This window comes from Cydia pomonella, chromosome 7 (genome assembly GCF_033807575.1).
Source record: "Cydia pomonella isolate Wapato2018A chromosome 7, ilCydPomo1, whole genome shotgun sequence".
Taxonomy (NCBI): domain Eukaryota; kingdom Metazoa; phylum Arthropoda; class Insecta; order Lepidoptera; family Tortricidae; genus Cydia; species Cydia pomonella.
The window spans coordinates 6,964,682-7,036,770 of NC_084709.1; positions in this window are offsets into that span (position 1 = coordinate 6,964,682).

The window sequence follows — 72,089 nt, forward strand, 5'->3', positions numbered from 1 at the left end:
AGGGCGATCACGCCATAGACTGTCACGAACATTGAAAAAAGTTTGGGTACTTACTTCAGCCAAATCATATTTCCCATAAATATATGCCTAACCTAACCGAATCTAAAATTGAATCATAATAGTAAAGTATAAATATCGCATCGCTTCCTTCGGTTGCATAGGTTAACGGGTAAGGCAGCTTTTCCAACCACTTTATGAAAGTAACAACTGGTTTGTGTAAGCATCGCAGGCACTTGCCTACGGGCATTCGTGCCTGCTACGAATAGGTATGAAAAATTGTTTCCCAATTTCTATTAAGGCTTCTAAATTCAGGGCACGCTTCACCCCACTACGTTTGATGAACAAGGCTGTTACTCATTATGTTTCGTCTTTTTCCAAATTCATAATTTCATCGTCCACACCGTGGCTATCATCTATTTGTAGGAGCTTTGTATAATCCACTACAGAAGTTACTAAACGAGCGAAATGTTCAAAATTATCTTGACACTACTTCATAACGTGTGAAGATTATTTTTAACATATCAAATTAACATAACATAAAAAATCAAATTATACTATGCTTGTATTTTATTTATCAAATGATATTTATAGATTTTAATCGTGCAACCTATGCTTTAACAAATTTTAGTATTTTAATGGCACGTCTCCGGGATTCGAAATGCTTGACGTCGCTTTCCGCAGACTAGATCCTCAAGTCAGGAAATATTTTACATAGGCACGGGTTAACTGCGAAATTATGTGTGGAATTATGGCTTCATATGATCCCGGCAAATAGTCGTGTTGTTATGTAATTATTGTGTTATATTATATGGCCCGGGGCCGGAACGCGGAAATATATGTTGGCTAGGAATTTGTATGTATACCTGATATATTTAAGTTTGTTGGAAATTTGTCTAGAAGGAATCCATGACGTCGTAAGTTGGGTATAAAAAGCAGGTATATTTTTCTTATTCTTGTCAACTTCTTGAACGTTTGACTGCAGTTTTATGAAATAATAAACGTAGCAGACTGGACTTGAGAATATATTACTCCGAACCACAGTGAAAAATACCACATCTTCAAATTGTTTAAGTACCTAGTAAAAACATCGAGGGACTTATTCTCTTTTATTCATCCCATTTAATTTTCTGCTTTCTCTAGGGATGACGACAAGTAAGCTTAGTTTTTTCCCGTAGTTACTTAATTTACCTTACCAGCAGTGGCAGCATGGTTCCATGTTTATCACTTGTCACTATGCCCGTCACTTTCGCGCTTACATACTTGTTAGAACGTGAGAGGCATGGTGACAAATGATAAAGATCCGACCATCTTAGCCCTACAGCAGTGGCAGCATGGTTCCATTTTTATCACTTGTCACTATGCCCGTCACTTTCGCGCTTACATACTTGTTAGAACGTAACAGACACGGTGACAAATGATAAAGAGCCGACCATCTTAGCCCTACTGATATTAATGTTTCGCTGCATTATTCTTCGCGATGTTAAAAATAAAGTCATATTTCCTTTCTTTTCATTCGAGTATTTTAATCATAATCATGGTATGTGACGAATACGAATAGAGACATCATGTGGAGAATAATATTAACATTGTATTAGCAGGTCGAATGGTGATGAGATGGAACAAGACTAAGGGACCTCGTCCCTGATGGAAGGTAATCCGACCGGCCATTTGTGACACCGCAGGAGTTGTTTTATTAACAGGTGCGCTGCATTTTCTGGCAGCGCGAAAATGATTCCTGCAAGCGAGAGTCGAATTCGTAAATTTTAAAATTTATAAGTAAATAAAGTAGTAGTAATTTACTCGACTGTACAAAATGTAGTCCGTACTTCCCAACAAACATTCGTACTCCGCGTGGACTTTGGACGTCTCACAGGCATAAGTTAGTTGAATTCTTATTTCTGACTCCTTTGACAAATACCAACAGCAATGCAATTCTTTATTAAACGTTTTCTTTAGGAAAATATTACGAAAAACTTAATCCTACAACAAACGAGATATTTTTGCCTTCAAGCGATTTATTTTTTCTCTAAAACCCCTTTCAATCTTCCATTTTGATCTCAGCCTCTTTCGCGGATGCCGTAGGTTGCAACAATCATCTCTAACAAGAGGATTATTCCGTTACACTGGGTTTTTTCATAAAACCTGGTCTTATTCTGGAACAGGCGTTCAATTTATGTGTTTTTATTCCATCTCTAGGGATCTTATAGAAGCTTTGCATAAGAAATTCTTCGAAAAGAAAGGGGGTTAAAAATCCCGTTGTGTGAGTTGTTTGTCATATGATGTGTTTGTTGGGATTATACTAACACTTGTTAGTTTAGTTGGTCTACGACTGTGGCTAAGTTTTACTCTTTTTCTGATAGCATCCAGGCTAAGTATGGCCAGAGATGAAGGCAATGACAACTACGGGTCTGTCGCTACCTATCCTTGCGTTGATCCTAGCACCGTTGCATATTCCAGGCACCAAAATAAGTCCTAGTGCTGCGCAACTTATAAATAAGTGAATATGCCACCTTAGATAACGGCTATATTTTTGCAGCGTCTAGGGTTAAAACTTTAGGGCCGTGGTGCCGAGCGCGCTTCGTCTTTAAAGAACTGTCGGCGCGCCTAATAGAGGCTTCTAGTGACCAGAGAACTGGCCACTATTTCGCACAGTATCTTAGTATCGCTATTCAACAAGGCAATATGGTCAGCGTTCTGGGTGCCCTGCCCGTTGACAGCGGTCGGGGCTAATTTTTTATATATAATTTAAATACACAGGTCAATTGTATAGATAGTCCTGCAAGTAAATTTTAAATAATAACAAAATCTTAGTCTGTTCTTCATTAAAGTGACATTCGGTTTGGCAGCTACCTTTCGAATGTAACCTTAAAGTTGACATTCGAATGTCAACTACGGCTGCAAATACTGTTGCGACATTACTGTTGTGGCATCGAGGCCGCGGTATCAAGAATTAGTTAAGGTTAAGGTGACATTCAGAAGTCATCTTCAGCTGCATCACTGCGGCGACAGCGAGGTCATAATCGCTGCAGTAATACGGCGGCGAACGTCAGTCATTTTATGAAGCAAATTCAACAATAAAGCGTCCGCATCAAGAAATCTGCCGCTACAGTAACGCAGATTCAGTTGACATTCGAATGTAACCTTTAAAATATAATACGGCCCGATTCAAATTTTAAGATACGTCAAACATTTGCTGGAATAGATATTTCAGTGTCAAAAGCGACGTTTCTTCATACAAAAACATTACTTTTTGACACTGCATATCCAATCCATATCATATCTTATAGAAATTTTTGACGTAACTTAAAGTTCGAATCGAGCCGATAAACTCGTGTTTTTATTTAATTTCGTTAACTTCGGGGTATCGGTAAGGACGTTATGGGAAACTAAATGGCATAGTTAAATTTATTTAAGTTGCATATAGCGTTGTTGTAACACGGGCATTCTATTTAACTCAACCAAACAATTGAAAACTGTGACATATTTTATCAATGTCATTTCGAACATCAATCGTCCGAGATAGTATTTACGTTTAGTATCAAATGCATTATCTCATACTAAACACTAATCAATATGTAAACAGGCCCTAAGGCAAGTGTACACGCTCGTACGGGCCTTATAAGATAAAAAATAAATATTGATTGCCTCCGAAATGGAGTTAATTAGAATACCGGTGTCTTTGAGAAAGTTACTTAATTTAAGCTCAGGTATGCAAATGTTTTTACTGAGAAATCTATAGATAAAACACGGAACACAATTTAAACAGTGTCCTAAACAATATTAAGATGATCCCTGCTCTCCGCATAAAGGCTATTGAAATATAGAAATAAAAAAAGGAGTCGGGTGAAAATTAGCTGAGGAAAAACAAAATTTAACCCTTGAAATGAACGGAAATAAAAAAAAACACGGTGTATAGTCTATATAGCATAGCGGTAAATGTTACTAGGTGCGGCTACGGCGTAGCACTCCCAGTGTGTTGGCTAAAATGTTACTGTTGGTTTAAAGTAAATTATCTTATTGTGATTTAATTATTTTATTAATGTACCTACCGCAACTTTTCTAAATAGAAAATAACTTAAAGGCAACTAACACAGCTTACATCCTACATTTATGTATGTTTATACTGTACTCGTATTGTACTAAATTTGTTTCAAACTATGAAATAAAAGGGTTGTTTCGCAAAGTTAGAACTCATGAAATAAACATGCTACGTTCTTAACTTCTCAAATTGACGTGAATTTCAGTGCCATGTCGTATTAGCGTACCTATTTCAAACCTCTCCGACTTAACGACACTTTATTCAAACAATTATTTCAATATTGACCCCCGTTAGAAATATTTTTTTAACAAGCAGATAGATACTTCTAATTTTATATAACAAAAAATACTTTTTTTATTTTAAAGTAAAATTTTAAAATGATATACTTCGTGGGCCCTTATAACCCGACAGATTTTAAAGGACTATTCTTGACCTCATTTAGAGACTAAAATGACATACAACGTTTTCTGTAATAACTTAGTTAAAAACACCTTTTTGCCTGCGACGCTGCCACTACATGACTTTGTTTAGATATACCTTCTGATAGACATTTAATTAAGTTTTAAAGGAAACTCGCAAAATGTATCAGTAATTTAAAAAAAACGATTACACCGTTTTATTAATTAATTTCCATGCCAAAAATAGTTAAAAAGGCTGTGATATTTAGCACCAATTGCACCATCTGACTATCCCGGGGTTAACTGGTTAAACCGTTAACCCAGTGTTAAATTGTACTGGTAACCATGGTAACTCCAGGTTTAATCGGTTAACCGCGTGGATGGTGCAAGTGCCCTTAAGAGACTTTTTCGTAATATATCGGGAATATTCGGACATCAACTTGTCCGTCTTAATCGATAGTAATCTTACTAATCTTATATGCATTTGTAACAAAATCTGTCAAACTTGACAAGAAAAGTGTGTGGCTTTTCTCAGTCTATTTTAAAGAATAACAACTAGGTCGTCGGGAATGGATTTCACATTTGGCTTCTCCTTTGTCTATCTGGCAACAGAGTTAGGCCATTTGGTACATTTCAGAAGGCATTTGGCTCATCTTTATTTAGCCTTGTAAGTTTGCACTAGTAGCTCAAGTAAGCAGTTTGCTTATTTTTCGACCTAAAGTCTGTGATTAGTACCAAAGCTTGAAGAGTGAGTTTTGAATGCTTTGGACATTGATGAAACATGTTTGTCATTTATATTATGAAAAAAAAACTCTATTTACAATAACAATATACATAATGGATATATACAGAGGAGTACTATAACTAGCTTATATATTGAGGCATTGTACCAAGGATGCTGGCGGCATTTCCTCGTTATATCGCAATACTGATACGTTGTGCGAGGAAGCCGCCAGCTCTTTGGTCACCAGATACGTCAACCAGACGTTTCGCGATTTCTCCAAAACACTTGTGCGCGCTGGGCCCCATATACCTAGAGTTTCAACGCCAAATGGTACAAAATGGTACTCTCTCTAAAATGAAATAAGTTTTGATCATTAAGATAGTTTTATTATAATATTTATAATCATAATAACTCTCCGATTCACTCATAATGTTGGCTTTTTCGTTACGTTAGTTACGTCACTAGAGGCAACGTCTACGAACTCAACGACGACAAGGCAAACGTCTTAAAAATAATCTTTCTAATGTTAATTACAAATAGTATTAATGTACTTTTTTCCTTTTTTAGGGTTCCGTACCCAAAGGGTAAAACGGGACCGTATTACTAACACTCCGCTGTCCGTCCGTTCGTCTGTCACCAGGCTGTATCTCATGAACCTTGATAGCTAGACAATTGAAATTTTCACAGATGATGTATTTCTGTTGCCGCTATAACAACAAATACTAAATAGTAGGGAACCCTCGGTGGGCGAGTCCGATTCGCACTTGTCCGGTTTTTTTATTGTGGGTTGTAAACCTTAAAGTGGAGATGTCGCTAGTGACGTTGTCACAGACTCACAGTTGCTATGTATAAATTCGCGGTGAATAACGGATGGTCAACTGGCGCAATTAGTAAAGCGGTGGTCCGGCAATCCAAAGATGTATATGGGTTCGAGTCCCACCTTGGCCAGAGTTTGTTCATCGTTGATTTTTTTCATTGTGATTGACATCTGTATATACAATTTACAAATAGTTTTCACAAAAATGTTCACATTTGAAAAAATGCAAAGTTTTTTATCGAACGAGGGAGCGAAGCGTAGCAAAGTGAAGTTTGTACATTCAACTTCGAGGCTAGGGGTACCTCTCGACATTACGCGGTTTTTCGACGCTTTAAATTTAGTAAATTTGTTGTAATTTAAATGAAAGCAGATAGTGAAAGCCGACGCTTTTACTAAAAGGGCAAACCTTTTTGTATCATAATTTACAAAGGCAGTCACTAGCTTCAATCACTAGTATAAAAAGAGTTTCTATAATTCTATAGTAAAAAATGTGCATATTGTTTTGTTGTTGATCCCTTACTTTCAGCTTTCGTATTCAGCTTTCAAATGTTGAAGAAACCCAAAATCAAATGCGTTTTCATCACAGCGGCTAATCGACCTTCCAATCAAAGCCAACCCTTTTCTAATCTCCCATTGAATCGATATCAGTCTGAACGTTAATTACTTACGATTTTATCTGCGATCTGACTTCAAAGCTTGTTTGAGATTTCGCGTAATTTTACGCAACATCCCTTTAAGCCAAGGGTTAGATATTTATAACGAAGCTTGCTGAGTTGCCTATGTAAAGTACGAGATTGTAAAGTTTCTCATATTTGTATACAATACTTTATCTACGAGTCATCTAAAATAAAATTTTTTTTTCTATAAATCCTAAATAAGTAATGAAAATTGGTAAGTATCTCAGTAGACAAAAATGTAGAACAAAAGACATACACGCGCGAAGAGCGTTGCCCGCCCATTCCCCGTATAGTATTTTCTATGGGTCACGGCGGCACGTACTTGGTATTTTTTTTTGTTATAGTTGACTACAGCGTATCGTAATTAATATTATAATTGAGTTGGTAGCCCATACATGAAAAGTACGCAATTATAGTTTGGTATACAAAATCTTAATTCAACCAATAGAGAAGTTAATTAACAGAATGGAAAGTGTCCAACAAATCCATTTAAACCGAAATTTTAATTGCTTGTCGTAAAAAAAAGTAATGTAAATGCTCTAGTTCAGAAACGTTTCACTTTCTGCACACTTCACAGAACAACAATGATCCATATTCAGACCATGAGAAATGAAAAAAAATTACTTCGAAAAATAAACCGTACTTGTACGTATTTATCTCCAATGTGATAAGTAAAGCATGGAAAGCCTAGGGACGGTTACGAAGAAAAGCCTACTCAGTGAGATAACTTTATCAAACCTTCGCATTTACTTAAGAGCGAGTGAGGCTGAGGTACTCAGCGTGACAGATAACATTCGGTATTGCTCACTTTTTGTAACGAGTGCGCGATATTAAGCGTAACAGTATATTACGAGACACAAATCAAATTACCTTTAGGGTTCTGTAGTTTCATAAGTAATGAAAATAACTTATGGTAAATATTTTAAAAAATATACTTTACAACAGTAATCTCTGCGCAAACGATCCTTGACAAGTTTAATAAAATTAGAACAATCTCAATTAAGACAAAACTTGTAGGTACATTTGAATAGAAGGTACCTTTTAGGGCCTTAGTTAACTGGCAATACAGAACTTTAATATATTTCGTGGCTGGCGATGACATTCAAGATCCAAAATTCAAAACTTTTATGTCATATAAACATGTCAAACAGATATTCCACAAATACTTAAAAACATCTATCAATCAATCAATTTATCAATCAGTTTTCAATTTTTAACAATTTTTTATTCGGCCGAGACACGTCTACACTGGCCGGTTTGTGCGCGAGGAGATTGCCTCGCGCGTCTGCTCGCTCTGTGTGGACCTCTCGTGCTAATATTGATATCTCTCAGAGCAAGCGAAATATTCCAAATTTGAACCACGAGCGTAGCGAGTTCGAGAAATGGAATCTTCTCTTCTGAAACCAATAACTATATCACTAATGTGTTTATAATATATATTTAATTATTTGTATTGCATGCTATTTTATATTTTACTTTCATATAATATTATAACGTAGGGTTACTCTAAGATTAAAGATGATTAAAAAATCATAATAATTTAAAATAAAATAAAAAATTAAAATCAAACAGAAATCGTACAAAAATCCTTAATATTATAATACGCCCTTATTTGTATACCACTATTTATATACGTGAACTTATTATTTAATAAATAGAAAACTAAAACAAGATACAGTATATTCATAACACTAATATATATTTTCACCGGGGTATAAAGCCAAGATCAAGACGCTAAAGTTGAACACCGTAAAATTAGTATAAATATACATATCAGGGAATTATCACGTAAATTACTCAAATTATCTAGTCTATAAAACAGCTGCTGAAGCATGCTCGAAATCTCAAAATTTTACGCTGCGCTTGCTGCATAATTAAGCATACTTGTCTAAACTATATACTTACACACTTTATTTAAACTCTTCTTGACCAAACAGCTTTTTGTTTCTCGACTGCGGGTGTCACAGACTAGAAACTTTTAACCTCAATAAAACTTGTTTACCAGTTTCAACTATGTGCTATTTTGGACACATAACACGTAAAAGGTTTAATTTTATAAGAAACACCTCATTAGCTAGCATTGAAGAGTAAAACACGTACAATGCACCTTTAAAGTAGTGTCACTCTTCTCCCATTAAACACAGCTAGCAGCAGTTAACATTTAATTAGTGGCTCCATGTCGCCAACCGGTCACAATATAGATGGAACACGCTGCGGTGCTATAAGAGCTTATAGTAGAAGTTGTATTATCTCTAACAAAGTCATTCAACCATTCTTAAACCTTCTTGCAATGATATAAGGTCTAACAATGCTAATTTAAGAGTTCTCACCGACAAGGCGGCTATGTCATTTAGTACAAAGATGGAAGTGGGATCCGACATTTCGAACGCTTTGACGAAGCATTAATTGGAGGGCGTCAGACAGGAGCTTCGTCATATACCTACCCTTTATTTAACAACTGTCGGTACATTATACAGATTTTGAAAATAATTTAAAAATAATTGATATAGATAGCGCCACTTGCACCATCCCACTAACCCGGGGTTAACCGGTTAAAACGTTAACCCAGTGTCAAATTATACTGGTAACCATCGTAACTCCAGGTTTAAACAGTTAATCCCGGGTTAGTGGAATGCTGCAAGTGGCGCTTAATTACGCTTCTGATCAATAAATAAATGTATGTATTTCAAAATAAAGTACAAGGAAATTGTTAGCGCTGGCAGTATCCAATATCCATAGAACTATGAACGCAATGATGGACGTGAGCTACAGCCAACCAGAGGTCGCGACGCTAGCGCCGAAGTTGTAAACATACGCCACCTCCTCCGTAGCGATGACAGAAACTAACTCTCTTGCATTTTTACCATCACACCTCACGCGCGTGTCCTAGACAAGAACCTATAATATACATACATATATATAATATAAACTTTTCTTAACAGTCATTAATGATAATGGTAAAACTTGTTCTTTAGTTTTATTTAAAGAGATATGACACAAAAATAAAGTACGATACTAATTACAACCACATTCATATTTGTTTTAATGAGGAAAACGTAAAGCGTAACAACAGTGAATTTACTTCCCAATACATTAACATAAACGAACTACATTTTTAAAAGAGCTCTGCAACTTTCACCAACTAAATAAAAATGGGAGCCATGTTCCGCTTTACGCGGAAGTTTTGCAGAACTAGGCGGGTAGTTCCGGAATTCGTAGTGTCGACAGGCTGAAGTTAGTACGGCCGGGCGGCATTCTTTAAGTTAATTTAGGCATGTAAAAAGCAGCGTTTGTCTGAAATGTTTGAGGTAAATTTGTCCTATATACACATTTAGAAGAATGGCGGAAGTGTGTATTGGATGGACTAAAAAAATAAATAATAAATAAATACTATAGGGACATTCTTATACAAATTGGATAGGTCCCACGGTAAGCTGAAGACGGCTTGTGTTATAGGTACTCAGGTAACGATATATATAATATACAAATCCTTAAATACATAGAAATACATCCATAACACAGGAACAAATATCAAATATCACACAAATAAATACCCTTACTGGGATTCGAACCCAGGACCAGCGGCTTTATATGCCTATATATGTATATATAGTCATTACTTACTAGACCAGACCTGTCGCCAAATGGCAGGGAAGGGGGAAGGCTTTTTTCCAGCAGTCGGATACTAAAGCTAATAAAATAAATAAATATTTTTTTAAGTTTTATAAGTAAATATAAAGTTTTATGGTTTGGTATGATAAGGCTGAAGTTGTTTCCCGTGGTCCTAAATTTATTTGAACCCTGCCGCAACACAAAGATAGCTATGTTTTCAAACTCCTTAATTAACTTGTGGGTGGTTGATTGTGTGCTTTTGAAAGCAAGTTCTCGTAGGCAGAGATACTCATTTCAAAGCGAATATTTCTTCGGATCATATTTCATAGTACCCTAGGCTTCAAATTCAATCATTGTCCTTTTGTATAGATAAGTATAAGTAATTTCACAATAAATTAACAATGCTTTGATGTAAATGATTTTATATTCTTGGAAATCGAATTCCTTCAAAACATTATAAGATAAAGATAAATATCAGTAGGAGGGTAAGGTATATTATGCTATAGAAGAATTTACTTGGATTATGTAAAATTACCCCCGCTGGTGGGGTTGCGGATGATTACCGCCGCGTGCCCGTGACTCCACCCCAGGTTTTTTAGTGAGTAGAAACCTCACATATCCTCCGCGTTTCCCCCTGGCGCGGAGGAATCTTTCGAAGATTTTTCCTGGGCAAAAAAAAAGTAAAGTTACCCCCCGCAGGTTGCTCACCTGGTCGTGGTTTTGGGCAACCGTGGCTTGGTCACCCACGGTGAAGCGAAGAGGCAACCAGGGCCGGCCTATTTGAGGTGTGGACTGGCCCGAGGAGGACGCTCCAAGTGGGTTTTTTAAGTCCGCTTGTGACGCGTTGAGGTGGACCGTCGAAGAAGAGGAGTGTCGGTATTGCGGTGAACCATTCTCCCTATCTTCGGCGGCCGAGGATAGGGAGTTATTACATAATAATAATGCAAGTGAAATGTAACCTATCAAAATCTATTGTTCAATGAGCTGAAACCTTGCATACAGACATTATGAATGGAATTCATGCATAAAGTGGCCATGCACTTCTGCAGCTAGGTGTTAAAGTGAAGTCTGTAGTTTCATGTGACCTTACTTCCGGTTTGTACTAATGTGTTAATAAATATAATGGGTGTAAAAGTGAAGTTTGTAGTTTCACATGACCTTACTTTCCATTTGTACTAATGTGTCAATATTTTACAGACATTCAGCGTAAGTTTCTGTGAAATAATCTGAAACGGAAAAATAACATTAATACTTCTGCGTTCCAACAAAGTTCAGAAATTCAGCTAAGCAAGTATATGTTATATATAAGTAAGATGTTTTCAAGATAAATTGTATTAACGAGCAAAACTCTGAATGCTGCCAAAGCCCGGAAAATATATCACAATGATGGATGTAAGATAAATGTGGCCTCTTCACCTTCCGAAAATGCAATCATTTAGTAGAAGCGTTGAAGGGAATTAATAAGGAAAATATTTTCCGCAAAAGCTAAGAAATATTTTGAAAAATGTTAGGGCATAATCTTTTCGACAACACTGTTCAACGTCTTCATCAAAAATACTTGAGGTAATATAATGTAAAAAAGCCGAGATGTTGCGTGGTTGATGATGTGACCAGATGTCCATTAATTCAATGAACTCAATAAATAAATTAACTAACTGCAAATGATTGGCATCTTGGCTAGGTCCCCTGGTCAGAAAGAATAATAGAACGATAGTAATTATATAAATGCGAAAGTAGCTCTGTCTGTCTGTCTAAACGAAATTTGGTATAAAGATAGTTTTACGCCCGGGGAAGGGCGTATAATAGTTTTTATCATCACACCATTTCGTAAAGGCTGTCTTGCTTTTTCAAAAACTGATGCGAAAGTTTCATTTTATCCACATGTGTGGCAAAATAATTTGATGCATAATTTGAATGTTTCTTTTTGTTAACTGGTATAATTTGATTTTGAAAGATAAATATTTAAAAACGTTCATTTAGATTTGATTTAGTTTGATATTATACAGTTAGTAATTTCTTCACGTCGTATAATGAAAATTTTTGTGTTTCAATCCGTGGCAAAATGTGTTGCCATAAATCCTCGCAACGCTCAAGATTCCACTTTTGGAATTTTGGAATCTTTCGCTTACTCTGGTATCAATATTGGCACGAGCGGACAAACAACAACTTTGCCCCCTTGTAAAACAAAAATAACTCTTATCAATCATCGCCATCATCCCACCGGACCAAGTTGCGGGCAGAAGTTAGTGCCAAATAAAACTATTAAATTAAGTAGATAACTGTTAATGCATGTGATGTATCTTCATTATTTTTATCTTATCTCGAGCCTAGACTAACATAAAAATGGCAGGGTCATACTGTCCCTAGTCAATTAACGTCAGACTCAGCATATTCCCACAATGGTATTCATATAATTGGGTGGCGTAAACAAAAAATATTTATTGGCAAAAAGTCCGTTGACCCTGCAATGTAGGTCACATGGCTCGACGCCAACTGCTTCTGCTAAACCGAAAAGTTGTACGAACAGAACATTGCCAAAGTTTATATGACTTTTTGGTAATACGGTAAGGCAACTGCCCCTTGCGACAGATAGATTTGCGCACATGTTTTTGTAGTAAATTACGAGGTATGTGAGATTTGATAGATATTGAAGTGGGAGGAAATTGCAGAATGCTACTGGCGTCATATTGAAGACACACAACCAATGTGCTGCTAATATAGAAATATGGCCGGATATAACTCAAGAAAGTGACATAAGGTGTCATGGCTACCTAGTGTCTACAACATCTTTACCAAATCGCTTGTTTTCTGATAAAAGTGGTATTGCGACGACCGGAATGTCGAATGTTTATTCAGAGATAATTGAATTAGTGATTCACTTAGAACTCGAAGCAATTCAATTGATTGCATCTATGATACACTTGGTTACGTTGTAATATTATATGTCCACGGGCGTTTAGTTATTCGACTAGTAAATAGGTAATATTACTTTGTAGTTTTCCGAAACGCCTTGGCGAAAACTAGATTTAACTGGGATTTTTTTGTTAAAACTAGAAAGTGCCCCGATGAAAACTAGTTTTCATTAATTATTGAAAATTATTTAAAATGTTGTGTTTTACTCGGTGGTGAAATTTGTTTAACCCTCGTGCCTTGAAACCCTCGCAACGCTCAAGATTCGCGAGGAAAATACTAACTATGAAATACCAAAAAATCAACCAGAATGAATCCAAAGTAACGTAATAAAAAAATTATCATTCAATGATAACTAACATAAGGAAACAATTCAAATTTTGCATCTGATTACTTTGCCCCACATGTGGATAAAATGCAACTTTCTCATGCGTTTTTGAACAATCAAGAGGGTCTTTAGCAGTTGGTGTGGTGAAAAACTAATTTCCCCCAAAGCACTTTGAGAAAAATAGTTTTGACAAAAAATCCCAGTAAAAACTAGTTTTCAGCGAGGTGTTTTGGAAAACTAGTTTTAACTAGTGAAAATATATATAACCTCAGACAAACTAACCTCGGGACAAAATAGCACAGGGCAGCCGATAAAAACAAAAAAAAATCGCGTGGCATTGTTTTTAATTAATGGAACCGAAACGGCTAATTTCTCAAATAAATATGTGTTTTTAGTAACTAACATGAACCACAAAGTTATTATACAAGGTATTTTTTTTAAATAAAATATTATATTAATTCATCAGTGAGTGGCGAATGTTTCCTCAATTCCTCCTTTTTTTACAATAAAGCCTACAACACAAGGAAGGAATTGATAGGTTTAGTTACAGGCAATTGTTTTCGCCTCGTCGGGCTGTGATCTCGACGTGGTTTGTTAAGTCTATTGTCTCGGCAAATGACAAAAGATAAATCGTATTTACAGCTTGCTAGCACAATAAGGGCTAAAGTACGTTAGTACTAAAAGCAATAACTATTATTGTGTCCAAATTAGACCTATATATCTAATAGACTAATCGGACAAAAAGATACCTCTGTAAAAATGTTAAGCGTATTTTCAAGACTATAATTTATAACGTTCTAGTAACATTTTAAAATGTCAAATATACTAGAAAATCACGCATAAAGTTTCCGTCGGTGTGTAACATTATAACATTACTATAATTGTGTTATCATGGTATAGTGTCTGGATTTAATTTACACAAGTAATTTTTTTTTTTTAAGTTTTCATGACAACTACGCGTGCACAATGATTATTATATCAAACTTGGTTTCCTTGCTCTGACCACGGAGAATTTTGTCAAAATATTGAAATAGGACCCTTCCAATTATAACTTGTTTTAGGCAGAATAATATAATAATTAATGCCGGGAATCATAATTAATGTATACAGAACGGGCTTGTTAAAATACCTCGATTATTCTTACAATAACGCTTCTAATGAAAAGATGGTAATGGCTGCTCTCACCCGAGTGTTTAATTTCCTATTGTAAGCTTTTATTAAATTTAAAATGATTCTTTTTCATCACATTTTCTCGTGAAGGGTAATTAGAATTATAATACTAATGTTATATAGGTGATATAACTCCTTGAGAGGTATATAAATTTTTTTCATTGTGTATCATAACATGGAAAACGAAGTTTATTAAGTTAGATATTCTTTTGTAAACTAAATATATTATTTTATTTTTTGTATATCATTTTGGCCATATTGCAACGCAATATATTTTTATTGTTTTCATTGGTTTTGCAGGAATTATATCAATGGGTAATGGTAATGAACTCCTAATATATAATCCCAATGTATTGTGTAATACAGTGGAATCCGTTTATTATAACTCTGCTTACATTGACCAATTATTATTGTGCGATGTTTAGTTTTCATATAAAATTAATTATAACAAATTCGGATAAGATGACTTCGCTTATAGTGACAAATTGCTTGACCTAATAATCCTATATATTTTCATGAAATTGTGACCAGTTTTACTGACGCATACACTGGTTTTCGTGGCCGTTCCCTCATCTTTCCCTGCGAGGACGTTTGTTTGTTGCGTGCCTAGCGTGTAAGTTGTTTTAGTTTTGATTCTCAGTACACAAGTTGATAATTAGTTGGTACAAGATTAATAAAAATCATCTCTCACAAAGGAATTTAATATTATTTTGGAAAACAACATTAATAAGAAGTTGGTCAACTATGTTTTATATGACATCCGCCAACATCCGCTTATCAGGTATGAGGTATTTGTCACTTCCCTTCTATTAGGAAAATGTGACGAGACCATGAAATCCGCCACATTATGCTGTTGGACAACCCAAGAAAGCTAATAAAAAAACCGGCCAAGAACGAGTCGGACTCGTGCACCAAGGGTTCCGTACAAACCTGTAGGTATATAAGCAAAAGTTCACCCATAACGACAATCGAGTCGACAATTACGAGTATTGAGAATATTTTTATTATATGATGTAATTAAAAATGTACAGTTTTCACAATTTTTCCTATATCTGTGCTATAAGACGTTATTTATTTCATTTATTTAATCTTTATTGCACATAAGAAAACACACTGTACAATAGGCGAACTTAATGCCGTAAGGCATTATCTACCAGTCAACATTTAGGCAAAGCAGATAAGTTGTAGGCGGTGCAAAAACATGAGGTATAGATAATACAATTAGGCACATGTACGAACACAATACAATCATAAGATATACACAAACATAAACATACATATATACAAATAATATTGATACAAATACATATACTTACATTACATACATATATATGAAATCAGATGAACTTACAAAGCAGAAACACTAAGATTTTCCAGTACTGCCAGCAAAGTGCTCACTTAAGGATTTTTTTAAAGTAAACCTGTTCGGACACTGTCTAATTTTGACAAGGCGGCTATTCCAAAGGCGAGCTGCCTGAATAGAGAAAGAATCGGACATGTAACCAATTCGGTGAGATGGTATAGACAGAGATAGATTGCCAGAAGAGCGAAGCTGACGGACACGAGAGACACCATACTCGTAGTAATGGAAGAAAGATTTTAGATATTATTAGACGTTGCTTCGTACCAAATTTCAAGATTCTGAGTTCACGGAAAGTACCCTGTAAGTTTTGATTCCCTTGCGAGTGTCGAAAATTTGCGGCATAGACGGATGTATCTTTTGATTGCGTTGGCTTAGAAGTTTGATTTTTTCACAGCTCCAAGGAACAGTAGACCTGAGTATTTAATATAAATTCCTGCTTGATACCTCCACGAGTTCCTGAGAAAAAGTGTCTTGACAGACAGACAGACGGACGGACGGACGGACAACATAGTGATCCTATAAGTGTTCCGTTTTTTTCCTTTCGAGGTACGGAACCCTAAAAATACAGAAAAATAAAGTCTTAAGTGCCTTAGTCGTAAATATTGAAGTAATAAATCAATCAAAAACTCGTTCAAACTCCGCTCACGCGCCAATGAGACTTATTATGAATTCATAGAATTGTTAGAAAAAGTCCTAACAATTTAATTCTATTTTAAGCATAGGCTGATTTATGGAGGACCTGTGCCCCAAAGTGCCGAATCATAAATATTCTAACATTACAGGGTGCCTTAAAATCTCGAATTATGAATACTGAGACAAAAGCTTGGTGCAGAAATTAAATGGGATCTCTATTCTGCTCGGGACGGCGGCAACTTACCAAGGTACGCTTAATAGGCCACCATATTTCAATTATATTCTTATTCATTGAACTTTAGGTAGAGGAAACTTATATTTGATAGTTTGGTCTAAGGGTTTTGATAATAATGATGAATGATAATGGTATTTCTACTCTCTGTGACACTAATGAGCTATTGGAGATACCTATTTAAATACGTATAAATAGAGGACCTAAAACATATTCTAACAGAGGTTTCTTGTAACAACAGAGGTTCTAAAATATACTCTTCTCCGTAACTTAGTAGTCTTACGCAAAGTAATCTGAGAAATGTTCGATATGTTTGTAGGTTTTTATCCTTCCTATCCTGTTTATCCTTCAATATCCTGGGAACTACCTACAACATTATGATTTAGTATTTTTTTACCCGACTACATACTCGAGCTAGGATCATCCAAATATTACTCTGCTTGCACCGTAATATAAATACACCTTCTATTTACAATACTCTACAGGGCCCCACGTTTACCCTCGTATGCACTACACTAGCGGATTGCTACGTTATCTGAAGCTATGCTAGTTTTCAAAAAGACGTTTGTCTAAGTAAGCGTTCTAGCAACATACGACGTTTTGCTCCAGCACAATAGATCTCCGATTGTAGGCCTCGCGGTAAACCTCAAGTTGGATTATATAGTACCTACAGTAGATACCAGTTCAGTCTGAAATGTGAGGTGCATTGTACATATTCACAAATCTGTATGCTTAGAGTAAGTATTACGTTTTATACTATTTTTTACCTTGAACATTCATATACTTCACATATTATAATTACCTATACACAGAGTCTGCGAATTATTGTATAAGACTAAGACTCACTCCACCGCAAGTCCATGGCAAGTTCAAAACATACAAAATAGTTTAATAAAGTAAAATATGAACTAACTTTAGAAAAATAGCCGTATATTTTGCAGTGTTAATATGTTTGACAAATTTAACGCATGTATTTTTCGGCCACTACTGTGGCGAGGTGCGAATAATTGGGTGGCCGAGCGCCGGCCGACGGGCCTTGTCGGGTTTGACACCACATAACGTGAATCGTGCGCATATTGCACCAGGTACTACTTTCATAAGGAGGTTAAATGAGAAGAACAAAAGTTTTTTACTTAGCATATTGGTATTGGATAGCAAAAGTTCGTAATATTCCCAACTGCCAAGGTTTAAGAAAATAGGAAGTTCTTTGTTTATTTTGTTAGACCTGATACAATTTTATCATCTTTCGAGTTTCAACTTAAAGAAATTCGGACCCATCAATTTAAGTATTATCGTAAACTTATCTTAAGAGCTCGGTAACGATTTTAGAACAAAAATGTAAAATTGATAGATTTAGTCGCTGAAATTGAACACCTTTTGTTACGTAATATCTAAATAACAAGTATTGGTTTCTATTAGCACGTCTTCTCATCTTGCCTTTTAATAATGTGGTCGCAAGCGTGCATCCAAGGTAATATGTGACGAAAAGGGACAGTTTTTAAAAATTCATCAATAAATTATGGTGGTAAATTATACAAAAGCAAATGTTGTAGATTGTTTAAGTATCAAAATTACGTTGAAATTAAGTCGATTTTTAGAGAAATTGTCAATTGTTTTGAAGTAATCTGGAGAAAATTGATTTCGTCTAACTTTCATTTACACTACTTCTTTATAATAACAAAAATGTAGTTTATTAAAGTTGAAGTACTAGATACGTGTAATACAAAATTACCATTTATAGCAGCCCAAACTTAACGAAATTTACAAATAAGAGCTTTAAAATCAGTGCTTTACGCGCGTTTACCTACATAAACGTCCATTGGGAAAAAAATCATTAGTAATTGAGTCTGTTTTCAAACAATTGATTAAAATGAAAGATAACAATACGTGATAATAGAAACCAGTACTTGTTATTTCTAATAGTTAACAAAAAGTGTACAATTTCATCGACTAAATCTATCTATTCGACATTTTTGCGACTAAAATCGATAACGGCCTCTTAATTTTTGCGTATTCCTAATTAGTAATATTGGCTCTGTGAGCTGTAAACCTCGTCGACCCCCATGGCTCAGTAATTTTGAAAAAAATCCAAAAGCTAAATTTAGAAAGTAGTTCTATACGTATAATTATCGAACCTACTCACCAAATTTAACGAAAATCACTTGAGAAATACGACCTCTAGAGGAGAACATCCCGACATACGAAATAATCTTAGCCTATCTTTTCATGCTTAAACCGCTGAACGGCTGAACCAATTTAGATTAAATTTGGTATGGAGATAGTCTAAGGCCGAATTACGTAGTATAGGTTTTGGCAACATCATCATCATTCCACGCTACTCGCGTTCCCCCAACGAACGGTTTGTCAGACGCGTTAATACATAAATCGTTCGGTCTCGGTCGATGCAAAAAAAGCAGGTGCCGAAAGACGACGAGCACCTCAAAGTGCTTATGTTCTTGCAAGGGATGTCGTGAGAAAGTTCTAGAATTCGAGCCAAAATGTGTCGCCTAAATATCTGATGCGCCGATGTCTTCCTATCTAACATCTTAGTTCGATGACAATGCAATATTGTCGTGCCTGCCTTCAATATTTTATCTCCTGTTCCGCATCGCATCTGCAGCCGTGTTCCCAAGAGTACTTACTATTTATACTTTCAGTAGGCAAAAAACATTTTCTTCTTGAAAGCTAAGGCTGAGGATATAAACAATAAGATATCTTCCAATGCGAGTTGTTAGCCATCGAAGTTATTGTTTCGATAAGGGTTAGATCAATGAAATTTTTTATTACTGATTTCTGATTGTTTTATTTATATGTGTAGGATCTAAAATTTACACGTCTTGAGTTCTTGTAAGCCGATTCTGGGATGGTTTATATTTTTACGTGTGCCTTCATTCAAATTACGACTTAAGAAAAGTTTAATAGGTTCAAAGCTTTCGAGTCCCTTTCAAATTAATTGCTGTCGCTTGCTGTGCTACCAATACTGCTGAGTTGAAACTCCGTCAAGCCTTTTCCCTGTAATTTTGTTCCGAACAAAAATGATTAAATACAAATTAACACTAGATATAACAGAACCGGCATTTTTAAAAATCTATGTGTCTGTAGCTATAAATACCTACTGGGTATGATAAGTGAAAACCAGATCAAAACTATTCCTTTTGGATGCTAAAGCCTTAGCGATAATCGATAAGGTCCATTTTATTCCGCAAACCAGAAAAAAAGAGCGTTCCTTCTATTCACATTTTAACCATCAATAAATTGTAAAGATAACCGTAATAGTTCTCCTGTGAAAAATGTTTAATTTCCATTGATTTAAAGGCGAACTGTCTGTTGGCGTATTCTTGGCTCTTATCTTATCTTAAAAATATTGGCAAGACGAAGTAGATGTGTTTTGAAATTTCGTATTTTGCAATTGCATTTACGCTACTCTTACTTTATTTTGAATCCACATTTGCCCACCGGTAGCTTTGAGAGATTGGTTTGAATTTTTAACCAATGTAATATGAAATGTGTAATGTAGAAGACGCAGACAGATGTTATATATATCACAGTGAATGTTTCTGTACCTTATTATGTTTTTGTAAGCATTTAGTACTTTAAAAACTAAATAAAAATTACAACATCTTCATATCGTGAATTCCACGTTAACGGATTTATTTTCACCAGCGTTATTTCATTTTTATAAAGACTTAATTATGAAATCAAACCTTGTAAACGTTGACCCAAATAACGTTAAATTATTGAAGCATATGCAGATTTTATTAAGACTCACGTTGAAAATATATCTTAAAAACAAGTTAAGAAAAAAAACATAAGTACTAACATAAATTAATAACCTAAAAAAAATCAAAACAGAAGACAAAAGTCGACCTTGAAGCAACAGACAACCTTCGGTACGGTGCGGATTTACCATGAGATAAATGCGTACAGATGTATTGATACCTATTTTAGAAAATTAATATTACAGTCGCTGATTAATATTTAATAGAATAACTCGAGGGGAACTTCCGGGAATCGATAGACGATGCTCGTTTGTGCTCGTCACTAGGGCTGGCTTCATATTTACATTACAAAGCTGGCTGAAATAATATGGGCTATAGGGAAAATCCGGGCTACATGCCCAAAACACACGGCCAATCAAGATGAACACCATCGCGATTGCGTGGCTATTTTAAAAGTAGCAAGTACCCTATTTAATACATTGGTTTAATAATTTGTAAAATTACTCGTATATAGGTATGTGTATAATAAGTACGTAATTGATTGCTCTCGATAAATCGATACATGCGTTACTCGTTGAAGCGAGCGTAATACCCGTAATTTTACCCTTCGCATTCGTGGAACAAAGTAAACATTTTGACAAAATTACTGGCACGCTCGCAGGTGCGGCAGTGATGACTAAGCACATTTAATAAAACATGTCTATCGCACGTTTTATGCTGAAATCTTGAAGCAGAATATACGCTCAAGAAGGCTTTTGACGCAGGAAGCCGATATTAATCGTTTAAAAGGTTACTTGGCCGAAAAATATTTACGTAAATTTTGTTACCCTATTCAATTATTTTTTATTATTCTATTTATTGTTTTCATTATTTCCTTAAATCGTCTCACGCTAAACCATTATTTTTTATAAGAAATTATGATATTTTTTTCTTAGTCAGATTAAGTTCTTTGACATAAAAACGGTTAGGTACTATCATCTTATTTTAAAAACTGTGCAAAAAATGGTTTCGTGTTTTCAGCAGATTTCTTTCAGATTAAAACAAAAGCACAACGCGTATCCAAATCACGTCCCATTTCAATGTAATCGTGGCCTTTCTTTGATCTTTGGAGCAATGGGTACAATTGGTTTTCGAGGCAGACGTGCTGTCTTTTTAACATTTTTATTGCTAACAAAATGTAAGGATTCATACCTACACATTAGGAAACGCAATATGGACATAATAAAATATATAACCATATCGAGAGTCGTTTTTAGGGTTCCGTACCCAAAGGGCAAAAGGGGACCCTATTACTAAGACTCCGCTGTCCCTCTGTCTGTCCGTCTCTCACCAGGCTGTATCTCATGAACCGTGATAGTTAGACAGTTGAAATTTTCACAGATATGTATTTCTGTTGCCGCTTTATAGCGGCGAACAAATACTAAAAAGTACGGAATCCTCGGTGGACGAGTCCGACTCGCACTAGTCCGGTTTTTTTATTAGCTGGGATAGCACCAACTGATACCTTGATCATAAAAAAATCTTGTGTTTTGTGCTTTAAAAAATATTCTACATAAATATTTATGGCATTATTCATAAACGCATTACATTAAGGCTGAATTAGCTATTAATCGTTTCTTTACCCGACATTTTGACTTGTGTATTTGTAAGAAAGGGATAAAACATAATTTAACTAATTCAGGCACGTAAAGTTTTATGAATAAGGGTGTAAATCTCCGTCTTAAATGTCTGGCCAGCATGGGATGCAAAAAAACGATAACACTTCAATGAAAATACACTGAGAGCCGTGAGAACTTCAATCAAAGGGAGTAAAATCTATTGAGATTTATCGGTGCGAGAAGACGTGTAGCATACGGTCTTTGCGATAAGAGAAATCTTGAATTCTACTGATATCTATATAGGTACCAGAGCTGTATCTTCCAGTTCACACTAAACGGCAGCACACTCAAATCTGTAAACCAAAAACCAATCTAAATACAATAGTAAGTAATATCTTCATAAATTTTCACACCGTCCTCAAAAGGCAAGCCAATTACGAAGGCAATCGGGATCCCTACGCGGTCTCGAGTGTCTTTCGGGCAATTTCGGGAATGCCGAGAATAAAGTTGATGCCTGTGAAAACAACTTGCGCTTGAGTACAGTTGTTTCAAGTGATCATTGTGATTAATCTGCTAGTTTATTGTTTTGGCACGCAGCCGTAGTTTATGAACTACAGTGAAAGTATCATGGTCAGTATTTAAAGCGCACATAAGCATCATTTCACAATGTCCAAGTTTTCGATAGCTAATTAACAAATAAATTAACTGCCACATAAAACTACCTTAAGCTGTAAAGGTGTTTATCTACCAGTTAAGCTTATTTGAAGATTGTGAATCGCCAACGATGAGTTTATTCATCATATAAGTGGCAAGTGACTTATTCAGGACTTTACTTGGACTACATAACAAAATGTACACATTGGTAATTATTGCGTCATACTCATTTAAATAAATTCTATGCTGGTTATGTGCATAACCACATCTACATGGACGAAGTGCATTTTAACTTATATAAACTGTAAAAAAGCCAAGATACTGATCATGATAATGCTAGTTTGAAACTAAGACAGAGAGCCTTCGCAACTCAATGGCGGCAAAGTAACTCATCTAATGGGGCTATATCGGCGCGCGTTTGTTCAACAACTTCTGAAAACAGTCTTAATCAGATTAAAACTTCGACATTTTGTTGGAAACTTTGCCATTAATAACATGTTACTTTGAGAATCATATGCTATTTTATTTATCGAGTTTACGAAGTTAATGTAATTACTACTTCGAGTTTACGACTTAAGATCCCGGCATTCCTGGCTGATGTTTATATCGATTATGTTTTAAATATTATACTAAAATTATAGTTATTTACTTACATCATACTTTATTTGAGCTTTTTGATATGTACATCTTAAGCAATGTACGTACAATACTAAATATTCTGGTCCAAACGTTTTATTTGTATATATTGACTATAGTCTCAAAAGACCTTATCTCAAGGAATGTTCTCCCAGAACCGTAAAAACCACTATTTGTTTTTTTATTTTGATTCCACATTTGACAACAAAGCATGTTAAATATCTGAGACACCTGCCTAAAACTATTTTATCCTTTGAAGCTCCGTCATAGGTAAGATTTCTTTACATAAAGAAAATACTTGCCGACTTCAAAATTCCAAAAGAGATGGTTCTCAATTGGTTTGTATGTTTTTTGTTATAATTTTGTCGATTTTTTTACCGCTAAACATATTATACGAAAGGTTGCGATCGTGAAAATAACTAGTGTTATATTTTATAAATAGATTCAATTGCATTGAAATTAATAGAAAGTTAATTTACCAAAATAGGATAGTGATTTTGTCCTTTGGTATTTGTTTCAAGGGCCGGTATGTAGCTTGTTACATGTAAAGCGATTTAGCAGAGCCCACCTTTTTCTTGCTCATGTCCAGTTAACGGGGAAGAAACTTTTCTTGTTACAACACTTTTGCGGCCGAATTTTGTTTGTAATTTTACGTTACAAATTTTGCCGAAGGTTGACAAAGTGGTACAGCTAGCGCGTTTTATTTCCATCGTACAAAAGTTACAAAAAAATATTAATAGATGACTTTTAATAGCCTACCTATTTAGTTGGTAAATTATTGAGGCTTTATAAGCTATAGTAAAATAGAAGCGATAGAATAGAAACAACTGCATTACCGGAATGGAATAAAAATCATTTTTCCTTAAACCATAGCCACTATGCAGTCCAATTATATATTCTAATAATGGTACAAAAAATCAAAACTTTAGTCAGACTTCGGTTTACTTTTTCATATAGATTTTTTAAGGGATTCTTTTAAGAAAATAAGTAATTTTATTCCTACGGGGGAACAGACAACAAAATACATACCAACAAGAACTTGACAACACTTCCCGTAGTTAGATAAAAATCTAAAATTGAATCCGGTATACTCCGTAAAAATCGTCCTTCGTATATTTCTTACAAAACTCATGCCTTACCTATTCCTTACATATTTGGTGCCCCGCCTGACCTTTATCGAGATACCTTCGCGCGGTTTGGGGTTGACCGGGTATCCTCGACAAATTGTCAGAATTTATCGGAATATTCTGGCTTCAAGTTATCTAGGTTCCTAGTTGACTACGGAACCCTAACAAGGCTTCGGACAGACAGACAGACCGACATGGTGAAACTATAAGGATTCCTAGTTGACTACGGAACCCTAAAAAAGATTCTAGACTCTGAATCCTAATTAGATTCATCAAAATGCTTGTAATTATAAGAACTGTTCTTTAAATAGGATATTTCTAATAATAACTATCATTTTAAATAAACTTCGTTATATTTTTATTACACAACTGCCTAAAAAAGGAGTGTTTTCAGGGTTCATGTTTTGTATGTGAGTGGGTATGTAAGTTTCTTTGTTCCATTGTAACATTTAAATGCTTAAACCGATTTAGGTATTATAGGTATCGTTGGAATCCTTATGTCATCCCAAGTAACATAGGTTATGTGACGTCATAATAAAAACAATATGGCGGACTATTTACTGCATATTGCGCAACCGGAAAAATAATAAAACTTAAAAACAGTCGGGGACCTCTTAAATCAACAGAATAACCTACAGCAAGGTCCTCCGCTGCATTTAAAGTGAATTATTTAAAATACAGACAAAGAGTGTGTAGATACAGTCACAGAGATAATCCTAAAAAACATAATTGTTAATTTTATAATTATTTGTGACCGCGGCCGGCAAAACGTCACACTTTGTCGCTTGCCATAAAAACGCCTTGTCAGATCAGATTATTCGTATAAAAATACACGCAAAACTCGTCCTTATAACTTTTCAATTTATTCTTAAAGAAGTTGTCGTGTTTTTTTAAATTATTTTATTTATAAGATTGGTTGTTCAGATTGCTACAATCCAACAAGGTTTTAAATGTCCAACAACCGCAACCGAAGTTCTACAAGTCAGCATTACTTATTAAACCATTTTGTACCAAACATTTTGTACGCCTATTTGCGTCTTTTTTCGTGTGAATAATGTATAGAGCGAGGATTTATTGCGGTGGCAGCCGGAGACAACGAGAATGTTACCATATGTGAGCGCACATTCTCCAGATATTAAACAAGAGTTGCTACAGTTTAATATTTCATTAGCTTTGGAAACAGTTCGTTGGTAAACGAAATAACTTCACATATCGCTCAACCAGAGTTAAAGTACCTACTAAGAGGTGAGTTGATGGATTTCTAACAATCTTCTTCACCAGATATAAGTGTTTTTCTGTGTAGACTCTAATTTCTAGCAACAGATATCCTCCTATATCCTCGAATTCTGAGGACTGAATAAATTAAAAATAAAATGACTATCTTCAAGTAAGAAATGTACTACTACTTCAATTTTAAATATGAAGCAGTGCTAAATAAAATAACCTGCTTTATATATTCTTGGTTAATATAGTAATCAACATTTATATAATTACAATGATTAATGACACCAGCGAAAATAAAAAGTGGTAGACGAAGAAAATTGGCTAGGCTTTTCAAGTGTTATTGCGTCATCATGCGACAATCTCTTAAGGGTAAAAACATGGATCTAAAAGCCTAGGTTTCGATAGGGAATACCATTTAGTAATTAATCTATGTCATCAAGTGATAAATTGAGGTCATTATTTTAACACTACATAATATGTTATTAATTATTATTATATAATATATTATTATTTATTAGTACTAAGTTCTCTAGTGTAGTTTGAGTATCATACATAAAAGATATTAAAAGTAATTGTATTCAAATTTCCCTGGATTTGACCGAAAAAAGATCGTGTGGAAACCGGTCTAATCCCAATGATGCTTATTACCCTCTGGGTTGAAAGGAAACATGATACGCTCTCATAAAAAATAAAATAGTGCCTGTGAAAATTTTAACATAAGGTTATCAAAGCGGGTTGTAATATTACTTTAGGAACCCCTATCTTATTGCAAGAACAACTATAAATCTTCTGCCACTCCATCAGTAAGCGATTCTCTAATCTAATCTCTAAAGAACATGAACAATATCCACGATACACGTCGAGTGGCATATTCAGAAACTTTATATTGTGATACTAATTTGATCATAATATTCGTTCCACTCACTCACAATTCTACCCAGTTCCCGTCCAGAAGATAAGATTTGTAGTATTTGCAATTCTGTTTTCTATCAAGCGAGCTGGACTAATCGTGTACTTAAACATAATTAGTAAGGGCCTATTTTAGATATAAGCTAGTTATAGTAATCATCTGTATATATCCATTATGTATATATACATATATTGTTATCTTAAAAACTAGTTTACAATTCTTGAAAAAATAGAAATACATTAGTATTTTTTTTATACTACGTCGGTGGCAAAAAAGCATACGGCCTGCCTGATGGTAAGCAGTCTCCGTAGCCTATGTACACCTGCAACTCCAGAGGAGTTGCAACTCCAGAGGAGTTGCAGCTAATAATAATGTACCTAGTTCAGAACTTCATCTGGTTTTATTAATAATTGTTTACATGAATTAAATCGAAAATACTCTATACATACATATTATCTCGCCACAATGATTGCTCATGTATGAAGACGGGATTCCACCAGTGTACGGTACAAGCATATTCAGTACAAAAATGCTTGTGGCGCAGTCACGCGCGAATCCGATGAATTAAATCTCGCCCCAGTTCCTCCTTGCCCCCACGTTAATACAACAGTGCAGCAGTGACTCTCCTGGTCTCTTGGGTCATCGGGCCGAAAATACTCGGAACTCACGCGTAAGTAGATCTTTGTGAGTACCCTTCATCAAATTCATACCATATTCTGCAATTCTCAATATGCCCTTAATTCATAAGCGCTGGCTTTTCGAAGCGGGTTGCATTTGCATGAGAATGGTAAAACTGATTGAGCGAGCGCTTGCACTCATACAGAATGCTTACATAATAAAACCAATATTTATACCAGAAGTTTATAAGCACAACATTCACTTGTTACGTTTGAGAGACAACCCCTCCGTCAATGTCAAAACCAGTATCTGACAAGTTTTTCTGTTTTACAACAAAATGTAACTACGTGATATTCCAAATTGTATTTATTATAAATACCTGTATTAAACTTTTCAAAAGCAACTAGCTGCATTTAACAAATACAATATACGAGTACATGTATTAAACGAGCGAGCGCGTTTTAAATCTTATACAATTCCTACACCATTTTAAGTATATATTTAGCTCATGAAATATACACTTTACGCAGCTCTTTTTTATAGTCTGCTCTGAGTAAAGGCTCCACTAGGGACCCCTTAAGCACGTGAAACACAAGAACACTATAGATAATAAACTACGTAATGTACTGTTTACGTAAGCCAGCCAATCGACGTTTTCTTTAGGGAAATATTTTATGTTCTTTTCTGTAAGAGTTACTCGTAGACATACAAGTATGGATGTACTTAGGCACGTTATATCACACATGACTTATAAAAGAAACAAAGAAAACCTACTGCTAATATGTAAGATACATTACTAGCGGTGTTTGGAGTCGAAGCGAAGTCAGTCACTATCATTATTATCATAATTGACATGTTATCACTGATGAGAAGTAATAAAGACTATAGTGCGTTGAGTAAGTTGAAAACAGGAGTAAGATAAAAAGGTCCTCCGTAATTCTGAACCACGTGTTATATTTTAAATGCTGGCAATATTGTGCCTCTTCACTTATTACTCTTATTAGTTAACTAAATCAGATTTCCTTTCAGTACGGTTACATATTAACCTTTCCTTATTTATACAGGGTGTTTATTTTGTCACCTGCAATCATAATTTCATACAATTTTAGCTGTCTGTCTTGACATTTTCTAGTTATTTTTTTTCCGCGATTTCTGGGTTGGTCCTATGGTAAAAGTTGCTCAGTATGACCTATATATTCACCCCATAAATTATTGCAGGTGACTAAATAAATACCCTGTATTATTTACAGTCTGAAATTATTACTACATTTTACAAATTTTCTACGTAAAATGAAATCATAAGGTAAGAACATTTTCATTCAATGAAATGAATTACAATATACAAAATAAGTAAAAACAAACTCAACATCTGAAAACAATTGCAGTCATTCAATTTGCCATTCAAAATTAAACTGAAATTTTTGAAATTGAAAAGGCAGTATTGCCTTACAAAATATATATTTTTTACAAAGCGAGGTATTTGACATCAACAGCAAACCATTTTTAAACAATACATGACAGATGAACGCCATGAATAACTCTAATAAATCCATGGTAATAACTCAGGCAAAACGGAAAGTGTTTTGCCCTAGGGATATAAGCACATACATATATCTACTGCGTATGTTTTCGTTTCCACAAACGCAAGCTCACAATGCCGTGACTACACTGATGTTCAACAGGACATAGGTCATTATATTCGGTCGTGCATGTTATTTTGGGACCAAAAAGGACGTATGTATATTTTTAACTCCTAATACGTTACGCTATTATAACCCAGCAATATATTTGGAATTAGCTGCGAACGCGCGGCTCAGTCGGGGCTTTTATATTCCAGTCATTTCCGAACACAGGCGAGTATTTTCCTCTAGTGAACTAGTATAATTATGATCTCACAAGTAACAACTAGTAGTGATCCAGATTGAGATCACAGTTACTGGTGCAGTTCAATAGAACGGATAGAATAACATCCCAGCTTAGGAATACTTATGTAGAGTATACATGTGTGTTAGGCTTAGTAGAGTGTTTTGCTGGTCTACTTTGATGTTGACACGCTATTTGTGATTCCTAGGATGTGTCACTGCTGATAATCCCTCAAATAAAGGACAGATATTTTGAGTCCTTGAGCTGTTATTTTTGTTTATGTAGTCCGTTACTGTTGAATCAATTATGGAGAAGAAAATTTAAAGTTAAACTTTACACATGAAAATAGCGCCAGACAACTAGACTTTATTCTCTCAAATAAAAAACAAGATTTTTGACGACTGTATTTTGTCTTGATTTAGTCTTTTGTGGAAACACGTGTGGAAATGAAATTCAAACAATCAAAAATAAAAGTGCAGATGTAAGAAATTGACAGGCCCATTCGAACTACATGCACTGACATCAGAATGATATTTAAATGATGTTATTTAGTTATCGTGTCTCGCCCGCGCCAATACATGTACGGACAAGTACGAGAAAAATACACGATATTTGAATGACATCAGCCAGATGTCATTATAATGTCAAGGTACGTTCGAATTGGCCCGTTAGTCATGTCTTCTAAATAATGAAAAGTTAAAGTAATTGTTAAGACAAGAACAAAACAAACGAAGCACGCACTGGAGTGACGTGAGCGCCATCTAGAGTATACGGCAAGATACGCCTGTAATGTAATGAAAGGCAACAGTACCTTCTACTGTAGTGGCGCAAGACAAGAGCTAACAGTGTCTTGTATTCTTCTCGGATGTAGCCCAGAGCCCAAATTAAATTTTTACAAAAAAACGATGTATCTTGTCATTGTGATAAGTACTTATAATTTTTTCAGACAAAAACGAGAGTCAGACTATGCTGTTCTTGGTTTAGTGCTACGTCAAGTATAGCACTTCAATGTGATATCTATATTATGTACATTGTTACTATCAAAACAGTGCGAAGTTAACGTGGTCGGAGTATAACTCTTTAAAGGATTTTCTTTGCGTTTTCTTTCGACTTTGGTCTTTTGTTTTTAATATTAGTGCGAACATTCGGACAAATACATGTATTTGTATCATCATTATGATGCAGGGTATTCAAAAACATAAAACATCAAACAAATTTCAAAACAATATCCGTGCATCGCCATCGCATACATGGAACTGCTTTTTTGAGTGAAAGCCTATTACTATATACATATCACTTTTACGATCACTAGTTTAATTTTATTGGTATCATATATATTTAACGCGTCCTCTCCGCTAGAGGCTACATCTTACAGACAACAGATTTCTACATCGGTACCCCTAGTGTAAATTTGATCGACATCATAACGTGACGAACGAGTTTGCGTTAAGTCTCATTTTGTATAGGATTTTGAGTTTCCAAAACGTCCCGCTTGGCGCGCTCTTTCTAAATCCAATACAAAATGAGATTAAACGCAAACGCGTACGTCACGTTTCGAAATCGAATTTATTTATACTAGGGGTACCGAACTTGTTCCGGCCTTTGAATAATACGTTTACTTGTAAAATATCCTCGCTCAAGATAGTATTTTTATTTCTTAATCTTAGTATAATGTCATTGAAAAATTAATTTCCAAGAGACGAACTTAATTAGCTAATTAAATGAGAAGTGTGAGCAAAAGGAGACGGGCTGAGCTTAACAGGAGAAATCTCTTACAAAAATGTTCAGTTCTTCAAATTTTGAGGTTGAGTTTAGTTCTAATTATTTTCCAAAGGGTTATCACGCTCACTTGCATTTCTTTCCAGACATATGTAGGTTTCCTTACGATATTTGACTTGCCCTGAACTTCCCCAAATGTTAACTGGTAAATGTTAAATGCCATTGCGTTGCTATTATTTTCGTATGTTTTTTGTTTATGTAACTCATAACTCCAAAAACTACAGAGATAAAATGAAGTCACATCTGTGTTACTTATGTCAGTCGTGAGTCGACGAGGTCGACCTTAACCCACACATGGCGTTCCTAACGATAAGGGGGATGGCTCGTAGCGAGACGTGATGCTGTTACGGAATCCTGCTCTCAGAAGAATGTAGGTCCATAAGTGACCATAATTGCACCTTACATAATTGCAATAAGGCTTATTACTTTACACAGAACAGTATCGAAGTGTGTATATAAAATAGGTAGGTGTATGTTAGGTGTTTTCGGTTAGTATCAGAGTCTTTTTAAATGAAGTCACGTCACATCTAGTGCCATTCCGTAAAGTTATTAGATCCACACGTGACCCTTAACTACGCATCTGGTGACGGCATGTAAAGAGACGTAATATTGTCACGAAAGCCTTCCCGCAACATCAACTAACTACATATTGTTATGTTTTTAAGGGTGTTTAGTTATAGATGGGTGTATTTTAGATTAGTTTGAGAATTCTTTTTATTTTGGATTTCATTCAGTTGACTCCTACAGAAGCGTGAGCACTGACAGCGAGTACAAATACATATATATTCGAATCATTTAAAGTATTTACTATGAGGGTATGTTACATAATCACATACGGGCCAAAAACCAAAAATATATTAAAAATATATGTAGGTTTCAATTGACTACTTTGAAAATAAGCACACATTTTCCCTAATATTGTTTTCACACATCGACACCTCCAAATAAAATATTGTCTCAACTATAATATTTTCCTTTCTAGCTTGCACAGGATGTTATCTCGGCAGACAGCTCGGGTGCCGCATGTGTCAGAAACGTTGGCGTTACGACCTCTGGCTTGGAATATATGTTAATGTTCAATATTTATAACCGACTTCCAAAAAGAGGTTCTTAATTTGGTACTATGTTTTTTTCTTTAAGATTTTCGTACAATATATACTAGGATAGAATATTTCGCAATGGTATCCCAATGGTTCCCAGTAATTGGTGTTTTAACTATATAAAAATTGATTAATTAAACGCCATCAATATCAGCTAAATATAATAGCGCACCACTGGGCAACTCTCATGTGCATCAGGAATTAACCCCCACGGCACGGCATCCGTTTCGAAAGTCACACCCCTGAGCTAATCAGTCACCACTCTCTTCAATTAGGTATACATTAATGTAACTGTCCAATAATTGTATCTACGCAAATTAAAATTGTAATGACCAATAAAGCTTAACTACGTAATCAGCAAGAAACTTTAGTTGACCAAAGACCCAGAACACGTGATCGGCAGTAGTTGCTAACAGCTAAATTAAATGACGAGACGTGGGTCGGACTCGCAAGATCTGATTATCGGCCATTGGGACGACACAGGTGAAGGATAAAGCGAAATCTCAGGTAAATGCTGAAATAGGAGCGGCAAAAATAGGAAATCCTGTGATAGCTTAATCACGATACTCTGTCGTTAATTTACGATGAAACGTGAGAGAAAATTTAAGTCATAAGAATAATCACTAGGCACGATTTTGAACTAGCTAATTTGGCCATGAAAAGCTGCTGCACAGCATAATTATGTATTTTAAGGTTATAATTTTTATATGTTTTACAAATGGCTTTAAGTTTTATAGTTTAGTAATTTGATTCCGCTAATAAAGTGTAATATTCGACCTATAAAAAATCGGCCAAGAGTATGTCGGGCCATGCTCAGTGTAGGGTTCCGTGGTTACCGGTCCGTCAAAATAGACTTTTTGCAAAAACTCAAAAACGGCTTAATCGATCAGGTTCGCTATAGTTCACACATACTTAGGGTTCCGTAGTTACCCGTCCGTCACAGTGCAATGAACATAACAAGCAAAAGGCAGGCATCTTCGCAGCATTTGTGTGTCTTTTTACTGAAAGAAATACTTTGCTAAAACTCAAAAACAGCTTAACATGATCGTTTGCTATAGTTTTTCAATGCAAGTTTTTTTAAGGTTTACTTTCACTTTTTCATTTTTAACTTTTTCTAGTTAGAGGGGGGAGGGCAACTTTGATTCTATTTCGGAGAGAGTAGCACCGAAAATACTTACTACTACTTAAATACTTTTTCGTTTTGAAAGTCCTAACCGACGACACCCTAATACCTGTAGGTACAAGCAAAAAAAACATCCCCAATTGACGTGTAGAGGGAAGTATCCAGTTTGTTCTTCTACTTTTTACTTTACCACTTTGTCGATGCGATTGAATTATACATATAAAATACCCATACTAAATTGCAGCTTTCTAGCAATAACGATCAGTGAGTTAAGCCGTGGTCGGACAGACATGGCAAAACTATAAGGGATCCTTGTTGACTCCAGAAGACAATTTATTATAAGATTTTGAAAATTACACCAACGACATCTGTAATAGAACAAAAATCTTCAATTCATTTGGTGCCTACCAAAGACATTTTACCACAGACACGAATACAATATTTTTTTACTAATTTACTCCATTGCGACTAAAAAAACCACCAACAATAAGGTAAAAGTACTAGTGCTCGACGCTGCACTAGTACTCGACATGGGCACTTTATGTCAAAGTAACAAGGATTAAGTTCGAATACAGAAAAATCTTCGTTGTTCAAATTTAACCTATATTTCTATGACATAAAGTACCCATGTCGGTGACTAGTGCAGCGTCGAGCACTAGTACTTTTACCTTACTAATTCAGAGTGCTAGGCGGTATCCTACTAAATAATGAACCGGTTAGCCCGTAAATTATGTTTTATGTGGGCGCCTTTCAGAAGGAAACACTGAAATTGTTTTCAAATTTCTTTTGTCTCGGGGGCTACTCATTAATCTTTCATACTGGCAGATCAGCGAATGTTATTCACAAGTCGCACAATGCTCAAGCGTATCGCCTGTGGGAACAACCAGCTTAGCCAAGGTGACAATCGCTATCGCTTCGACAACGAAACGCTTTGGGTCTCTCTATCACTCTTCCATATTAGTGCGACAGTGACAGATGCGTATCGATCGCTACGGAGCGTAAGCGATTTGCACGTTAGCTACGCGGCCTTTTTACCAATATTCCTTTTCTCATTCAAGGAAATATTGTTCCTTTTTTGACGTGTAACGTCTTCGATATCACACTGATGCATATGGGGACCCAAAAGATCATAATTGTCTTATGTTAACAAATCTAAAGCTTTTGCTCATGAATATAGACATCAACCAAGATACGTGGTGGTACTTTGTATAATCTGCATGCAACCAAACGTAACAACTTCTCACCAACCGTGTGATTAAAGTGATAAACTACGAGCATTAGGCAGATATATATGAGGCGCTAAAGACGTTCCAGAATAGAATTCACATACTCCGAATGTCAGGTACGCTTAGGTCAAGATAAACCAGCAACGGCCTCACAGTCGAGGCAAAATGTTTCGTGAATTAAGCAGCAGCGGGCAAGACATTGCTTAGAATGTTAGCAATGCTGCTACAATAGAATACGGGCTGCTTCTATTGTTTTTGAATTGTATTATATTAGAGAGAAAGACGTGCTCTGAAAATTGAAGTGTAACTGTTATGAATCTACTCGTATAAACATTACGACTCGACTGTGTTTTTTAGATTGTATTTAAGTCGAAACTCGAGTTCTTTTCAAATTGTTAGAGACCGGAGTCTTTTGAATGGCCTTGAGTCATTTTCAGAAAACTCTCTTTAAAAAAAAACAAAATGCATTGTCTTTATGTAAAATTCAGGGGTTAGGTATACCATACAATAACGCTTATTTTCTTTACTGCTAACTAGTATTTACACTTTCTCTTTTGAGTATTTATTCGGAGGAAGATTCAATGAAAGACTCATTGAACTATTATTACTACGTATAGAACCGGCACAGGAAACCAGTATTCTGTGCCATTAGTTGTTGTTGTTTTAACAACAAACCATAGTGTGTGTGTCAATAGAAGCGGAGCGTGAATCTCGCGACCTAAACGCGTAAGCGCCATGAATACTTACGTTTTGGTCACGTGGTACAGGTTGCAATCGCGACAATTTCATTGTTTGGTATGGCTTCTCTATAGTATTAATAATTCAATAAAAAATAGTCTAGTTTTTACCAACACTAGTACCTACTCAGGTTAACGCGGGGCAACGGTGATGTCATTTTTTTTTGGAGATCCAACAGCTGTGACATTAACAAAGAAAAATATAGTAGATACAGGAAGCCAATTATAGGAACTCACAAGTAGTGACATAATACTAAACTAAGATTACGCACTATTGCAACCACATATGTGAATAAAGCGAATACAAATCTTATACCTTTAAACGAGCAATTCTTGTATATATATTTATATATATATTTCTGTGATCTCGGAAACGGCTCTAACGATTTCGCTGAAATTTGGTATATGGGGGTTTTTGGGGGTATACAATCTATCTAGATTAGTCTTATATTTGGGAAAACGCGTGTTTTCGAGTTTTCATGCGTTTTTTTTTCGACGCAGAATATGGTCGCTAATTTCGTGTTGCCCGCCACTGTCCGTCTGGTCCAGCGGGTTAAGACGCGGACTGCTAAACGAGTGTTACGGGTTCGAATCTCGCCCGGTGACTAACTTTTGTTTTTTTTTATATGTTCAAGTTTATATATAATTTTTTAATTTTTATTGTTTTAGACAAGTTTAATTTAGTAAAAAAATGTAGTTAAGATTATCACCTATATACCACCATATTACAATAAATAGTTATAACCGAGCAAAGCTCGGTCGCCCAGGTACTGATACCTAATATAGGATAGGATAATGTGGAAGTTCAAAATACTAATTAACTTAGTAACATAACGAGGTCTAAGGTAAAAGTATAAATAATAAATAAGTAAGTAATAGGTATTCAAGAAGGCGACAACACGCTCACTCAAAAGACTCAAAGTATTTCTGCACTAAATTACGTCTCACGCTAGGAATGCCACAGTTGAATATATCCATATCCAATTCTTTAGTTAGCTCATTTAGGTTACGACTAGCGCGTGGTAATAAACTATTCTGTCTGTATTTGGAAGATACATTGTTGATTGCTATTGGGGGATAATACCTTTTAGTACGAAAGGGGGTTTTGAAACATAGTTTACTTAGCAACTCAGAGCAATCGATTACAACATTGGTAATACTTAGGAGATATGTAATATCGGTTATTTCACGGCGTTTTTGTAAAGGGACAAGGTGATGGTGCGTACATATTTTAAGAGAGTTGGAAGAACTGTAGGGATATTTTAATTTAAATATTATGAATAAAACTGTAATTATAAAATTCAACAGGGACCCCAGTATCGCCACGCTTATGTTACAAAACGCACTGGAGGATATAACAAAATGGTTACAAAAATGGAGGATAAGAGCAAGTGCGTCAAAATCTGTACAAGTTATATTCACGCTAAGGAAAGGAAAATGCCCCTCAGTTACTCTGAAAAACCCCACCAGGACAGTGTCCGATACCTCGGCTTACATCTAGACCGACGGCTTACATGGCAACAACACATCAAAACAAAAAGAGAAGAACTAAGATTTAGATTTCGTGATTACTACTGGTTACTAGGAAGAAACAGTAAACTCTCCACAGACAACAAACTCCTAATTTACAAATCTATCCTTAAGCCAGCATGGATGTACGGCATACAACTATGAGGCAGTGCCAGTAACTCTAACATCTCAATAATACAAAGAATGCAAAACAACATACTGCGGTCCATATGTAACGCTCCGTGGTTCACAACCAACTCGGAAATACATAAATACCTGCAAATCAATACTGTGAAGGAAGAAATCCTTCATGCAACTAAAGCATATCAACGTAGATTAACAAGGGATATGAAAAAAGGTTAAAAAGAAAAGACATCTTCCCTCATACATAGAAAGGGGGGAAAAAAAGAGTAGAAGCCCTCACTGGAGGACTCGCTCGTCACGTTATTAAGCATTCAACCAATCTGCTTATAGTCTGACTGATCGCAGATATAACTAGAGAAAAAAAATATATAAAATTAAACAACCTATATATAATAACCTATATACTTCTTTATGTTTATTTTATTTTATATTATGTTTGTCAACTTTGATGGGCTCAAAAAAACTCATGTCAAACACATTATCCACATATTAAAACCATCTACAAAAAACGCTAAATTACTCTAATATTCATAAAAATTTCAAATAACTGAAGTTTATTTTGGTAATGTTACCAAAGGGTTGAATTACCAAAAGCTAAATGACTACATTGAAAACAATCAAAAAGAATAAGAGATAAGTAGGTAACTTATTCTCATGAGGAAGGTAAGGAAAGCAAATAAAAATAAAAAGCTCTCTTACCTTAAGTGGCTGCATCGCTGTAGTGGGATCGCGTCGAATTACGGGAAGAATGTGGCTTTTGTTGGCACCGGGTGACTCCGAAATGGACTCGGGAATATTGCCTTCTTAACGTGGAGCGATCTTGTAATACCTTGTTTATCATTTTGGGGCAGACTTTTGTAAGGCTTAGTTATTTGGAATATGCCTCTACATCCCAAGGGCCACAAAAACAGCGCTCTGAGCGAATCCCCTCGTTGGTGACGCTGTTGGCAAGCTCCGCATATCTTATAATATAAATAAATACTTGTACACCTAAATGGCAATATTTTACGCACAAATATTTAATATAAGCGTACAAAGGCACACTGAACAGAAGACTGTTATTATATTTAGAAATATCAGGGGTGTTATCTCGATTTGATTTTACTGTCATCGCACAATTAACGGATAGGAACAAAAGCAAATTAAAACACTTATCCGCGTTCTGTTAGGGAAGTAACTACCTTTTATTATTATTTTTTAAGCTGCCTTTATGTGAAGCTTGTCTGCTTTCAAAATTTCATACTTTTATTAGTGTGAATGGGTTCAAATTTTGCATTCATGTTCACTATAGACAAAACTGCTATTCGTATTATGATATATATATTAAAAATAAGAAAACAAAATAAAGGTTATGAATGATGTCGCCACTGCAAGTGTTCTTTGTTTACGATTCATATTAAGTGTATGGTATTATTTATTTATTTATACTTTATGGCGAACTTAACGGCAGAAGGCATTCTCGACCAGTCAGCCCTGAGCTAAACCGAAAGATCTAGTAATACTTGGGATTATTAAAGAAAAATACACCGCGCTGCCTAGCGGAATAAACTGACAGTTTATTACACTAAAGTCCTCAATATATGGTACGATTAATCGCTTCGATAAATCTGCCGAAAATCGTCACGATCGATTGTTGCAAAAATGCCAGTTATATACACGGAGCAAATCGTCGTTACGTCTTTTTATGTTATTCTACAGATTTAGTCTCTCGACTCTCTTGCTCAGTGTACGTATACATAGCTTTAAGAGAATAACTTTACAATTTAGGATACATCCATTTTCAATTTGCAATACTTAGCCAGAAGAGCAGAAAAAGCCTTTTTATTACGCAATAGACCCGGTACTGGCATCCTCCTTTAAAAACTTGACCTCTCCGACCATGACAAACATTTTACACAACTCAATTACTTGCAGGATACCATTGTCGGTATAAAGACATTTTCTTCAAGATTTCGACCGTTTTTTGCTCATTTCGTCGGAAAAGTGCTTTGGCTTACGATTACGTGCACAAAGTTTTTATCATTTAATTTGGACACGAGAGAACAAATTGATTCAAAGTTCACGATATTTATTTCGTAATAATCGTGCTTTGTGTTGAGTGTTGACACAACTTTAATGATTTTGTTTTTAAAAAAAAGCAGAAACAGTAGTTATACGTTTTTTTATCGCTAAATCAGTTTGAGACTGATCCGAGAAGTTATTGTGTGAGTGAGAAAGGGAACAATATGGTTGATAAATAAATATATAAATATTGGACACTCTTACACAAATTGACTAAGCCCAACCGTAAGCTCCAGGAATCTTGTGTTACGGGAACTCAAACAACGATAAATATAATATATTATAAATACTTAAATATATAGAAAACACCCATGATTCAGGAACACATGTGCTCATCACACAAATAAATTCCCTTACCGGGATTCGAATCCAGGACCATCGGCTTCATAGGCAGGGTCACTACCCACTAGGCCAGACCGGTCGTCAAACGGTCAGACGGTCGGTTCATGGCGACACAGTGAGAATTATGTACGTATTCCTTTTACCTATTCTGTGGTAAACCCTAGCTCTTGTAAAAGTGATCATAACTTAATCTAACAACTTAAAGTGAACGAGTGCTCAAATGTTTTGTCTCCTCTAACCCCGGCCACTCAGTTTCCTGCGGAGCAAGACAGATGGCTCCATCCATCACTGTCCGTGTCTATGTTTATCCCCCAGATTAAATGTCCCACAATATCGGAAGGCTACTTAAGTAGTAATAGTGAGTACAAAACTTTATTGAAAATATTGATCTTTTTATACAAACAATTATCAGGCAACTAAACCACTATAGATAAACATTTACATTAAAATATCGCTAATTAACACGTTTACACATACCTATAATAATATTATGTGGCCGATATACCTTATAGCTGCCGAAATTGCATTGCAATCGATTGTTCTTATATGTAGGTATGTCATTCTAACATATTTGTGTTTGTTAGAAAGTTACACAATTTAATTTAATTATATTATTATGGGAACTACTGAAACATTTTAAGTCATTCAATCCCTGTTAGACCCTATATCTATGCAAATCACAGTCAATCGTCAACAAGAACTACATGCAAATGAACTAGAGAGCGAAAGCGTTTCGCGACTCGAGCCCGATCGGGGAAGTTTTAAATTAGTTCTAAACGACTTCATCAGTCCCAACCATGTCCTAACGCTACTTAAATAGATATAACCGCTGGCTGAGTATTTATACTGGAACTGGATTCCATTTAACAAAACTATATTACATTATATATTTACAATAACAATAAACATAATGGATATGTATGTACAGAGTATTACTCTTAATTCTAAAATAGGCCCTTGAGGTTTTGTACTAAGGATGCTGGCGGCATTTCCTCGTTGTATCGCAATACTGATACGTTGCGCGAGGAAGTCGCCATCTCTTCGGTCACCAGTTACATCAACCAGACGCTTCGCGATTTCTAGCAAAACCTACATGAATAATTACTAAGTTCCACCAAAGGTGATGTTCGGATGTCAAACGCAGATGCATTACTGTTACGGTCATGGACCTAGAATATTAAGGACGTAGTTTCGCTAAAACAAAAATAGGATTCCATCAATTTCAATTTATTTTTTCATAACGCAAGATACATGTTGAGGTTCTATAATTAGCTATTTATTTTATGTTATTTATAAGAATGTTTACATGTAACTAAGAAAATATTTTTATAATACACTTATACATAAAAAACATATCAATTTACATTAATTATTTACATTTACATCTTATGTCCAAATCTGCGCGTCATCGTTGATGACACGAACGTCACTCAAATTGTCAGATGACAGATGCCGTTGACATCCTAACGTCACCTTTAATATATATACTCAATGTCGTCATAGTATCTGAGCGTTTAACTTAATGCGAATACCAATCACAGAGATTTTAGAGCATCTTCAGAGCTGAATGACAAACGAACTCTCAAACGAATTATAGGTAGGTATAATACATCGAAAGATTGTCAATATCGAGTCAGTATATAATTAGACGACCAGTCTGGCCTAGTGGGTAGTAACCCTGCCTATGAAGCCGATGGTCCTGTGTGTGAACACAGATATTTGTTCCTGAGTCATGGGTGTTTCCTATGTATATAATTAAGTATTTATCTATACAAGTACGTATATCGCTTAGTACCCATAGTACAAGCTTTGCTTAGTTTGGGGCTGGGTTGATGTGTGTAAGATGTCACCTAATATTTATTTATTATTTATTTATAGATGACCTGAAGAAGTGGATCAAGTTTAGATTAGGTCAGGCATTATCAATTTGCATGCTAATAGATACCTTTGATCTGGTAAATTTCCGATCAAATACTAGAATATTCCCAATAGTCGTGTAAGCCGGTTTCCGGTCTGGTATTATTCTATTCATTGACTGCACAGCAGCGAAGGCGGTGGAAATTGCGTCGAGTACGCCAAAACGAGATAGCGCTATGGACATTTAATTTCACTGAGAGACCACATGTCAGTGCACACGGCTCGGACTCCAAATTCTGGTGTCATAACGTTATTTGCCCCAAATATGGCGTTTAGCAAAAGCTTCATTAGTTAGGGAAAAATCGACACCCTCTCTGTGCAATTATGATCACTAGCGGAAATTTTATAAACGCAATCCTCGTAGCCTAGAGGCCGATTCTGGTTCGACAAATTGTTATGGTATTTATCTTGTTTTGATACGCCCTTGATAATCGTTTTGGTGATTGGTACGTATCTCACGCACGAGCGCATGACTGCATTTCGCCTACACTAATCAGTAGCAAAAATACGATAAAAACCATAAAAAATCTAAAATCTAAATCGACCTCCTAGAAGGATTTTTCAAATTTCATTTAAAGCTGAGGAAATTTGATTTATTGGTTTTTTAATTAAAATCCTATTGTTTCACGCTCCCGTGCACACAAATTTGTTCGAACGCGACGAACTGAAAATCAGTCTGAAATTGATTTAGAACTGGATTAAGTTAGATATGACAAGTGGATTAATCAAATTATTTGGCAAAAACGAAAAGAAATGTCTTAAAATATTATTTATCGTGGAGTTTCAAAATGCCTGATTCAATCGATTACATTAAAATGTATTATAGATTGGCCTGTTGTATTACCTACACCTGCTTTTGTCTTTTGTATACCCCCTTAATTTGGCCCCCACTGCATGGGAAGTTCTAGACAGTTTCTAGAGAACTAGGAGCATTTAAGCCTGCGGCTACTGCAGGCATGCTAATGCATTGTAAAATTAAGTTTGTAGTTCCGACAGGTTTACCGGCTAATGTGCATAACGATTGCATTGTGGCACCGGCCTGTGGTCATTTCTTTTTGACAGCTAGAAGAATACGTTATATCATAAAACTGTCAACTTTTCGTTAATAAAACTGGGTTTGAATATGGGTTCAATAAATAAATAGCACCACTAACTTAGTATTAGTTCTGTCTTAAAAAAAATATGTACAAATAATAAGTAAGTAAGTTAACAGTTTATTGTACGAGAAATTAATATTAAACAACGCAACTAATATTAATATTAGACACGCCTAAAAGAACGATTCTAAAAGAAGATTCTTTTTTTTTAACGCGAGTCAAGTATATTGAAATAATATTTTGGAACAGCTAGAAAAAATTGCACACTATAGATTAAATATATCCTTTTGTTAACATAGTACAACAAAAGCTCTAGGATTGCGGTACTTTTTCTTTACTATCCATACAGTAAATTGTAATGCTTCGACTAAATTAAGATAACGGCTTGCTCTCTTAGAACGGAATTACAGATAACAAAACAGTATAGCAGATACCCAACTCGAAATAAATGATGCCTATTATCTGTCCAACAGCTGCTATCGTAAAACGCATACGACAGTCGACAAGTGAGGCTAAACTACATACAGAATGTTTTATTAATCACCTGCAATAATGTACGAGGTGAATATACATATAGGTCATACTGAGAAACTTTTACTATGGGACCAACCAAGAAAATTTTACTCTACCATAGAAAATTTTTCGCGTTTTCGGGGTTGGTCCGGTTTCGATGAGTGAAATGAGAAAAGTACACTCAGCGACAAAGCTAGTACCAAAAAAGAAATTTTTGCCAAAAACGATTTACGTTAACGTTATAACAAGTATCCTAATGTTACTAAGCTGTCATGTGTATCCGATTTTTTTAAATACGAGTATGTAATAATATGCCCACCATAGAGTGTTGAGTAGTCTGTGCCGTTCTAGACCGTAAGCCCAGGCTTACTACGAACGCACTGCGTCTCAGCGCTGTTAGTATCTTTATTTAACGAACAACACAATCATCACAGATAATGAGAGAAAAGGACTTATCTCAATGACGATAGGGCGGGTTAAACATCCAAATCAAACACACTTGAGTACGTTTTTATGAGATTTGAGGATGAGCTCTTGGCCCCGGAGCTCATCGCTCATCTTTTTTAAGAACTTTCTATAAGAATGGGCTTTAACTAATGCCCTTTGAGCTGGCAGTTTCCTCACGGTATCCTTTGGTATTGCGCGGCAAAAGGCTGACAGCATCCTCTGCACTAGATTAGATTTATTTTAGTTTATTCAGTATAACTTCGTTTTATTTTCATTTTAAACTAGTAATAGTAAGTTGATTATTGTACCGGCCTTTTGTACCTACTCCGTATTGACTTCATCTATTTGTATTCAATGAATAAATAAAAACCTAAAAAAAATGTATACAAAATAATATTTCAGAACGATCGTTTAAATAATCCTCCTCTTTATTCCAAAGATGGGGTAAACATAATAAGACAGTTTTTTTTTACAAGTATGTATAGATGTAGGTACTTACATATAAAACATACCTTAAAGAATGACTCACGCTTGAAGGATCCGGGCCCGAGCCGAGGCTTCCGACACATCAGTTTTCCATAGAAAGCATCACGCGATCACCGTCATAGAAAACGAAATGACGGAAGCCTCGCCCAGGGTCCGGACCGTTCTAACGTGAGTCATCTCAAATACTCTTTAAATTCTACTTCCATTTGTATTACAGCTTACAAGCGTAGTTATGTAAAACTTATGTATGTCGAAGTCTAGTCAAAGGTCCCACTTTCTCGCTTACCATAAGGACGAGATTTGCGTGTATCTTTATACGAATAACCTAAGAAGGTGTCCTTATGACAAGCGACAAAGTGGAACGTTTTGCCGGCCGTGGACACATTTATCAAACACTTTATTTAAAATAGAAGTGACTAGTGAGACAGGTACAAGCGTAAAGTCAAGCTAATATCTAAGGTTTACCCGGATAAGATTGGATGGACGGTAAGATCGTACGATTTGTAACGCTAAGTAACCGCTCAGTCGTGTCAGTCGTGTACCTATAAACGTTTAAAAAAAGTGTGAAAAAGTTGAAATTTAATGGAAAATGCAACTTATTCTTCTTCCTCTAGAGTTCGAATTAGCAATTAGTCCGATCTTAGTCCGAGAAGGTTTTTGCTTTGGTGTCTTGAAAAAAATCTCATTGAACTTTGAGTGTAGATTACTCCTAAACTTTTTTTATTGAGGGGAATTAAGAGGGAAGAATAGCTTTGCGATACTAGCGAAATAACGCTAGTTTTTATATGAATTTCCATTTCGGGAGAAAACGGTATTCACTAACTAAATCTAGGGTTATAGGCTTCACTATCTTGGTTTTTTTTTTGTTTTGTTTTGCAAATTTTCAAAAAAAATAATAAAACTTTTACCTAGTTTTTCATTGTGTCAATAACATACTAAAAAATCATGGAAAATATTTAGGAAGTGGAAAAACCTTTTCTCCTTTTGTATGATGATCGCGTGGTATACTCCCCTCTTAAATTAATAAAAAATAAAAGCTCTTCTTTATCGTTTGTATTAAAAATTCGGAGGTAAAAGCTGTGAGAAATAAGTAATTCTGTGTTGTGACACCCTTCCAACTAGTTCGCCGAAATATAGTTTGGTCTTATCCGGGTATACATTATTGCCTCTTTCTAATTTGTTTTTAATCTTTGTACTTCACTGTTTTTAAAAAACCTAATCTATAAAGAAGTGTCGTCAGATTTTTTTTCTAAAAACAACAGACAACTAATAAAGTTCCACTTGAACTAAACATTCCCAAACTCGAAATAGATTTACTTAGTACCTTCCGTTGGTTTGCTAACTATTTATTAGTTTGAGAAGTTACACAACACAATCCTATAGATAAGTTAGTCAACGTTTGTATGTGTCGAGTTGTTCTGGCCACTTACGGCAGATTCCCTGGCACGTGTAACGTGTAGGTACCTCTCGTAAGGCAAAGTTCTATACAAAACGTTGGTCGGTTAGCGATAACTTGTCTATCAATACATTTAGGAGTATGCTCAATATGCGGAACGCGATATGATTGTGAATGATTATAATATTATGATTGCCCTGAATATCTCAACTCAACTTTTACCATGTAAGAACGTAACAATATAAACGGTTTATAGGTAGTTATATAATAACGTTATTCATAAACGTGCTACAAAGCCTCAATCAGCTATTAATCGTTTATCTTAATCTGATAATATGATTACATGATTTTTAAGAAAGGGATAAAACATAAATTACCTTCCAGTGCAGTATAATAGAGAGCGTTACGGTAGTAACAAGTGACAGTTGACAGCCGGTGGCGTCTGGAGTTCGATTGACTGGTATAAGTTTTTTTTTTGAGAATTATCTCTTACATTACCTACATATATTTTTATATTGTAATAAGAGCTTGTTTTCTATTAAAAAGTTTCAATTAAAGGAAAATCCTACACATCATAAAATAACTACGATTTAAAATATACTCGTAAACCTACGAACAAAATGCCTTTAACTATTAGTAGAATTTCTAAGCTTTTAGCTATGTAGGTACCCAATTAGGGTAACTAGAAGTTTGTCTTTCCGAGCACTTAGAAGAGTTAGAAGTGGCCATGGATCTTATTTACGTTTACTAGAGACATATAAATAATAAAGATTGTATATCTTCTTTATACAAAGTCGCGTGGCTCAATTTTTCCGCACATTGTGCAACTTAAGAGGATACGGGAGCTGAGATTTAAATATTTTAGGTGAATATATACATCTCGATAACGAAAAAGGCTCCGAAAACTAGTGCGATAAGGACAACGCCAGGTTAGGCGAAAAATCCTGCGTAAACATCTCAAAAAACGATGTTTCGTACTCGACTGTTTCCCCCTCCAAAACCCTCCAAATTAAACTAAATTTTGAGATCTAAATAGTAACGAAATTATCTGTGTCGGAATGTTTTGTTTTTAGGCTAATTGATGTCAGTTTTATATACCACGCTTCTCTTTGCGGCCGAATTAAACCGTTAATTAATAATTAATACCGTTAATTAGACCGTTTTTGCTAATATTTGAAGTCCACTAGCGCCTTAAGAAACAAAAATATCAAAAAAAGCAAAACAGTCCCACATATATATTAATAATAATAATTTGTGTTGAAAAAATCATTGCTCTAGCTTCAAAAATCACGGAGGAAACAGTCGAGTACGTTTGTATGGAGAAATAACCACTCCTGTTGCCTCTTAAGACTCACACGAACGTAGCCGTCACCTCACAATCAAAGTTATACAACAAGAAGACAAGCTAAAATAACTTGAAACTTAGCATGAACATTTAAGTAAGTAATATGTGTGTATAGAGAGACGAAATGCAAAAAGACCCTAGCGAACTCGGCGCCGTCGACTGGACAGAAACGTCTTTGGACAGTGCGCAGTGTGCTTTGGAGTCAGAGTTCGGGTCGCTGTGCTAAAGCAGTAAGTAAATAAGTAAGTACATGTATGTCTAGTATTAGTTTGCTATTAATTTGAATGCAAATAAAATAGTCCGTGTAGAAGTTTTGTATGTTAAACGCTTGGCGGATCTGTATTACAAGGAAAAGGTATTGATTCTAAAACTTAGCATGGAATTTAGCTTATATGTCAAAAGGTCTCTGGTCCGGTGTGATGAACTTGATGCACTTTTTTATGACTAAGACATGTCCTAGTTGCGCTCAAATGATAATTTACACTATTTTGTATAGGGGTTAACATTATTTATTAACTATTTGTCCCTGCTTTTACTTTATAGTACGTACACTTTTAGCACAATTGGTGGAACAAAGCGAAGGAGAACAACAAACATGTCCATTTGCTACTAAACTTGAACATCTCGGCTAGACGGGGATATATATATATATATATATATATATATATATATATATATGAAAAAGAATCCGCTATATTACCTACCACACAGGCCGTACTGACAAATTGCCTCGGATAAAAAAAGGTTTATTGTATGCTCTCGACGTACTTTACTCTTTTGGAATTTGAGATAGTACTATTTATCTTAATTTACCCATATGCATTGCGGTCTCGATAAACTATTGTTCATTGTACAGTGAACTGCAATAATACTTAACTTACACAATGAGGCGCGCAAAAATATCTTACATATTCTTATGGCTCTATAAAAAATCTTTATATTTTTGCACGTTTCGTTGTGCAACATATTATTGCACGTCACTGTAAAGTAGGTATGATATATTAAAACACCGGCCAAGTGTAAATCGAACTCGCGCACGAAGGGATGTTGTATGGGAACCCCCTTGAATATATATATCATTTTGTATTTTAGTATGTTTTGTTATACGGCAACAGAAATACATCATCTGTGAAAATTTAAACAGTCTAACTATCACGGTTCATGTGATACAGCCTTGTGACATATGGACAGACAGACAGACGGACGGACAGCGGAGTCTTAGTAATAGCGTCCAGTTTTACCGTTTACGTTAAAACGTTCGTTATTTCCTATAATGCAAAAAAAATACTTTTCTTTCTATGCTAAAGTAAATTAATCTGTTAAATCACTAGATAGGATTATCAGGGCACATTACATAAGAATTTGAGACGAGTACTCGATAAATATATTCAAATTATAGGTCTACCACTTATGTCTGGCGTTTGGTAAAGACGTTGCTCCGTGATTTTGTAGTCGAAGGTGGTTTGGTCGTGGGATTAGTACTAGTTTATATATTACATTTTGCCTTACTTAATATACTTAAATTTACTTTTGTCCCAATTCGAACTTTAACATACGTCAAACATTTGCTATAGATACGATATGGATAAGATATATCAGTGTCAAAAGTGACGACTCTTCAAACAAAAACGTCACTTCTGACACTGACATACCCAATCCACATCGTATCTGTTTAACATACGTCAAACATTTGCTATAAATACGATATGGATTAGATATATCAGTATCAAAAGTGACGTCTCTTCAAACAAACAAAAACGTCACTTCTGACACTGACATACCCAATCCACATCGTATCTATTTAACATACGTTAAATATTTGCTATAAATACGATATGATTAGATATATCAATGTCAAAAGTGACGTCTCTTCAAACATAAACGTCACTTCTTACACTGACATACCCAATCCACATCGTATCTGTTTGACATACGTCAAACATTCGCTATAAATACAATATGGATTAGATATATCAGTATCAAAAGTGACGTCTCTTTAAACAAAAACGTCACTTCTGACACTGACATACCCAATCCACACCGTATCTGTTTAACATACGTCAAACATTCGCTATAAATACGATATGGATTAGATATATCAGTGTCAAAAGTGACGTCTCTTTAAACAAAAACGTCACTTCTGACACTGACATACCCAATCCACATCGTATATATTTAACATACGTCAAACATTTGCTATAAATACGATATGATTAGATATATCAGTGTCAAAAGTGACGTCACTTCTGACACTGAACACACAAATCCCCACCACACACCACATCCACACATCGCCACATCGTATCTGTTGTAAATTTTTGATGTATCTTAAAATTCGAATCGGACCGTATTTCATTGTACCTAATTCGGTAACATATTCAGCAACTTCCGCCATCTCATTTAAAATTTAACTTCAAAATAGGAAAGTTAAATCTCCAGAACCCGCTCAAATCCACGGAGACACGTCAAATCCAAAGCAACCTAATTACGCAATCCCTCGTACGTTTGGAGAGTTTAAACTTTAAAAAAAATCTTCACCTGAGGCATTTCGAGCTTCAAAGTTTGAACCTTTGGAGGTTTCTGAACGTATCGCAGGTGCCGTAAACTCTGGCCGCAGTAGAAAATATCATGAACAGAGGGAATCTTTGTAAAAAAACTATTTGTATATTTTCGGGTAGTTATAATATTTATTGGTTAACCAATCAAATACAAAACCGCCTGGATCTGTCACTTAACGACCACTTTAACCTACATTATTATTATCATGTAATGTTTTCATCTACCCTCAACTGGCTTAAGGAGCCATTTGAGGATAGATTTTGTTTACTTTTATTTAAATACCTAAAGGTACAGAGTATATGTTAGTTTGTAATCTTCCTACCGTCAGTTTATAATTTCAATAGCAAAACTGTACACTGACGGGTGCTTGTAATTTTACGGTGACATATACAAAATTACAAACTACAGGTCTGAAAATTGTTTATTAGCGGATATTATTAAAGGAAAGAAAGATTTCAGACAAACAACCAATGTGATTGAAAGTATTCGTTTCCAGAATGAAAATTTCCTTAATTTCCTGAAATTTCCAAGAACCTTTCCATTTTTGAGATAATCTGCAAGTTGTACATCTGTACTTGCAGCTGATTGATGTAGGTTTTACACTTTAGTATACTGATTTTGTTTGAGTCACTGTGATGCAGTAGCCGAGTTGTAAATTTTATTCTACAGCTTCAAGTTGTTTATGCATTCCTCGTCGAATGCAGTAAATATTGAAACGAGGCGTGGAAAAGTCAACTAAGTAAAAAAGAAGTGAAAAAGGTTCGAAAATTGGTATCTTAAGCATTGCGAGAGTTTCAAAGCACGAGGGTTATACAAACTTTGCTACAGTGGAACACAAAATTTTCATCACACGAACGCAAGGAAATCCAGAATAACGTTGTTAAATAGTTCCTCATAATAAACGCTACAAGCCGAAATGAGGAAGGAAACAACTCAAAATTTGCATCAAATTACTTTCCCACTCTTGTGAATAATATGCAACTTTCGCATCAGTTTTTGAAGAAAAAAGAGAGCTTTTACAAGCTGGAGAGGTGAAACTAATTTAAGTACGATTTTCTTAGTCTATTCAACGACATAGGGAAGTTATTTGATGGATACGAAAGAAACATTATTTTCTAAATTATGTTTTATTTTTCATTGCAAATTTACAATTATATTGAACACTGAACAATCAGGGTTCTCTTAATAATTTAGAAAATGTATTGCACATTCCTCTCAATTAAAATCAACGAACTGCAAACTACTGTCTGTGCTGTATTTTGAACAGTTGATAATGCAGTTAGTCTATTGGGACAATCTGCACTGTACTGTGGGATGTGGTATTGCAATTCCCGCAGTAAGAACTTTATTAGAGAGTATAGTTAGATATATATATAAGTAGACTCAGCTAATTGCAACAAACTTTTTGCAGAACAATACAGTACCGAAGTTTCGGTTTCGCAGGCATAAAAATAATGTTTCGGCCGAAAGTTCGGTTTTGGCTGAAAATAGACAAAAAAACAATAAGTTTCTGTTTTGGTAAGACACTATTTTTTTGTATCTAAGATATCGATATTATAGCCATAGATAGCTAAATTATGTTGGTTTTCATTATTTTCTATTATATTTGATTTACCTAAAAGAACGTACTAAAATATAAGTTTATACTAATTATTTTTGCAACATCTTCTTTAATCCTTTATAATCTAATGTTACGAGCTAAATAATCTTATTAACTATATGAATCTTCTTTAATTTTAGTCTGATGGGTGATGTTCACCAAGTACTTATACCTGACAAGAACTTACCATGAGCATTAAATATGAAGTCATAAAACAAGTTCCTATTAAAATATTTCCTTTTGCCGACCTCGGCAAACAAAGCATAATGAGTGCTGCACAGGACTCTCTCAATTAAAGCGCTCCTCTGAGGTGAGACTAGAGGCAAGCATTTCCTACAAAATAAAAGATACCTACCTCAGGTTGCAATTGCCACACAGAAAGTTATTTTAAAGAATCGAGATTTTCTCTGTTATTTATTTACTCTTTAAAACTATTGAGATATCTTCAGAAGTCTTAAGATTTTTTTTATTAGTTTGTGTATCTGAGAGACTCAAATAAATATCTAAAGAAATATCAACTTGAAGTTTAATTCAGAACGAAACTTCTCAATTTGTGTTCGAAATCGTCAAACATCATCAGAATTTTAAAATCTTAGTAGGTACATAATTAACGTTACTTACGTCATCGTCATTAAGATTAAGTATAAGCCAGGTGGCACGTGTCGCCAGTGTCGGGTGATCTGGCGCGACGTTGTCAGACTTCACTCGACATATCGGGCGACACTACGCTCCTTACATACGATGTCGCCAGACACGTCGAGCGAAGTTCAGTAACGTCGTGCCACATCACCCGACGTCGCTACGTGTCGTGGGATATTTGTCGCCTAGTCCATTCCTGGCTTTGTTATATTTATAGACTACCCTAACCCCCTTATTCATTAAACTTAGCACTCTGTTAAATTAAGTCTCGGTCTAACAATTACAAATATCAAAATAACAGACAAAGACATAATATTATAAACGGATTAATAGACTTGATAGACGTTTATGAATAACGCCAACAGTTACAAGTGAAATTTGTGATTAGAGGAACGAGAAGGCTTCTAAGGGTCTGTTTTACAATGTCCAAGTAAAGTCCCGAATAAGCTACTTACCACTTATCTGACGAATAAAGCTATCGTTGGCATTTCACAATGTTTAAATAAGCTTAACTGGTAAATACAGTGCTTAGTTTTACAGGAAGTTTTATCTGGCAGTTAATTTATTTATTAGTTAGCTATCCAATACTTTACTCAGACTTTGTGAAACAGACTCTTAATCTCATAATGTCATAATGAGTTTGTGCTGAATTGAGGCTGCTGAATAATATAATTATATAAATGCCTACATAATGAATCTTTGTTTCATGTATGATTTCCTAGTACCTATCTCCTGATCAAATGGCATATTTATTATACTAGACCCGATTCATATGTTGTCGTCTAATCAGAGCATTTTCTAAGGTTCTCCCATTTATACACAAATAATGTGTTAGATAAAAATTCAATCATACTTAAGATGATATTGTGGCTGACATGGCATGGAACCGCCGCATACAGATCAACATGGAAATCCATGAAAGAGGCAGTGGACGCGATTATGCCGAGAAGAAGAAAAAGAATGTTTAAGATACTAAAATAATTTAATTTTCTATGGAAATATTCTACAATAACAAAATTTTTATACAAGAAATACCAATCGAACTCAGCGGAAACAAACGATTTTCTTTTTCAAATTATTTCGGGTAAGAATTGAACATATACATATGTTGAGGCACAAAAATAATAATTTTGTTACGAGATATACATGAAGAAATGCCGTAGGAAAAGACAATATGATAAACTACGTTTTTTAATATTACATTATTTTAGAGGCCCGGAAAGGGAAATTTGTGGATGGTGGGTTTCGAATTTGTCGAACGACGCGAAGCGTTCCTTCCGAGGCATAAACATATAGTACTTTTCTCCAAACATCCCAGGAAATAAGTTAACTTAATCATACTGTATTAGGAGGGTGACGAGTACTCAGACTATAACTTATGCATAGATAAAGTCAGCCAAAGCAGTTTTGTCAGTAACAGTAGAAAATAAAAATATTTCGTTTGGGGTTATAGCACCCAAAAAAAAGATGATATGATTCTCTCTGCCAACTATATTTAACTTATCATGTGTATTGAAGGCCTAATTATAGCAATACTAACAAAATATGTTAGTTTAAAAAAAATTGAGACGATGCGCAGCTTTCCATGTTTCAGATATTAAATAAGTACTCGAAAAACTAATTTGCGAACACTTTCCATCTGCTCGTGACGTGTAAGCGGCGAGTCTCGCGTTTTAACGTAAGCCCACGTCATTAACACGTTGCAGAGAAGCTGCGTAGAAGCTGAATAAATACAGAAGTGTTTGAGCGCTATTCGAATATTCTCATACGTTAGGTACTTACTGCGTTTCAATATTTCGGTGTAAATTGAAGTTTAATTATTGCTTAATGTCTGCTTACGTAGAAAAACAATTCAATGTCTCAAAATATTCTTACGCGGACAGAGATAGTTGTGTGTATATATGTGCGTATTAAGTGCGCAAATACTGCAGCTGGAATCCGATACGTGTCGTCTTCAGGGCGTCGCCCGATTGTTAGCGAGGAACAAATAGTAACAGAATATGTGCGAATTATACCAGTATTGATAACGGTGGAAACAGGTCCTAGGAATAATTTAGTTTTGAACCATTAAGGAAACCATACCAATTTTTTTTCTTGAGGATAACTTAGCCTAAGAAAATAAAAACAAGAAAAGCTTTAACCCTAAAGATTGTTGATATAACAATTCCAAAATACTGGCACCTTTGGAATGCCCAAGAGACAGAACCTTGACCCGAATCCACAAACACTAATATTAACAAGTATCCTTTGATCGTATACACTGTAATAGTTACATTTCAAATTTAAACTTTACACCGTGGAATTGAAAGACTAGTTTTGAGTGACAACAATAAAGTAGATCCGTGGTTTCGTAAAATAGACACAATGCGGCGTTGTCTGTTTGTAAATCATCAGCAAAACAAGCCATCCTTGTTTGGCTTTGGACGCGAGTGCTACTGCATTCCCATTTGAAATTGGATGAAAGTTCGAGCCTGGTAAATAAATATCACTCACATTAATTAAATAGGCATGGATGACAGAATCAAAAATTCGATTACGGTTTGTTTGTTTACTAAGTAGTTGCAGTAGTGACATAAAATAGTTTTGTAAAAGGTGAGGGAAGGAGGGGATATCTTAAAGTATAAGAGACAGAGGTAGCTTAATTTATTCTAAAGAAACAGGGGCGTATTTACCCTAGGGCCAAGGTGGCCATGGCCCGGGGCGGCGACTGCGGAGGGCGGCGCCGGCCCCACGATTCCAGAAGGCTCCGCAAAATAAATGCATTTGTGTTTATTATATGGGGTGGCCCTAGCCCACTGGTCCAGTTCAAATATAAAAGATGAGAAAATTACATTGCATAACCGGAAATGGATTTGTAACGTTGCCAAAGCGAATATTACAAGCAAATTCTTCTTTTTGGTTTTTTTCTGTAGTTTTTTTATATAACGAATGTTAGCGTAACGTACTCCATTTACGAATTCAAAGGCTTTGTATTGGCTAAAAAACTAAAGCATGTTCCCTTTGTATCGTTAGCCGTAGCTCGTAGCGATTCTCTGTTCGTAGTCTAACAGACTACCTGCGTAGTAGGGCTACGAATTTATCAATTCATTCAACATTCTATTGATTTCAGAGGGGGCTAACGCGAAATAGCAGTTTTTATACTAACTTTTTACACTTTTTAGTTAAGGGCCTTTTAATTAAAATGCCAAGAAAAAATCCCTTTGGAACTAGAGTATATTTTCGAGGGTAAACTCTCAGCAAAAACGTAAAAGGCTAAAGTTAGCTTAATAGAAAAAAATCACTAAAACATATCTTATTTTCATTTATTCTTATTTATTTACGTATGTATGTATCGTTACCCTGGGTACTATAGCAGTATATTTTTAGTATAAAACATATAGCCGAGGGATGCGTCACACTTTTTAGGGTTCCATACCAAAAAAGTACAAGCACTCCTTCACCGTTCAGGCGATTCGGCTTTGGAATGATCTCCTAGTGAACATCAGACAGGCTAAAAGCCTAATACATATATATATTGTAATTTTTTCACCAATGGCCCCCACTTCGTCCCTATTTTAGCTAGACAACCCATGTGCCATTTCATATACTTATATATTATAGTCTTTGTCCAATTTAAATACCAGAGGGTAGAAATCATAACTATACAAATATCCGACCATAAACGTTTGCCGAGTTATTCCTACAAAAGAGACGCATTTAACGAATGTTAGCAATTATAAATTAAACATATGGAACATAGATAGCCACAGAAATTAATTTGAGGGTACATTCAATGAACTTTCTGCCTGACCAGCCATAATGGGTTTAATTTCTGAAAGTTAAATAACTGGAGGATCATTAAATATTTTTAATTGTGTGGCTTAATTTTCGTTTTAGGCGACCGCTCGTGGTTCGCATTAAGCAATTTACAAGTAACTTTGATGTTATTTTATCACGACTCTCGAATTATACACAAAGCTATATTGTTTTTTACAGTTTTACAACTCTAGTTTTAGGCAATATTAAATTAACATTTAGTTATCACACAAACGTCCGTGAAAGTTGCAGTGGGCATTAATAAGGAAACCAAGGTTAAGGGTCGTGACCATCAGGAGTACTAAATTCAAATTATTACTATTATTTCCACCATATGCGGATATTAAAATTAAAATTAAAGATAAAATATTGGATACATGTTGGCAATATTCGCTGTCCTCGAGTGAGGTCTCGGTAGCTCAGTTGGTTGGAGTCGGTAGCCTCGCTCGAGATAGTTAATTTTTTCCACTGTTAATTTATTTATAAGCTTGCAGAAGTTTGTGCTTAATACAACATTAATTTATCAGGAGCATTGGTCATGGTCATCACCATCGCGGCATCGGTCTCCGCCTTTCTAACTATGACACGGCTCTGTACGAGTACCTACTATTATACTGTGTCTATACTTTACCGGATCCACCCAGGTCTAAACGGACGACTAGAGATTAGAACACTCAAGTAAAGATAGTACAGGTTAGGATAGTTTACCCCCCGCGGGTTGCCCACCTTGTCGTGGTGGAGGGGCTTAGTAGCCGTGGCTTGGTCACCCACGGTGAAGCGAAGAGGCAACCAGCCTGCCTGTTTGAGGTGCGGGCTGGCCCGAGGAGGACGCTCCAAGTGGGCTTGGTGAGCCCGCTTGTGACGCGCTGGAGGTGGACCGTCGAGGAAGAGGAGTGTCGGTATTGCGGTGAGCCGTTCTCCCTATCCTCGACGGCCGAGGTGGGATCGCAGGGGAAGAGGCGTGATGGTATCACGATGCGCCACTCTCCCTATCCCCTGCGACCTTGGCGGGGCCGTTCCGCAGTAGCGGCGTTGGTGGGGCTGCAGAGGAAGAGGAGTGTCGGTATTACGGTGTGCCGTTCTCCCTGTCCTCTGCAGCCGAGTTGTGGTTTGCGGCAGAACCATGGACCTCATCTGCCGCCGGGCGCTAGGAGTTTTCTGGCGCCCGTGGCCTCCTTGTGGCGGGCTCGGGGGGGTCCGCTACACTGCAGGACGGAGGCCGAGGAGGAAGGCGCGTTTAACCATCTGGCGCGCCTAGCGTGAAGGGCCTTCGGGCATTTGCGAGGGAGCCGCTCGCGGGCGGCTGCCGCCGGTGGGGTCGCGGATGAGTGCGCAAGCGTTCCCGTAACCCCACCAATAAGGCGGCGAGGTGACATATGGGGGGTTTTTAGTGGGTATACCGTCGGCCTCATTAGCCTGGACGGGAGTCCCACATAACCACTCGGGTCGCCCCCCGCACCCAGGTGGTATGCGTAATGCATTTTCCCCCCTAGAAAAAAAAAAAAAAAAAAAAAAAAAAGTTAGGATAGTTTAATGCTAGTTTTTATATCATTTACATGTTATACAACGCTTTTATTCATTGTACACATCAGAAACCGTGTACAGAAAATTAAAATTGAAACCGCACCGCATTTATGAATAAATTTATTAAAAAAGGCCAATTAGCGTGAGACCCGCGTTATCCACATAATACTGATTATGTAAACTGATTTTTACAGCAGCAGGCGCAGCATTAGTGCTGACAGGCCGTTGCTAGTGGAAGGTTATGAACTTATGAACGTCCATTTCCATATTTAGTAACAGACAAGAAGGATGCCGCAATACGTGAAAAACGATAGGATATATCTCTTGCTTTATTGATTTTGTCTTTTAGTTGTTTTTCACAAGGTTGACAGCGATTAAGTGTATAATATTTTCTTATATACAAGGTGTAACACAAGTGGGGATCCGTTTAAGAGCATACTTGGTATCGTTTTCTGATTAGGAAAAAGCAGAAGAAATATTTAACAAATGTTTTTGTGTCAAAGTGTCGAATATTAATAAAAAAAACACAGACGTTTAGTTTTTAAAACTGGCTTTGACGTCAAAAATAGATCAGCAAGGAGAACAAATTAGCTTTCAGGAAATGAATAAAGTTTGTCGAAAGTGACTTGAATCCATGATGAAGCCAAGCTCTTCTGTAGATAGGCACAGGCTGGAGGCTTATTTATCTTGTAATTGCTACTACGTAAACAATATGATCTCTGAACTTTATTAAGTTACTGAAGAGGTTCAATGTTCTATTATCATTTTCATAATAAAAGGCAATAGTAATTCTCTCTATGAGTTGGTATAGTAAATGGTATCTAATAAATAAATAAATAAATATTATAGGACATTATTACACAAATTGACTAAGTCCCACAGTAAGCTCAATAAGGTTTGTGTTGAGGGTACTTAGACAATGATATATATAATATATAAATATTTATAAATACTTAAATATGACTCAGGAACAAATATCCATGCTCATCACACGAATAAATGCCCTTACCAGGATTTGAACCCAGGACCATCAGCTTCATAGGCAGGGTCACTACCCACTAGGCCAGACAGGTCGTAAAAAAAAAATATATACTCAATAATTTGTAATGAATTACAATTTTATTTCTTTGTACTGAGTAGATCCATTCTTACATTACATAAGTTTGCGCCCTACGAATTCATGCATTTGTAAATATAAAATCCCGCATCTAGTAAATGACGCTGTTTTAGAGTTGCTCGGATGGAGGATTTTAAGGCAACCTTACGTGGTACTTCACTTCACCATACAATTAGGCCTCCTTGAACTCCAGTCAGTGAAGTCAAAATAGTTGTAACGAAGTGAAATTAATTACCAAGTGTTAACATTTGATCACTTACATGTGTGAATATCTCTTTTTACGTTAACCTTGTGACCGTCAATTTTCAAATATGTACAAAAATCAAACGCGCATGCTAACATCATAGCTACAAGCTATTACCGAAATACAGGATGTTCTTAGCCATATATTTTACGAGGGAAATTCGTATTCATAGATGATACCGAGTAACTTTTGCGAACCACTTAAGACGAAAGGGGACGACGGCTCCGAAACCGCCTTTCCATACAAACGTAGTCCCCATTTTCCTCTCTGGATATTAAATAAATATAAATATTATAGGACATTAGGGGTTGTCCATTAATTACATCACACGAATTTCGAGGTTTTTTGACACCTCCCCCCTCCTTGTCACACTTGGTCACATTTGGCAAACCCCTTCCCCCTTGGTGTGACGTTACATTTTTGGCAATTTTGTTTTCAACGAAATAGGCAAATCGAGTTAGGTATTATTAAAATATTATCAAAATATTTTTGAGAAAAGAAATATTAGTAATTTTATAACAGAAAACCGATTGGGAAATAAAAATAAACGACTAAAAACGATTACCGTTTCAAAAACTCGTTTTTTAGCTGTCTAGCGAATTAAAAAAAATCGGTTACCGGTGAAGTGAAAGTGACGTCACAAAGTTTGTGACTCCCCCTCCCCCTTGTCACAACATGTCACATTTTCTTGACACCCTCCCACCCCCTAAACGTGTGATGTAATTAATGGATGACCCCTTATTACACAAATTGACTAAGTCCGATAGTAAGCTCAATAAGGCTTGTGTTGAGGGTACTTATACAACGATATATATAATATATAAATATTTAAATACATAGAAAACACCCATGACTCAGGAACAAATATCCATGCTCATCACACGAATAATTGCCCTTACCAGGATTTGAACCCGGGACCATCGGCTTCGTAGGCAGGGCACCTACTATCCACTAGGCCAAACTGGTCGTCAATATTATCATTATTGAAAATATTTTTACACAATTTGATGTGTAATAAAAATAGTAGCTATAATTATATAGCTACGCCCGACCGTTTGATTTAGACCATTTCAGTACTATAAGAGTTAGGAGCATTTAAAAATTTGTATGAAACCTGTTTTTTCCTCCTAACTTTTATAATAATTTTAAAAAATCAAACGGTTAGACAGAGCTATTACTAAAATACATAAAATTCAGTAAAAATAATTTCCATGAGTCAATATCCAGGGAGGAAAATGAGGACTACGTTTGTATGGAAAATCGATCGTCCTCTTCGATGTATTCTATGTGATTCTGGGTGTTTGCTATATATATATAAGTATGTATTTATCTATATACATATGTATATCGTCGCCTAGTTCCCATAGTACAAGCTTTGTCGTTGTACAAGCAAGGCTAGATCGATATGTGTAAGATTGTCCCCAAATATTTATTTATTCTATGGAAATGTAAGCCTTTCACTCAAGATGGACCAGTTAATAGTTATAACAGAAATATGAAAATCCAAAAATACATCCTTCTAATAAATAAGGAGAGAATTAACCAAGTAAAATTATATCCTGTGTACGGTTTGATTGAATTACATCGGGCTGAGGGCGTCGCAGCTGTTGACGCTTAAGTGCCCGCTTTAAAAGACGACGGCTATTTGTTTCATACCCTATTAAGAAGCCACTCTAAATATACTATTTAGAAAATAGCGGAGGCACTTTTCAAGGACAGAAAACCTGTTAGTCAAGAGCAAAATTGGTCCGTATCGTATAAACCGGGTGGGACCTATAACAGGAACAAATATCTCCAGTATTTAAACGCCTTTCTAATATCCAGAATACTCATACCAATATTTAAATTTTCCCGATACAGTGAAAATAACATTTAAAAGTAACGTATCTTGCAGACAACATGCTACCACAGCACGTTAACGATTAAACACATTTGTGGTTCTTCGGTAGCTTTCTCTAGGTGCTTCGGGTTCGTTATTAACGTTATGAATGCCAAAACGAGGTTTAGCAATTCTATGTAATATTAAATTAAGTAAAAATATTTTTACTTGAACCAATTGAAAATAGTCACAGATAGGCTTAATTTGACGTCTATTTCTGTTTATATTACAGGGCCAGCCCTCCAGTAGCTTTTTTTTCAGGTTGCTCCTCTTACTCTTGAGCTTAAAATATAATAAAACGAACCACCAATATACAGTTATACAGCAGCCTTTCAGCTTAATGCACTTTTCAATCTCCATCGAGGAACATCAATTTTGCCGATGACACCACGCCACACAATAGGTAAGCGACGACGCTCCCAAACAACCACTATTGAAAATCATCTAAAAACAAAGCATAAAAACAACCACAAAGTAACAAAGGCTTGACACGTATAGAAACCGCAAAGCTGTTAACCGAAGCGGAAATCGACAAGATAACACGTGACAAACAAAACACAAGAGGGTACCTATTTAAAAACCTTCCTTAATTCATATCTACGTATCCATCAGATACCAGTACCCCTAGTGTAAATTTGATCGACATCATAACGTGACGAACGCGTTTGCGTTAAGTCTCATTTTGTATAGGATTTTGGGTTTCCAAAACGTCCCGCTTGGCGCGCTCTTTCTAAATCCAATACAAAATGAGACTAAACGCAAACGCGTACGTCACGTTTCGAAATCGAATTTATTTACACTAGGGGTACTGAATAGAATTTCAGAATGTTATTGTTCTGCACATCACATTCGTTGGGTTGGATTTCTTTCACAAAATACGACAAAACAAATAAGGACATAATCATAAAGAAATAAGTGAGCTTAGAGTGTTAATAACCTATTTATGATAAAATTATAAATAAAAATGTTTCTCGAGTCAGCAAACAAACGTAATTTTAACTGGGCTGGTGCCTCTTTTTAAGCGTACATTACCCTTGTGTCAAGAGACACCGCTCTGCCGGTGCTATTTATATGTATAAGTTAATTTTTTAGCAAGCTTTGCGTAAACTTATTTATAATAAGATTTAAGCTAAATATGTATTAAGTTTTAAGCGAAGTTTAAACTTAGTAATAATACGTTTTACCATGGAGTAAAACGTATTTATTTATTTATTTAATTTCCACTGTTATAATCTGTATTGTATTTATACGTTTTACCATACAACATATTATTTATGAAGTAAGGAAACTGATGTATATGAGCACTCTAAGTTAGAGTACTTATTTCTCCATGGTATAAGTAGATAAAGAAAATATAAAACACATTAGTAACAGTAATAACTGAACTTTATCGTTGATTACGTAGGTTTGTAGTTGTCGTTTCTAAAATGAGAAAATTAAACATGAGTGCTTAGAAAAAGTGGAAATTGTTACATTATATCTCATTATCTGGATCTGGATTGGTAGCCTAGTGATAATGACGTGTGACTTTCAATCCGGAGGCCGCCGGCTCAAACTCCGGCTGGTACCAATGAATTTTTCGGAACTTCTACAATATATTATTTGATTTATCAATCCCTTCTCAGCTAAGGAAAACAACGTGAGGAAATCTAGTTAATCGAGTGTCCCCTCTGAGTTGGAAGGTCTGATGAAAGTCACTTTCATAAAAAACTTACTGTATACACTTATTAGGTGGCAAGCGGATCTCAGGCTCCCATGAGCCGTAGACAAAAGCCGGAACAATAATTCTACCTAATCCCAAAGTAATCAACAAACTCATGCTAAAAACCTTATGATTAAAATTGTTCTACTCACTGACTTAACTGCTAGACAGGCTCTCAAACGCGTACACGGGACCGGGAGACGCATAAAATGTAATGAAAACACATTTACTGGATCCTACTCACTACGATAGGCACGTACTCAAGTGACTTGCAATGTAGAATATGTTGTACATAAACACTTTGTACCAGTTTTTTACTGAATGTTGTATTTGTTATATGGATAAGGTAATAGGACGCCTTTGGCGCGGTTGTGATTTTCGTAAGTGTATTAAGTTTTATTAACAATATGCAATAAAAAATTACTAAGTAACATAAGTCCTTTATATTCGTAGTTTTAAGCTCATAGTTTCATGATTGATCAATTAAAAATCTCATTAAAGGTTTTACAGACCATGAAAGATACATTCAAAGAATTTTCAGGTCGCGTCTCAAAGCTTATTAAATGCCATCTCAAACAGCTTTTCTTTTGTTCGGTATAAATCAAAATACTTCATCCAAATTCTGCGACCTTAAATTTTCTCGTTTTTTTTTTCAGAGCTTTACAATCAATCTTCTTTAGTCGAGGTCCCGGTTGGCAAACGAAGATAATTATTCTTTCGGCCTTATCAATGTCTTGTTGGCAGTCCCAGTATTCAACGGTAGAATACTCAAATATTATACAACCCCTTTCATGTAAATTTTAATGGGAATACACAATAAGAACATTTTACAAAAAAAGTAAACCGACTTCAAAAAGGATAAAATAAAATATTATCCTTTTTTAAGTATATGTGTTACCAACTGATATGTTTGAAGTCGGTGCCAAGCCAAACTTTGAAGCATACCATGATTTTGGTGCGATTCGATAAGGATGCGGCTATATAAATATGTAAATACAATACGTTGGACTGCCTTACACGACAGCAATGAACATACTTTCTGATAAGTACCTAAGAACACACGGTCGAACCTTTTTAGCGCAGTCCATACCATGTTTGTCGGTATATTAGTATAATATAAATCCAAAGCGTTTGTTTACCGTCGTAATTTTTAAAGAGCTATATTAACTAGTTTTCACCTATTTTACACAAATACACACAAATTTCATCTAAATCGATTTAGATATTTAGCCGTGAAAAGGTAACAAAGAGACAGACAAAATTAATTTCACGTTTATAACACCTATTACTACATGTTGTAATGTGTGTAGACATAAAGCGGATTATTTTTGACATGTATTGTTACAATTTGGCTTGGCACCGACTTCAAACATATATATCAGTTGGTGACACATACTTAAAAAAGGATAATATTTTATTTTAATCTTTTTGAAGTCGGTTTACTTTTTTTATAAAACGTTTTTATTTTTCCATTGAACATAATAAACGAAGAACACAATCATGTTTAACACTAAATTCGTTAACCTTAAAAAATAATCAGGATTTTTCTCGACTGCGTCTGGGAAATCATTCCTGCCACTACTCTAAATCTTTCCTCCGCCCCTCCACTGGCCCAATCACTCAACCCCACAGGACATCAACCCCTGATCACTGAAACCCTTGACCCTGAACCACCAACACCAAAACTTCAACCGCTAGTCCCCGACCCCTCAACCCCAGACCCCCAATTCCTCAACTTCCAACCCCCGACCACTCAACTCCTACCTCACGATTCCTCAACTGCCAACCCCTTAGTCTCCGACCCATCAATTCACTAGGTAACCTCCTCGATCCCTTAACGTCTCAAAGCCTGACTCGTCAAGCCCAAACCCCTCAAACCCCAACCTCAGACCCCCGTCTACCTTCACCACCACCGTCTACCTCACATACATACCTCTCACACCTACCCCTCACCTCTTATTTCCTACACTGCCTACATCAAAAGTCATAATACACCCATTACATTTATTTATATTATCATATACAACTTAAATAATAACAAAAGTTATTCCAAAAAAAACTTACTATTATTACAACAAAAAAATACACCCAATCATAACAGGTAAGTTCCACATATCGCCCGTGGTCTTCATAATCAGTAAGTAGACTTACCACGAGTTTGACACTGACATATTTACTATAGCGTAACTTATTTTCTGTGCATCTCTCTCGTACTGGCATCCCATTAGTGCGAGCGAGATGTATAGAAAATAAGTTACGAACACGTCAGTTAATATGTGGAGTCAAACTCGTAGTAAGGCTACAGTTGCACTACATCAAATTGATAGTTTACGAGAGGAAATGCTTCAGTTGCTTAAGAATACAGTCAAATCACCATACACGTGCCTTTAAAAATTGAGGAGTTCCCTCAATTCCTCGTGGATTCCATCATCAGATCAGAACCAAAAATATTATGGGACCATCTTGGAGGTAACTCCTTTTAAACAAAAAAAGAATTACTCAAATCGGAGCACGGGTGTCGGAGTAATCGGTGAACATATTACATTTAAAAAAATCATCATCATCATTATCATCAAAAAATCATCATCATTATCATCAAAAATCATCATCATCAGATCCACTTCACCAAGTTGATGGTTTTTAAGAGATGCTCGGTTTGCTTAAGAAAACACCCAAATCACCATACACGTGCCTTTAAAAAAAAAGCGGCCAAGTGCGAGTCGGACTCGCCCATGAAGGGTTCCGTACCATTTATGACGTATTAAAAAAAACTACTTACTAGATCTGGTTCAAACCAATTTTCGTTGGAAGTTTGCATGGTAATGTATATCATATATTTTTTTTAGATTTTTCATTCTGTTATTTTAGAAGTTACAGGGGGGGGACACACATTTTTTCACTTTGGAAGTGTCTCTCGCGCAAACTATTCAGTTTAGAAAAAAATTATATTAGAAACCTCAATATCACTTTTGAAGACCTATCCCTAGATACCCCACACGTATGGGTTTGATGAAAAAATTTTTTTTTTATAAATTTTTATGACGTATTAAAAAAAAACTACTTACTAGATCTCGTTCGAACCAATTTTCGGTGGAAGTTTGCATGGCAATGTATATCATATATTTTTTTTAGATGTTTCATTCTGGAAGTGTCTCTCGCGCAAACTATTCAGTTTAGAAAAAAATTATATTAGAAACCTCAATATCATTTTTAAAGACCTATCCATAGATACCCCACACGTATGGGTTTGATGAAAAAAGATTTTTTGAGTTTCAGTTCTAAGTATGGGGGACCCCCAAAATTTATTGTTTTTTTTTCTATTTTTGTGTAAACATCATAATGCGGTTACCAAGTTTGAACAGTATAGCTTTTATAGTTTCGGAAAAAGTGGCTGTGACAGAATCGGACAGACAGACGGACATGACGAATCTATAAGGGTTCCGTTTTTTGCCATTTGGCTACGGAACCCTAAAAATGAGGAGTTCCCTCAATTCCTCATGGATCCCATCATCAGATCCGAACCCAATTAAAATGGGACCAACTTGTAGGTAACTCCTTTCAAACAAAAAAGAATCACTCAAATCGGACCCTGGTGTCGGAGTAATCAGTACACATACATAAAAAAAAATAGCAACACGAATACAGAACCTCCTCCTTCTATGAAATTGAAGTCGGTTAAAAAAAATAGCCACAGTCGAATACAGAACCTCCTCCTTCTATGAAATTTAAGTCGGTTAAAAACACTTATCGTTGATAAGATACAGACTAAGTCTAGCCCTGCCTCTGTTCCAGAGCACACACCAGTTTTTGCCTGCAGCTTTATCCTCGTCACATGCATGTTCTCGTATTTATAAACACCAGCTTCGTGCGATATAGGTAGATAAAACGAACAAACTGTAGGGCTAAGATGGTCGGCTCTATCTTTTTTCACCATGCCTATCACGTTCTAATCTAACAAGTATGTAAGCGCGAAAGTGACGGGCATAGTGACAAGTGATAAAAATGGAACCATGCTGCCACCGCTGGACTCACCACTTCATCCATTATTCGAAATTAATACACAACAACAAACTCACTCACGTTGTTTGACACGCTCTACAGGAAGTGCAACGTTGCAAGTGTTTCAATGCGGCAGTGCCATATTGAAGTATCTCCATTCAGAGACATACAAGACCTCAAAGAACACAAATGCATTTTGTATGTAAAACAGCAAGAGTGAAGCTTTACTCCCTAGAGAGACTATTAAAATTTTACGTCTGCACTTCACACCCCCAAGGAGCGAACGTAGCTAAGACTCGCTAGTAAGAAATGTGTTTTATATAGGTTTTAGAGATTGCATATATTAGCATATGTTAATAGAATCCCTTCGCACAGAAACAGTTTTATTATTTGTTAGGTAGAAGTTAAAATCACATCGGTACATTTGACTTTCACGGCGTTTTAGTGACACCCTACTAAGCTTAAAAATCCTATGCTACATTCAGAAACTCAAAACTTGTATACCGTAATCTCGCTCAATAACGTCCACATTTGAGCTGGTTTTCCAACGTATGGTTCTTACACGTGGGCCGCGGAGGGTAGAATGCTTTATTTGAGTGTATTAAAATAACTTGTCTATATTCGGCAAGACGCTGCACCACTTAGAGAGCAACGTAACACGATACAGTGACATGGTTCCAGATGAGGCTGTTATCTGATCCGTGACAGCACATTTGGAACTCTGCCACACTCCTGGCCGCCGACGTCAGCAAGGCCACGGCGTTAAAAAGCGTTTATGAAATATTGCTGGCCTGGTTCAACCGGACCTTTCACCGAATAATGTAATTTTGACCTTTTGGGCTCCTTGCCAGGCTATTTTTAACTCGGAAAGGTGAGATTTCATATTTATTATGGAAAGTGCTTACTTGATTTTTACGGAACATAATAGTGGAAAATAGACAAATAAAAAAAACGTAAGTCAATTTTGTGTCGGTATTACTTAATTTATTGTAATGATAAAGCGTTTTAGTTCTGGAACACAATACAACAACAATTGTGTACAACGTATTATAATGTTGGAAATAATTATGTCAGTAATTAGTTAATTACCGATAACTTCACTAGAGTAATAAAAACAAATAAGACTCTGTTATTTACGGTATGGTCAGCCTAATATGCCACCTCTCATTAAGATAATGCTCACCACGCATATAAAAGTCGTAAACGTTAGGTATTTTATCCCATTCGTCTTAATAAAATGGTACCTAATAAATATAAGCTAAAGAAAAATATCTTTATATGTCCATTATTCCTACTGATAATTAATTCTAAGCTCTAATTAAGAAATACCTGCTGAAATACGTACTTGAATTGCAGGCTCCACCGGCCTGTGAATAAATGATCGAACCATTAGCTTTTTTGCTCAGCCATTGTCTTTGGGGAAGAAAATCCGATAAAAATGGGTTCTAAAATATTTAGCTCTTTCTTACCAGCAAATTGACAACTGAAGTAGATTTTTTTTTGTAGTCATATGTTTTGTGGTAAGTTTTCAAGATATAATTTAAGTGAAAAACCGAAAAATAGGACCTTCAAGCCCCCTTTGATTTGTTCACCTCCTAACTAGTCCAAACAAAGTGTTCTAAGCATTTTCCTCTATACCTTGTTGCTTTTATTCAATTGTTTTTGTTTATGATTTAGTGATGACAAAATGACATTTTCTTTTTTTTGTGTTATTTTTATCTTTACGTTTATTTGTATTTTAATGACGATTTCAAATTGTGCATATTGGCATTAATTTTAATTTTAACTAGATTTATATTCAATTGCTTGACATGTTTTTTTTTTTCTTTATACATGACGATCCTTATTAGGAGAACCAATTAATTTATTATTTTATATTTGATTGACGAATAAGATGGGAAGAGAAATATAATTTTGAGATTTATGAAAATGTATAGTGTCTATAGTTCTAATCTAATCTAATTTGTGTTTTCTTTTTCATAAGCGACGGACATAGTTAAACAAATGCTTACAAATTTGAAACAAGTCCAGAGCGGTTTAGCGGTTTAGGCAGGTGACGTATATCTATACGTCAGAGCCAGAAATTCAGTACGAGTATTCTTAACTTTCGGGAACAGAAACTACATATTTTGCTTTGCTGTGATAGTTTTGCTCTGTTTATTTGTGTATAGTTATGTTTAGCCCAATCGTGTAAATTTAAATTCACAGATTTTTGGGTATTTTTTTTTACAACACGCATTTTGCTCCTAAAAGCGCATAGGCAGGTAAAAACCTTAGCTAATGCCCCTCTTGTGTGTATATAGTGCTCGGATAGACGTTCTTTTCGAAATTTGTAATAAATGTAGGTAAGTACTTAGATATAAAAGTTTGAGTAATCTAGTGCTGTGTTACCTAAACCTTTATTACATTATAAAAAACAAAGACAGGAACTCCTTCGTTATTGACTTCACATTCCCGTTAGGCCGACTTCACATTGGATTGTAAGAGCGGAACATCACTACATGTATATACTAATGTGCTGTCTCGCTCACACACTGGAGCGGCGCACGGATCCGCATCAGGGCTATATATACGAGTATACTCGTATAACCGCGAAAATAGTAGTTGGTAAATTTCGAGCAACTGTATCTCTGTCATTCTGATTCCGACTTAATTGGAGTAAAAGAGAAAGATGCCTCAAAGAAAGAAAAACCAACAGAGTTGAGACTTAGGTAATTATATAGGTATTTCTACGAACTTCATTTCGTTCTATGGGCACCAAATGGAATTTCATTGTTAAACTGAGATATTGTTATTTTAGTCGAAATGTCGTCACCTTTATTACCTACGCAATAGAGTCATATGCGCAAGAAAGTACATAGAAATACCTATCTAATGACCTAATTCTCATTACTGTTGGTTTTTGGTCTAGGCTCCATACAAAGTTGCCCATGGTCCTTTGCGAACTTCGGTATTCGCGGTAGGCCCTCAGTGTGATAATTGCGAAACTTCTTCGGAGCTGACTTCACATTCCCTTTACATTTATCGGGCCGTGATTGATGGAATGTCACTTGCAGCTAAATCCGTGTGGTACCTCGGCGGGGTGAATTTGCTTGCCAATTTATATGCATCGGCATCGGTAAAGAAAAATGGAAAGAAATACGATATATTTTTTTAAACTAGGTATGTATTTCCATCTCGGGGAAACGAAACATTTTCTGTCTTAAGGCAAGGACAGAAAATTCTCAGTTTCTGAGACAGACAGTAAACTACATGTAATTAGTGTAAGGTTACCACATATAAATTTTGAATTACCTGACAAAATTCCTGATTTGTACTCCTATCGGTGACGGTGACTGGGGCGGCGTGACGGCGATTAAAACTATAAAAAAATCTATTGATTCATTAAAATTCCTGATATTTTCCTAACACGGCCGCACTCTTGGCAAACGGCCAAAATTCCTGACGTCTGGTCACCCTATGTAACAGGAGCTTTAGCTAAGGTTTTACCTATATATTTTCGAATTATAAAGATAAAGGCAGAAAATGTTTTGTTTTTGACTCCACATAGACTTCGTTACGTTTATCGGGCTGTGATTGATGGAATGTCACTCTACTCGTAAATCCGTGCGGTACAGCCTCGATGGGGGATAGAATTTGCTTGCCAATTTAAACGTAAGTATCGGAACAGAAACTGGGAAGAAATACGATATATTTAGAAACAATTCAGTCTTCTAAGCGTTTGTAGTTCTGGCGAAAGGAAACTGATTTTTGTAAGTTGTACTTGGAAACGTAAAATATGTTACGTGCATTATTTGCTGAACAATGGCGCCGCCTTAGCAGTCGCTTGTAAGTATTTCCCTTATTACACACTTCGCACATAGCCAATCCATGTGGATTGTGGGTTCCTATTAGATCAAAGATTGTCATAAGAACGTCTCGCGGAAAGCGCCGAAATTTTGAAACGTAATAAATATGAGAGCCTCGGTAGAGAGTATCATTTTGTACCATTTGGCGTTGAAACTCTAGGTCCATGGGGTCTCAGCGGGCACAAGTTTTTTTGCAGAAATCACGAAGCGTCTGGTTGACGTTAACACTCCGTAGCGCATCGTAGTATTTTTTTCTCTATTACTGTCGATATTTTCGAATATCGAAAGTACTTAAGGGACTACGGACCCTTTTAGAAAAGGTTAAATGAGACCTTTCCAAAATGGCATCTTATGAGGCGGGCCGATGCCGATATGAAGTATTTTCGATTAAATATTATTTTTCATACAGTTGCTCAAAAAGGGCTACTTTACATAGCTATTTAACGTGCGGAAACTCGGTTTTCGCGAACTTGTGCTTTTCAGATTCCAATTTTTTTTATACTTGTTCCAATTCATGACTACTTATTGATGAGTGTTAATGTTAGTTTCCTTTAAAAGTCGAATTAATGAACATAAGTAGGTACCAAATATCAAATATCAAACATTTATTCAGCAAATAGGCCACAGGGGCACTTTTACATGTCCATTTTTACAAACAATAAATTAAAAAAAAAACAATTACAAATATCGAATCTATGAAATAATAAATACTTTATTAGAGATGTATACTGTCTCTAAATGTCAAATTACACAAAAAAAAACTATGATAAAAAAATAAAACCATAAAATACTAAAATTCTTTAGAGATGTATAAGTCTCTAAGTGTCAGAGATAAAATATAAAAAATATATTAAATTATCCTTAGAGATGTAGAGGGTCGCCAAGGCTTGAATTCTTATATAAATAATTAAAAGACAAAAAAATTAAAACAGACAAGAACCGAATGAAGTGTCTCACGTTAATGTCACTCAAAAGTAAAGTTACATACTTTAAAATAACCTGTACCCCGTGTAAGCTTAAACAGACCGGTCTCCACAAACAGCACCCGTTCACGAGTATGACGTGTATCTCAGCCATCGCCTCCCTCAACCTTCATTCGGGAAAGTGGCGACCCGATCAACGACGCCACCGTAAGTAAAGACTTTTAAGCGAGCATGACATGTTCAAGCTGCCGGGTTGTATTAATATAAATATAATAAAAAATTGTGAGATACAACATTTGTGCTTGTAAGTTACATTAAAGACGGCATAGCGCCACATAAACGCGACTACATATTATTCATAAGGAGTGCCTACCTATAAAACTAAATTATAAATTTAAATTGACTTAGAGATGTACAGGTCTCTAAGTGTCCAAATCATTAAAATAGGTATTAAAATAAAATAAAATTTAAAATAAAATAAAATCTTAGAGGTGTATAAGGTCTCTAAGTGTCCAAAACTAAAATAAAACAATCAAACGAGAACATGATGTTCTCTTGTGTCAGTTCTACTGGACGCTAGTATGGTTATTTCACAGAAAGAAAACGAAAACACTATTACTTACATTTTTATCATACTATCAAGATCAAGCCTGTACCTACTGTACTGTACTCTTCATCATTATAACACGTTTATTTTTTAATATTGAACATTGAAAAACCGTTCTTAATAAGTTGTCTGAATGAAACGGAATAGCTGCCGAAACGCCTGTCAAAGAAGACGCGTTTTTAGGGTTCCGTAGCCAAATGGCAAAAAACGGAACCCTTATAGATTCGTCATGTCCGTCTGTCTGTCCGATTATTTACTTACTGCAAGCATGTTTTAAGTTTCCAAAGGCAACATTCGATACTGTTTTTAATTACACAATTTAAATATACGATAAACAAATAATCGTAAATAACGATACATAGGTAATAATAGTAGAATTTTTTATATTTACAATTGTTTCTGTCTTATAGAACGTGCATAAAAAAAATACTTGTTGTTTTTCCTATTTTTTCGCAACTGTACACAACGTCGTTCGATACACGTGCGGAAATGTCATTCTTCACTCATCCCGAGTCTATATCTCGGTACTCGTGAAGTAATGACATACTTTCCGCACTATGATCAAAATGTGCTCAGACACGATTATATTAATTACTTAGTTATCAAAGGCGCCAAACGACATGTACACACTATGAAAAAGGACAACGCTTTTTTACGACTACCCGGACTACCAACCTTACTTTATTCACGGTGTTTACCATAAAAATACTGCATACCTACTAGGTTTATGAACATTGAAATCACATTTTGATGAAAGTACTCTCAAATAGGCTAGCGCCCGAGTTAAATTAATAGCAGTCCATTTGATTGATCGATCATCGCGGTTCATTAGAGATTGGAATTCGTGGACCTTGGGCGAAGGACATAAATTTTGTAAGTAATTTATGTTTTGCTACCTAATATCACTGTCAATTAGGATTTGAATATTTGTTATCTAGTATATTAGGTATTTTCGCTACTACGCAGTTAATATATGTACAGCGAAGATCAGGGGAAGACTCACTACTCTCCGAGCGTGGTGGAGCATTGAATCCAAGGCGTAAAAACCCCAAAGAGAGGAAAAAGAACGTGCTATGCGTTAGACAGTAACAGCGTGCTTTGATACCTTAAACTGTCAACGAACGCTTTTGGTGCAAGAGCAACTATAGTCTGTCAAGCCATTTCTGTCAAAGGAAAAAA